Below are 72,089 nucleotides of genomic sequence, written 5' to 3'. Positions count from 1 at the left end.
TTATGTCCTAGAAGGATCCAATTTAATAATGTGTAGTGTGATCAATAATGACATACTGTTTATCTTATTTTCTCATCCTTTTACCGATCTTTTAACATACTATGCCTTCCATTCACTTTGCAGTCTACAAGTAGCCCAAGGCCTAGATTCTTGAATTTGGATGTCACGAGCTCCTAGTTTTTATGTCAAAGAAAAATTAGGATATAATGGTTGTTTGCCTGCAAAGATCCACGAACTTATCACTCGATCACAATCATCATTCTTGCAAAGTCGTTATTCTTCTATCTTTGATACCAATTGTTATGAATGGAGACCCAATACACAAACACTCTGATACTGGTTGTTAAAACCTAGCACGATTTTATAATATTAGAATACAACAAACAATAATATAAACAAAATTACTTTATCAATCTGTTGACCGACAATGATGGTTTCAGTTTTCCATTATATGCTGCACCCAACAATATTAAAAGATTCGTATGAATTAAAAATTCGCAGAACCAATATTAGATCTAATTGAATTATCTGTGATAAACATGGAAAATGTAAAATATGGTCATTAAATAATAGAATTCAAGGTGCATTCTCTAACAAAATAAATGTTGCTGTAATTGTCTAAAATTTCTCCAAAAGATTTGTAGAACTTCGAACGTCAAAATGGCTCAAAATGCAATTATCCCAAATTTGTATCTGAATGTCAACTAAGTGTGAGGAATCTTTGTACGGCCATAGAAAACACCTAGACTGTGTCTACAATCTCTTTACAAACTGAACTTCGAATAATAGTTTTAAAATAGATAATTTGAATACCTGAGCCGACTTCAAAGGAGTTCAACCAAACTATGATTGTATCTCAAATGTCTTAACTTTCAAATGATATAAATCAGTACTCGACTTTATAGTTTGTTACCTTTGTTTGTTACATCAGGAGTAGAAGGTTTTCTAGATGAAGATTATATCTATCTATATCAATTCTTGTTTGCTTAGAACTTGTTATGCCTTGTAAATCCATAGTATTCATCATTGAATGAATACTCATTCAATCAATATGGTATTTAAAATCAGCACACTTAAAGTCTAATGTTTAGTTATTCCTTAGTACATTATAACTATAAACATTGTATTAAGGCCTAGGATTTCATTAACTAAAAAAGATATTTTTTAGGATGGAGAGATTGTAGTAGATGCTGCCTATTGTTGAGTGTATATTTTACTCCACTCTCGGGGTGTTTCATACCCTAGTTAAACCCCATGACCCTCTTATTTTCATATTTCTCCCCCTCTCCAACAGATTGGTCTTTTGGAGTAGTTGGTTGGTAAATATGGCATCAGAGCACAAGGTTCATATACGTCATGGATGTTGACAAACCATTTACCCAAAAGACCGATCTGATGGGGAAGGCACAACTATGAATATAAGAGGGTCACTGGTTGAGCTGGGGCATGATACGTGAGCACGTGACACCCGGAAGTGGAGGCGGATAACACAACACTCCCCCTCACTCATAAGGGTGGAAAATTCCCTTGAGGAGACTCGAACCCATGACCTATCATAAAAGATAGTGATTTCTCTATTTAAAATATTCTTTTTTGTTTATCACCAAAATCTGCAGTCGGGTTCGGAAAGGTGCAATCAACCCCAGAACGTGAATCAGTCTTTGGAATAGGGGAGAGCAACACGTGCTTCTCTATCATGCAATTATTCAACATTGCAACGGAATTCTTTGACGGGATCAACCCAAATCTAGACTGTACAAAGCTCTTTCTGGGTCAGTGACTCTGCATTGCTGGAACTGTCAATTGAGTTTTATGTGTTACAGTCTTCTAGTAGTGGCAAATGCATGCATGAATAAAAGGAGATACATATGCTTCAATATTTGCGTCTAAAGTAGGGGGATTCTATTTAATAAATGGTGTAACATGCATGCTCAATAACAAAACTCATTTCTTTCAATATTCTTCCCATCATTTTTCAATTGTTTTGATCTTTTTATGTCTTCAGTTTATGATGAAAATTTACACAAATATATTGATGGGAGTTTGATAGTGCTTGAATGGTGGTTCGGACTAGGCCTAGATGTTTTGAGCATGGGACGTTAATAACTTCTAATTATCATAATAGTAAAAAATATAAATAAATAAATAAATTGATAGAAATGTTGTGAAAGTGCATCGTGGAGATGGATACTTATGATTCAATTTGTAGGGGAAAAAAAAAACTACAACTAATGATCCGCTACCATTACAGAAGTCGGTAGGATATAAAAAATAATAATAATAATGTGAGAACTCTTGACCTCGACCTGTCTATGAACGTAGGTCCAACGATCCAAGGTTAAGATTTTATAACAAGATATTTTGAAGTTATTTTCCTTTTTTTTTTTAATAAAAAAAAAATACAATATTCAAAACTACTTCAATTTGATTATTAAGTCAATTTCTTTGATAAGAATTAAAATGTTCCTTTAAATTCAATTCCTATCTTGAAAGGGCGACAATTTTAAAATGGTTCATAAAATTTAACATGTCTAACTAATGGTTCAAGGACTATGCTTGACATCAACAAAAGAATTAATGGTCACAAAAACACATTGTACATGACCTTTATTACACCTCAATAATAAAGGATGAATGCGAAGGTTTTCTCATATTGTCACTGTTGCTGCAGCTAAAGGAACAGTACTTTTGATTAAAACCCCACCTTTTCCCCAGCAAAGTGGTGAACCACAAATATTATTTGAAGATTTTGCTTTAGACTTTAAACCATGTATTTGACCCACCAATACACCGTTCCCCATCAAGAAATGGCCCACCAAATAATTGGAAAATTTTATTTATTTTTAATAAGATTATCAGAGCTGTTTTTCAACTATTTCAATGTTGAGATCAAATATATAATCCAGAGGTTTTTGATAATCAAAATATGTGATTTTGGATTACAACTTTTTTGAGAGGTGGCTGACCAAGTGAATAGTCCACTTCAATGAACCTTATGATTATTATCTTCTTTCACCTATATATGCTAATTATTTTTTTGTATCATTTGATTTTTTTCTTAAGCATCAGAGTGTCATGGACAGGTGTAGAGATCGACAAAGAAGAATTCGATCTCAACAGTTTTGTGAAATCTATGTAACTAAGAAATTTTTAAAAAAGAAAAAAAGAAAATCTCACAATAATATAGTTATTTTCTCATATACCATGGGATTGAGAACCGCCGATCTAGGGTTTTTCTTATCGGTTGGTTTCCAATTAGGTCTCAAATCTTTACGCATCCCCTTAATTATGAGATTGGGTCGGATTGCATTTCAGATCTGCAAATTGAAATCCAAATTTGTAGAAGTACCAAGCTTTTGACGATCTCAAGTAAAAGTATTGTGATAGAGGAGTTGGTTTTACATATGTTTTGCTGATTGCTATCAAAATAAAATTCAGATTTTTGTGATTTTTCTAAAGTTAGATTTTTGAGGATTTTTGTGTGTAGAAGATTTAGTCCCACGTTGCTCATAAGTAAGAAAGTATGGTGCCTTATAAGAAAAAAATCAACATAGTTAATTGTATTTGTCTCACCTATAAGGCTCTTTGGGGAGCATTGGGCATTTTTAGGTGCGCACTTCCTCATGAGGAGCTACGGAGCATCAAAGTTTTTTGAGATACGAAATCATCCAACTGTTATGATTGATCTGTCACATGTGATAGATCGGATGCGATCTGCATAGCACGATAACATTAGTATCCAATCGGTTCATCGTTGTAGAGAGCTGGAGAGCCTTACAAATGAATGCATTTGAGAAAATGTACGTAATAACTCTAATAGATGACAAACTAAGTAAAAAAATATCCATTAAAATGACTTGGGCACATTTAATAGAAGCCTGATCACAGTGCTAGTTAAAATAAATATACAAGTGGAAGGTTCTAAAAGAAAACGAGAGAAAAGTCCAAAAGAACATAGACTTAGATTATAGAAGCGGATATGAATAAAATTTCAATGACATAAGACATGGCTCTAGATAAAATTGAGTGGGGAGTAGGGGATTCTCTTAGCCAACCCCAAATATTTGAGCTAAAGCTTCAATGATGATGATAACAAAAACTTTTATGGAGCATTTCTTAAGTACAATGGACATGTAAATTTAGTTTGTTGAAATGTAGGGAAAGGTTGATACTGTTGAATGGGTAAAGTAAGATTTGATCTCATCTATATTAATTTTGGGGGTCCAACTCAAAACCAATTGGCAAAGAGTGGAGAAGCCCAAGAGCTTATAAGGAGAGAGACACGGCAATGAGTGTTCGATGTGGGACTAAATTCAATAATATATAATAAATAAATAAATAAATTCAGTTCTTACAGTAGCATTGTAATTGGCCGGATCAGTGGCAAACATTCCATTATTTTGTCAACATTATGTGCATTGTTGGGCTTATGACAATACAAAGATAATAAATTCATATTAAACTATAGAATACAAGATATTACAAGCCGGCATCATGGTTTGATATAGAAAATAATGGTTTTCTGTCTTACATCCTCTTCATTGTAAACCGGCATCATGGTTTAATATAGAAAATAATGGTTTTCATTGAGAATAACGTAATTTTAAGTGTCTGTCTCTTCTATGTACATCTTACTTACTATAAATAACTAAGATATTTAGACCCTTCAATTGAGTAATTCAGAGTGAGCTTAACACTTGAGGAAAAGGTAAAGGAAAGCCATGGCTAAAGCAACTAACAACATAACCACTTTTCTTAATCTTTTTTTGATTCTCTCTGCTCTTGTTCTTATCTCCATGGCCGAGGGAAGACAATTTGGTGGTAAGCTTGGATTTATCTTTTGAAATTAAATTTCGAGCGAAAGATTATTAATTAATATTCATTTGCATCTAATCCAATTGTTATTCATCAAGCACCACATCAAGTTATGATCACATCCTAGTAAGGCGTGCAACTCACTGTTGTCACCCACTAGATTATATGTGATCATTCACGTTTTGAAGTTCAACTTCTGAAAATTGACAATGAGAGTTAATCACGACTCCAATGTTTGTTTGCCAGTCAGAATGCCCCCTAACTCCATAACTTTTTCATTTAAGAGTGTACTTGGACTGGATGTTGTAAATCATTCAATAGCCTTTGATCCCACCAAAATCAAGTGGTGCAGATCAAGGGGACACTAGTATGATTTCTTTATTTATGATTCGGGTAATAAAAGATGTTTGATAGAGGTTGAGTTTGGGTTTCTTTCAGTATATCCAGATATAGTCCAATCATGATTGTCATTTGTTTTCTTATATTGGACTCTTAGTAAAATTTTCCTGTTTGTGTTGGTTAAGAAAAGGATTATGAGTATTAATTAATGATTATTGATAAGATGACTCTTTTTTCTTTTTTGATCATTGTAATCTGTAGTCGGGTCCAAGAAGGTGCAATCAAGCCCAGACTGTGAATTAGTCTTGGGAGTCGGAGAGGGTGACACATGCTTCTCCATCACTCAATTCTTCAACATTACCACAGAATTCTTTGATGGGATCAACCCCAATCTAGACTGTAACAAGCTCTTCGTGGGTCAATGGCTCTGCATTGTTGGGACTGTCAATTGAGTTGATGAGATGCTTTCATCGAACAATGAAATATGCATGCATGAATAAAGGGATATATATGCTTCATTTATGTCCTAGAAGGGATCCAATTTAATAATGTGTTGTATGATCAATAATGACATACTGTTTATCTTATTTTCTCATCCTTTTACCGATCTTTTAACATACTATGACTTCCATTCACTTAGCAGTCTACAAGTAGCCCAAGGCCTAGATTCTTTAAATTGGATGTTAGTCGCTCCTTGTTTTTATGTCAAAGAAAAATTAGGATACAATGGTTGTTTGCCTGCAAAAATGCACTAACTCATCACCCGATCACAATTATCATTCTTGCAAAGTTGTTATTCTTCTATCTTTGATACCAATTGTTATGAATGGAGACCCAATACACCCAATACACAGGCATTCTGATACTAGTTGTTGAAAGAGTGTCCAACACTATTTTATAATATCAGAATACAACAAGCAATAATAGAAACAAAATTACTTGATCAATTTGTTGACCGACAAAGATGGTTTCTGTTTTCCATTATATGCTGCACATAACAATATTAAAAGATTCGGATGAATTACAAATTCGCAGAATCAATACTAAATCTAATTAAATTATCTGTGATAAACTTGGAGAATGTAAAATATGGTCATTAAATAATATAATTCAATGTGCATTCTCTAATAGAACAAGTGTTGCTGTAATTGTCTAAAATTTCTTTAAAAGATTTGTAGAACTTCGAACGTCAAAATGGCTTAAAACGCAATTATCCCAAATTTATGTCTGAACGTCAACTTAGTGTGAGGAATCTCTGTAGGACCATAGAAAACACCTAGACTGTGTCTACAATCTCTTTCTTGTTACAAACTGAACTTTGAATAATAGTTTTAAAATAGATACTTTGAATACCTGAGCCGACTTGAATGGAGTTCAACTAAACTATGATTGTATCTCAAATGTCTTAACTTTCAAACGATGTAAATCAGTACTCGACTTTATAGTATGTTCCCCTTGTTTGCGACATCAAGATCAGAAGGTTTCCTAGATGAAGATTATCTTCTATCAATCTTATCTATATCAGTTCTTGTTTGCTTAGAACTTGTTATGCCTTAGAAACCCATTGGATTCATCATTGAATGAATTCTCATTCAATCAATATAGTTTTTAAAATCAGCACACTTAAAGTCTAATGTTTAGTTATTTCTTAGTACATTATAACTGTAAACATTGTATTAAGACCCAAGATTTCATTAACTAAAAAAGATATTCTTTAGGATGGAGAGATTATGGTAGATGCTGCCTATTATTGAGTGTATATTTTACTCCACTCTCGGGTGTTTCATACCCTAGTTAAACCCGTGACCTTTTTCTTTTCATATTTCTCCCCCTCTTCAACAGATTGGTCTTTTGGAGTAATTGGTTGGTAAACATGGCATCAGAGCACTAGGTTCATATACGTCATCGGTGTTGACAAACTATTTACCCAAAAGACCGATTTGATGGGGAAGGCACAACTATTAATATAAAAGGGTCACAGATCGAACTTGGGCACAATACGTGAGCACATGACAACCGGAAGTGGAGGCGGATAACACAATACTCCCCCTCACCCATAAGGGTGGAAAATTCCCTCGAGAAAATTCAAACCCGTGACCTATACAAACCTAGCACTTTGATACCATGTTGACAAACCATTTATCCCAAAAGACCGATTTGACAAAAGGCGCAACTATGAATATAAGAGGGTCACGAGTCAAAGTGGGGCACAATTCGTAAGCATGTACGTGATACCTAGGAGAGGAGGCGGATAACACAACACTCAACAATGGTTTCAATTCTTTCCACCCTTATGGGTGATGGGGAGTGTTGAGTGCATATTTTCTTCCACTCTCCGGTGTGTTATGCCCCAGTTAAACCCCGTGATCTTCATATATTCATAGTTTTCCCATTCTCCAACAGATTGGTCTTCTAGAGTATTTGGTTTCTTAACACCTATAGAATCATAGCCATATGTTTAAAGTGGAAATGCGGTTCTAGAATGCTTTGTGACTTAACATAGCAATAAAATTAAAAGGAAAATTCTACAAAATGATAGTTACTGTCAAGAAGCATCATATTATTAGATCGACATAATAAAGAAGGGAATTGAAGAGATGGATGAGGGGAAAGACTAGGAAAGATAAAATTATAAATGAACGCATTAAAAAAATATAGTAAACAAAATCAATTAAGATAACAGGAGCACATTTAAACAAAGCCTGATCGCAGCCCTAGTTAACAGAAACATACAAGTTGAAGCTTCTCAAAAAACAGAGAAAAGCTCGAAAGAGCTTTCAATAATATAAGACGTAGCTCTAGGTAAAATAGAAAGGAAGAATAGGATTCACTTAGCCGACCCCAAATATTTGGAGTAAGGATTTGATGATTATGAGGAAAACCTCTTAGGAGAATTTCTTCAATACAATGGACTTGTAAATTTATGATATAGAAAAGTTGGGAAAAGTTTATTAAGGTAAGATAAGATTTGATCTATGTATGTTAGTATAGTCTATTAATCTAATTGATCAAAAAATATATATATTTCAGTCATTTGATATACATTGTAACTTGCCGGCTCAGTGGTAAACGTTCCATTATTTTGTCAAACAGTATATGCATTGTAAAGCTTATGAGAATACAAAGATAACAATGTAATATTAAACTATAAGCAACAAAATATTACAAGCCGGCATCATTATTTGACAAACAAAATAATTGTTCTGTGTCTTACATTGGCATAAGTGTATCTTTTCCATGGAAACTTTATAAATAACTAAGAGTGAGCATAGAACTAGAGGAAAAAATAAAGGAAAGCCATGGCTAAAGCAAAAACCAACCTGACCATGTTTCTTAATCTCGTTTTGGTTCTCTCTGTTCTTGTTCTAATCTCCATCGCCGAGGGAAGACTATTTGGCGGTAAGCTTGGATTTACCATTTGAAATTAAATTCCGAGCAAAAGATTAATTAATACCCATTTGTCACTAATCCAATTGTTATGCATCAAGCACCCACACGGAGTTATGATCACGTCCCACTAAGACGTGCCGTCACCCACTAAATTATCCATGATCATTGAACTTCTGAAGTTTAACTTTTGAAAGTTAACAGTGAGAGTTAATTACAACTCGACTGGATGTTGTAAATCCTTCAATAGGCTTCGAACCCACAAAAATCAAATAGAGCAGATCGATGGGACAGTAGTATGATTTCTTTATTTATTATTTGGGAAATAAAATTTGTTTGATAGAGGCCGAGTTCAGGTTTCTATCAGTATATCCAAATATAGTCTAATCATATCATCATTTGTTTTCTTATAAAGGTTATATGTGCTTATCAAAAAAGATAGTAATTTATCTATTTAAAATTTTCTTTTTTGTTTATCGTCGTAATCTGCAGTTGGGTTTGGGAAGGTGCAATCAACCCCAGAATGTGAATCAGTGTTCGGAGTAGGAGAGGGCGACACCTGTTTCTCCGTCACTCAATTATTCAACATTACAACGGAATTCTTTGACGGGATAAACCCAAATCTAGACTGTACAAAGCTCTTTGTGGGTCAATGGCTCTGCATTGCTGGAACTGTCAATTGAGTTTTATGTGTTACAGTCTTCTAGTAGTGGAAAATACATGCATGAATGAATAAAATTAAAGGAGATACATATGCTTCAATATTTGTGTCCAAAGCAGGGGGATTCTATTCAATAAATGGTGTAACATGCATGCTTAATAAGCAAAACTCATTTCTCTCAATATTATTCCCATCATTTTTCAATTGTTTTGATCTTTTTATGTCTTCAGTTTATGATGAAAATTTACTCAAATATGTTGATGGGAGTTTGATAGTGCTTCAATGGCGGTTCAGACAAGGCCTAGATTTTTTGAGCATGGGATGTTAACAACTTCTAATTTTCATAAAAGTAAAAAATAAATAAATAAATTGATAGAAATGTGGTGAAAGTGCATGGTGGAGATGGATACTTATGATTTAATTTGTAGGGGAAAAAAAAAACCTACAACTAATGATCCGCTACCATTACAGAAGTCGGTAGGATATAAAAAATAATAATAATAATGTACAAACGTAGGTCCAACGATCCAAGGTTAAGATCTTATAACATGATATTTTGAAGTTATTTTCCTTTATTTATTTATTTTTTATATATAAAAAATACATTATTCAAAACTACTACAATTTGATTATTAAGTCAATTTCTTTAATAAGAATTAAAATCAAACTCTAAATTCAATTCCTATCTTGAAAGGGCGACTATTTTAAAATGGTTCATAAAATTTAACATATCTAACTAGTGGCTCAAGGACTATGCTAGACATCAACAAAAGAATTAACGGTCACGAAGACACATTGTACGTGACCTTTATTACATCTCAATAATAAAGGATGAATGTGAAGGTTTTCTCAGATTGTCACTGTTGCTGCAGCTAAAGGGACACTTTCGATTAAAACCCCACCTTTTCCCCGTCAAAGAGGTGAACCACAAATATTATTTGAAGATTTAGCTTTTAAACCATGCATTTCACCCACCAATATACCGTGCCCCATCAAGAAATGGCCCACCAAATATTGGAACAATTTTTTATTTTTTTAATAAGATTATCAGAGTTGTTTTTCAACCATTTCATTAATGTTGAGATCAAATATACAATCCATAGGTATTTGATAATCAAAATATGTGATTTTGAATTACAACTTTTTTGAGAGGTGGCCGACCAAGTGAATAGTCTACATCAATGACCCTTGATGATTATTATTTATTTTCACCTATATATGCTAATTATTTTTTTCAATCATTTGATTTTTTCTTAAGCATCAGAGTGTCATGAACAAGTGTAGAGATCGACAAAGAAGAATTCGATCTCAACAGTTTTGCGGAATCTATGTAACTAAGAAAATAAAATAAAAAAATCCCACAATAATATGGTTATTTTCTCATATACTATGGGATTGAGAACCGTCGATCTAGGGTTTTTCTTATCAGTTGGTTTCCAATTAGGTCTCAAATCTTTATCCATCCCCCTAATTATGAGATTGGGTTGGATTGGATTTCGGATCTGCTAATTGCAATCCAAATTTGTAGAAGTACCAAGCTTTTGGTGATCTCTAGTAAAAGTATTGTGATAGAGGAATTGATGTTACATATGTTTTATTGAATATTTTCAAAATAAAATTCAGATTTTTGTGATTTTTCTTAAGTTAGATTTTGAGGATTTTTATGTGTATAAGGTTTAATCCCACGTTACTCACAAGTGAGAAAGTCATGTACCTTATAAGAAAAAATCAACATAGTTAGTTGTATTTGTGTCTCACCTATAAGAGCGTTTGGTGAGGTGCACTTCATCATGAGGAGTTACGGAGCATTAAAGTTTTTTGAGATACGAAAGCATCCAACGGTTATGATTAATCCGTCACATGTGATGGATTGGGTGCAATATGCACCGCACGATAACATTAGTATTTGATCGGTTCATTGTCATAAAGAGCTAGAGAGTCTTACAGTTTTTGAAATACAAAAACATCCAACGGTTGTGGTTGATCCATCACGTATGATGGATCAGGTTCGATTTGCACCGCATGATTACATTAGTATCGGATCGAAAACTAATTAAATATGATAGATTAAAATAGTACCTGATTGAGAACAATCGGATGCATTGGATCAAGTTAGTACCCTATTAGAATCAATTAAGTGTGTTGATTCATGATTGGTATTCGATCAAGGACAATCAAATTTGTTAGGAAAGTGGCAATTGATCGAACGCGATCAAAACCATTAAATCACAGATTTAACTAATATTATTGATTAAAAAGCAAGAGACACATACCTTCGATATGGTGCAATCTAGATCATGTATGATCATTAGATCTGAGATCAGACACGATCCAACAACTCTTAAATCAAAAGACATTAAATCATGATTCTTAGTCAATAGACACAAAAATGACTATAAAAAGTCAATTAGAAATCAATTTTTTTTTCTAAAAATTTGTATGTTTTCCTTTTTCTAAGTTTAAGTATTTTACATCATCAATTTCTAATTTTTTCAAGTGTTCTAGATTAAATCGAATTATGCATATTCCAATTTTATAATTTGAGTATATTTTTCTACGTATCCTAAAGGTATTTGTTCGTTGACCCTTATGTATTGTGATTCTAACTAGTAAGAGAGAATATTTATCTAAAAGAAATCAAATTTTATTCAAACCTTGAAGTTCTAAAAATCTCCTTTATCAAATTTTTTTCATTCACCCATAAAAAAAAATTCCAACATATTTGGCCTATCATTTCAAGCTATTTGAAATCTACACTGACCACTATTGGAGGATAATTATGCAAGAAGGTCAGCCCATCAACTACAGAATCGAAAGATCAATTACAAGAAATTGTGAAACATATTGTGAAGGAAATTAATGACAATTGTAGTGAACTGTCACATTGAGGCAGGTCAAAGCTTGACATTTGGATTGATGAAGTAGTCATGATTATTTAAATATATGTCATGCATAACAGCCACTTTGTCTTAAAATTTTATTTATTTGAATGAAGTCTTACAGCCTTTTTTGACCCGTTAGTCTAAGATTTCGAAGAAAAATACAAATTTCATTAACAAATTACGAGGACAATACACTCACACTTCAGAGATCTATGCTTTACAGAGCTGAACGTTGGACGGCTTAGACCCATAGATAAGTTGGTTTGACACATTGCAAAACAACATTGAGGTCATGGGTTAAGTCCGATTTGCCCATAAATAAATAAAAAGTTGAATGTTGGATGGTCAAGAAGCATTATTTAATAGATTGATATAGTGAAGATGGGCATGTTGAGATGGATGAGATGAAAGATAAGAAAGATAAAATTAGAAATGAGCACATTCAAGAAAAAGATAGTAAGTCCAATGAACGGTAAACTTACTAAAATATCTATTAAGATGAATTGGGCATGTTTAAACAAAGCCTAAATACAAGTTTGGAAAGTTAAAAAATAATGAGAGAAATGCCAAAAAGAACATGGATTGAGATAAATAAAAACGGAAATGAAACACTTTCAATTACATAAGAACCTCCTGATAAAATTAAATGGAGGTCTATTCACTTAGCCGACCCAATATATTTGGAGTAAGAGTTGTGATAATCTAAAGCCCCCCTCTACTCACCTATCGCAGAGCCGTAGATTGTTTGCCTCAGGAAACGCAGAATCATAAATCTCTTATTATGTATCCCGAGGCAAATGATCTACAGTTATGTGATGGGGCGTGGGGGGGGCATCAGAAAATCATTATTCTTGGAGTAAAGCTTTGATGACGATGATGAGAAAGGGTTTTAGGGAGCATTTCCTTAGTACAATGGACTTGTAAACTTAGGTTGTAGATAAGTTGGGAAAAGTCTTGACTTTGTTGTCTTGGTAAGCTAAGATTTGATTCTGTATGTTCGTAGAATATATTAATTTAATCGATCATAAAAAAATATTTCAGTTATTAGAGTTACATTGAAATTGGCCGTCTCAGTGGCAAACATTTCATTATTTTGTCAACATTATATGCATTGTAGAGCTTCTGAGAATACAAAGATAACAAAGTAATATTAAACTATAAACTACAAGATATTACAGGCCAGCATCATGGTTTCTGTCTTACATGCTCTTTACTGAGAAGAACTCTCTTCCATGGACATCTTCCTATATAAATAACTAAGATGTTTAGATCTTGCAATTGAGTTCAGAGTGTGCATTGAATTTGAGGGAAAAAAAAGTAAAGGAAATCCATGGCTAAAACAAACAACACAACCATGTTTCTCAATCTTGTTTTGGTTCTTTCTGTTCTTGTTCTTGTTTCCACGACCGAGGGAAGACTATTTGGTGGTAAGCTTGGATTTACCTTTTGAAATTAAATTTCAGGAAAGATTAATTACTACCCACCTTTTGTACTCAAACTTCCACGTTTATGATCATGTTCCAGTAAGGCGTACCACTTATTGTCGGCACCCATTAGATTATATGTGATTGTTGACCTTTTGAAGTTCAACTTTTGAAAGTTGATAATGAGAATTAATCACAACTCCTATGTTTGTTTACCTGTGAGAATCCATCTATCCTAACTCCAACTCCAGTACTTTTTCAATGTAGTGTACTTGGACTGGATGTTGTAAATCCTTCAATAATAGGGTTTGGTCCCACCAAAAAATCAAGTGGTGTAGATCGATGGTACACTAGTATGATTTCTTTATTAATTATTTGAGAAATAAAAGATGTTTGATAGAGGTCAAGTTTGGGTTTCTATCAGTATATATAATATATATATGGGTCCCGTTCAGCAACGAACATTTTGGCAAAACATATTTCAAAACATGGGTTAGAGGTTTTGGAATGGGCTGATTTTTGGTGAGGATGATCTCCTTACCGTAGAGATCATCCTCACCAAAAATCAGCCCATTCCAAAATCTCTAACCCATGTTTTGAAAAATGTTTTGCCAAAATGTTTGTTGCTGAACATTTCCCTATATATATATATATATATATAGTCCAATCATGATCATCATTTGTTTTCTTATATTGCGTAATAATTAATGATTCTTGATGAGATGAACCTTATTTTTTTTCTTTTTTTGTCATTGTAATCAGCAGTCAGGTTCGGAAAGGTGCAATCAACCCCAGAATGTGAATCAGTCTTCGGAGTAGGGGAGGGCGACACGTGCTTCTCCATCACTCAATTATTCAACATTACAACGGAGTTCTTTGACGGGATAAACCCAAATCTAGACTGTACAAAGCTCTTTGTGGGTCAATGGCTCTGCATTGCTGGGACTGTCAATTGAGTTTTATGTGTTACAGTCGTCTTGTAGTGGAAAATACATGCATGAATAAAAGGAGATGCATATGCTCCAATATTTGTGTCTAAAGAACGGGGATTCTATTTAATAAATGTTGTAACATGCATGCTCAATAAACAAAACTCATTTCTCTCAATATTCTTCCTTATCTTTTTTCAATTCTTTTGATCTTTTAAATTAGAGATAAGCCCTTTTGATAAATTCATGTTTGTACATGCCACCTTCTGGTTTTTATATAGAAAAATACGATATATTCGAAACTATTAAAATTTGATTATTAAGTCCATTTCTTTGATAAGAATTAAAATCTCTCTTTAAATTCAATTCCTGTCTTGATCAAAGAGCAACAATTTTAAAATGGTTCATAAAATCCAATATTTTTAATTAAAGGTTCAAGTAGCTAATGCTTGACATGAAGAAAAGAATGGTCACAAAGATGTACATTGTAACGTTTATCTCACCTCAAAACCTCATTAAGAAAGAGATCTCCTATTGCCATATATACCAATTCTTATGTTAATCACCAAAGAGTTGCACATTTGCACACAGTTGCAGTGGCGTTAGTAAAAGTTGGTGTGGCAATAGTAACTCTCTTAATAAAGGATGAATGCAAAGGTTGTCTTCGATTGTGACCGTTGCTGCTGCTGCAGCTAAAACGACACTTTGATTATAACTCCCCTTTCCCCATCAAAGAGATGAAACACAAATAATTGTTGAAGATTTAGCTTTGGAGTTTAGACCATACATTTGCCCACCAAATAATTGGAACAATTTTTTATAGAATTATTGGAGCTATTTTTCAACCATTTAAATTAAATAGACTTAGTAAAGTCTTTGAGTTACTGAATTCATTAAAATAGACTTACCAACCAAAAAATAAAATAAAATGTCGAGGTCAATTATTCATGATCTATTAATTTTTTATGATCAAAATTTGTAATTTTTGTGCTACAATTTTCTCGAGAGGTGGCCTACCAAGTCACTAGTCCACATCAATGAACTTTGATGCTGCAAAGAATTATTATCTGTTATTTACCTACATATATTAGATGTAGAGGTCGACATGACAACGAAGGATTAGATCTCAACTGTTTTGTGGCATCTATGTAACTATGAAAAAAAAAAAAGGGTCAATAATATAGTTATTTTCTCAAATATTGGGAATGGTTGATTTAGGGCCTTTCTTATTTGTTGGTAGGGCTGTCAATGGATTGGATCAAATCCAAAATCCGATCTGATAACTTTGCGCCTAGATTGATTTTTGAATTCCGATAAGCAATCTTATAAGAATTTGATCCGATAATATGCTAGAAAGTATATAAATTATTTATGTATATTATATTTGTTAAGATATATAAAGTTTATTTAAATTTTATATATTAAATCATGTTCAGATTGGATTTCGGATCTGATGCTATTTGACATCTACTCTGACGCCATTGGAGGGATGATTATGCAAGAATAGCAACTCATCAACTAAGAAATCCAAAGCCCAATAAGAAAATGTAATACACATTGAGAAGGAAATTAATGACAGTTGTAATGCATTGTTGCATGGAAGCACTACTACCCATTGGGGTCAAAGTTTGTGATTGATTGATGAAGTAGCCACTAGTTCCTTGGATGTATTTGTGTTAAAATTTTATTTATTACAACAAAGTCTTACAGCCTTTTTTGACATTTAATCTAAGGTTTAGACAAAAAATACAAATTTCATTAAAAATTTACAAGGGCAATAACAATCACATTTCAGACTTTACCTTATGGTACATTTCATGAACCAGCAATGTTAAAGGTAGAACAATATTTGACAAAATCCCTAAAACTTAATTAATTAATGCAAAACTCCCTTTTCGTTCCCTCATTAAATATTATAATATTTCAATCATGATCGTGCTGAGGTGACACAAACGAAGACACAAAGGTGATAAAATTATGTGATATCACGCACATTATCGTAGATACTTTTCTACGAGATATGAGTAAAAAGCATTTATGATTACATGCCTGTCACCACATCATTTTTGCCACATTTGTGTTTTTATTTATGTCATTCCAATATTTTCCATCATAATATCATGAACTATAAAACCTCGCCCTCATTTATTATTATGAAAATTATATACTTTCATTTTTAATCTTTGATTGTTTTTTTATCTTTAAAATTAATCATCATCAATTTTAAGGTGTTAGCCTTGTTAACCAACAAAACTCGTCTCGAGTCGAGTTGAAATGACATCAAGATTATACCTCATATCTCAAGACCAAACCATTAATCTAGGATGAGACAATTTTGCCTTTTTGTAAGACACGTGGCTGTTTGTTGTCGATTTTATAGCATTTAAGCCTTAAAATCATCCGTACTTCTCCTTCATGTTATGAGTTTGACTTTTTTCAAATATCAGAGACACGTAAGGTTTTTGACTTTTTTAAATATAAGAGACACGTAGGCTTTTCTTATAGAAAGGGCGGCAACAAACCCTTTTGACTTCCCTCTCTTACCTATTTAAATACGATATTCTTCGGTTCTTCCTTTGCGGCCCCCCTCTCTCTCTCTCTCTCTCTCTCTCTCTCTCTCTTTCTCTCTAACAATTAGCAAGTTTGAGACACCATGGGAAGGGCACCTTACAGTGATAAAAATGGACTGAAGAAGGGACCATGGGCCACGGAAGAGGATCAGAAATTAATTAATTTTATCCAAAAATATGGGCACGGTAGCTGGCGTACACTTCCAATGAAGGCTGGTAGGATTTGTTAATTTTTTATTATTTTAAATTATTAAATGGGTAATATATATTAGTTTCTAAATTCTCTATGTTTCATGGTTTGCATGGTTGAATTATTTATCTATATATGTTTTTTTTTATTTCAATTATTAATTTTCTTTTATGTTGAATAATTGTATATAGGCCTTCAAAGGTGTGGAAAGAGTTGTCGCCTTCGTTGGACGAACTATCTGAGACCCGATATCAAGAGAGGGAGATTCTCATTTGAAGAGGAAGATACTATAATCCAATTACATAGTATTTTAGGGAACAAGTATGACTATTTTTATTTTCTTTGGAGTTTTGTTTATTTATTTATTTATTCAATTATATATTGAAATTATAATTAATTACATTACCTACTTCATGGACTCTATTTTCTCTATAGCATCATTTTACAAAATTTTAGGTATAATCAGCTCAATTAATGGCATATTTCCTAGTTATTTTCATAAATTGATTTTTTATTTTAATTATTTTATCTTATTTTTGGCTTAGGTGGTCTGCCATTGCTGCTCGATTGCCAGGAAGAACCGATAACGAGATCAAGAACTACTGGAACACTCACATTAGAAAAAGGCTTCTTCGAATGGGAATCGATCCTATAACTCATAGTCCTTGTCTCGATCTTCTAGATCTCTCTTCGCTTCTCAACTCATCTCTCTACAATTCATCTCAATTGAATGTTTTACGATTTCTCCAAATTCAACCTCTAGTAAATCCAGAACAACTAAGTCTAGCAACCACTTTCCTATCATCCCAAGGTGAGAACTCGGAGTTTCTTCCACAAAATCTTCAAGAAAACCAATTTTATGATTCCCCAACAAAAAATCAATTTCTCTCTTACCAACCCAACCAACTACAAACCCCAAGTCAAGAAATTCAAGGTTGCACCACATCAAGTGAACCATTTCTACATGAAATCCAACTCATGCAAGCCAATGCGGAGCAATTCCAATCAAATCCTACCAATTTTAGCTGCCAAAATTCTCAACCAAATATGTGGCAAGACAACACAGTGCTTTCAAATTTAACAGAAAATTCAATCCATCTTCCAAATTACAGTTATTACGACTCGGATCAATTCCTCATCAACCCTCTATCCGAAAATTCAAATTTGGAAACCAACAACAGCAACCGGAATTTTAGTTTTGCTTCGGTTGTGTCAACACCTTCATCTAGCCCAACTACCCTGAATTCGTCGTCAATGCACATCGGTAGCAGCACTGAATCACATGAGAGGGATAGCAACTGCAGCAACATGTTGAAGTTCGAAACTCCTGATATCTTCAATGTCAATGAATTCATGTTCTAAATATTTTTACGAGTGTTTGTCTTTGTTGGTGATAATATTTCGATTTTATGAAAAGTGATATTTGCATTAGTTGTTTATCTATCCTAATATACTAATAGGAGCAATACTTGAAATAGTAATTCATAAAAAATAAAAATATCTGTACTAAGTTCCCGTAAAACTACGCAATAGTCGAAAGGAATTATGGGATAATTTACCGTTAGTATATGATTGCAGGTTGAAAATGGGTGGTAAAACGATTTTCCTTGGAAAATGTGATTTTCATATTCTAGGTGAAAAAATAATTTGTGCACCTCCTAATGTTACACTATCGTGATTACCCGCACCCCCAAACTAAAAATCAAGTCTCTTCTTGACATTTTCCTAGGTGCAATCAAACAACGAAATCATTTTTCCCGTGAACTTTAATATTTTTCATGACCATTTTTTCTAAGAAAAAAAGTTGAATACAAATTCCTTGCAATTGTATGCACCATAATTAGTATTAATTATCACATTGATTATCATATTGACAATCCAATAACACAGACACCTAGATTTTATGAAAATATTCATATTTAAAAAAAAAAAAAAAAATAGTTTTTGAATTTGATCCATGATGTATAAATTGGACGGTTATCGAGCACCCACATTTAAAAATAAAATTCTGCAGTGAAATTTTTTTCTATTTTTTAAGTTCATATAATTTTATCCTCTATAATCTCATTTCATCGGATCATGATTTTGAATGTTACAAGATGATCAGATTTTTCTTTTAAAAAAAAATTACTATAAATAAAAAAGAGAAATTCTGTTTTTTTTTTTTTACTAAATAAGTTACGTAGTTACACGTTAGTGTGCGTCAGTACGTCCACCAAAAATCCGTCAATTAGTAGCACTCTTAAGATTTTCTGATGTCACACATTCGTCACCTATACGTCAATGAGGTTCCGTATCTCTCTCTCTCTGTCTCTGTGGTGGGGGCGTGTATTAAAAAACAAATGTTTGATATTACCGATCCAAGGTTTTTTGGACTATAATCCGACACAGCCTTCCCTACTTTGGTGTGGATGTGCTTATCAAACAACACGTGGCACATATTTCCTATCATAAATTAGAATTCAACCTTGAATGATTAACTACTTTAGACAAGAAACGATTTTGACTTTAGTCCAATGTTAAAGTATTTTTGGGTATTTGAATCAAGTGGTTAGAAATCAATAATCCAGCTGACTTTTTTGAAAATAACATTTTTTTTTCACCCCCTCGTGTCTCTTTCGCCCCCTCTCCTTCCCACCGTCCAAACATACAAGGTTCATGAACCAATTTGGTGTCCTGATCATATAAAATATGATAAGTGTCTTCATGTCACGTTTTAATTGGTGTTTAAAACAATTTGACTCCTAATCAAACAATCGAATGTATTTATTTCCTAATCAAATTGTGCCATGTAGACACCAGTCTTATTTATAAAAATGGAATATTGACTCAAAACATATTGGTTTATCTTTAAAATTTCGAAAGTTGGAATCCTCAAACCCTAAAAAGCCAAATTTTGTTCTTTTTTTCCGACTTTTTTTTTTCTTTGTTCTTGACTTTATCACATCTTTCTCTATCACACTTACCACCATTTTTTTCCTAATAAAATAGAAAAGAGTTAGCTCCGTCAAAAAATGTAGAAGAAATAGAAAAGAAGCTCACGAAGCTGGCGAATATATTGACTTTGTATTGTTAGTCTGTTGGGCTGGTTTGGAAGTTTGGAATATAGAAGAAAGTTTCAGCCTAAGAACAATTGTGTCATTGAAAACGTTTTAAGGCGTGAAACATTAAGGTGGGGCATATATTATACACGTGTTATTATAGTATTAAAATTCATTGAGTTGAGTTGAATCTCAATCGAGTTGGCTCAACTTGATTGCATTTTGAGGTGACTCACTCCAAAATTCGATGGATACAAACAACTCTCCAATTTAACTTGAAAAATATGCATGGAGGTAACTCATAAACTTGATAAAGTCAGCTCAAAATTGCATCGTATATAAGAACAAAAAAATGATTTTATTTATTTTAAGGCAGAGTTCTAACATTACAGAACCCATAGATCATTTGTCTCGGGATACACAAGAAAAGGATTTGTAGTTCTACGTATCCTAAGGCAAATGATTTACGGTTTCTATGATGGGCGCGTATGTTAAAGGGGGGCATTACAAAATCATTATTCTTTAAGATATTAAGAACAAGTTTTTAGGTATTTATAAATTTAATATTTTCTTGAGAAAATTCTGAAAACATGCGTAACTTTTGTTAAAATTCTCAATCAAATGTAATTGATCATTTTAATTCAAAAAGTGCAAAAGAGAAACATGAAAGAAAAGAGATGAATCTCTTTAAGCAGAGGTGATCTATTGATAAAAGGTAACGAGATCGTTGATACTTAGTCTATAAAAGTGATGATCTCGTTAAAAGGTAGCAAGATCTCTGCTATTTATTCTAAAAGTGACGATCTTACTGATTTATAAGAGTGATGATCTCACTAAAAAGCATGTTTTGGGAATTAAAATGTACAATGTACTGGAATGAGAATTTTTCCATATTCGAAGCACAAAATAATTAATTTACCTTATTTATAGAAAGGATGTCTAGCATGTTTTAATTGGTGATTAAAACAATTGGGCTGTGTGCTATTAGAAAATGACTTGATTTGGAGTCCGATTTGTTTTAAATTCCAACTAAAATGAGTTACGTAAATACCGCATGTTGCTATAGTAATGGTCGCGAGTCTTTATTCATGTCCTTAATGAACCAATGGCATGACGCCAGGTGTATTGAAAAAATATTAAAACAAAGCACTTGGACTACTTTCAAGGGTGGAGTCAGGATTTTCTTTTAGTAGGGGCAAACTTATAGTTAATTGGAGGGGGAGGGGGCACAAATTGGAGGGAGATGAGGGAGTGGGGGCAACACGGTCAAGCGGAGCATATCAGTAGTTCAAAATACAAGGGTATCTCAAATTTAAGCATAAATTTAAGGGTATCTAAGATGCCCCCAAAAAGTTGAGTGGGGACAATTGCCCCCAATTTCTCCTTGCTTGCTCCGCCCCTAACTGCTGTGAAACCTTCTCTCTACTAACCAATCACTCCTGCTCATTTAATACACATAGGCATCATTCTATTGGTTCATAAGCTTAGCAAATAAATTCTAAACAGCAAATCTTTGTGTTCAGGTTTCATAGGCCCTACGTAATAACCCAAGCTTAATTTTAAGGCTCACAAGATGAGTAGAGCACTGGGCTTCATTATAACTGGCCCTATACCTTAATCTAATAATGATTCGACCCATTATAACTATCAGAGGCCTGTTATGCCACGCTTGGGCTTGGGCATGGGCTCAGATAATTGCCGGTCCACCGTTAGCACCCAATCATTTTCTTGTGAATCCCTAGGGAATATCTTCCATCACAGCCGTTCGTTTATCAATAAATGATGATAAAAACACCAATGGATGAGTCAGTGAATGATGTTAACGTCTGAATGCGATGCGCACAGCCCATGTGTATGTGTGTGTGTGTGTGACACGTTGCAACGACTTCAATAATTAGAAAACTCATAATTCTAACATGGAAGAAAAACATTGGGACAGATGGAGATTAGTTCCCCGACAATGCATGTGTGATGAAAGGGAAATGACCATTAATAAGAAGTGCTTACTTGTGACCCCATACATCAAAAGCTGGCATATTGGGTACATTATTTTATTTTATTTTTAAATATCATCGAAGTGCTTCTCTCTCTCTCAACTATGTGAAGTCTTTGTATCCACTAAGATATTGAATAACAAAGTAAACTTTTCCATCCACTACAAAACCGACTATGTTATGCTCATACGACACCTTATAGGTTTCCTTAGTATTTTATTCATTTGGGATTCAAAAGCTTCTTATCTTTATGAAGTTGAAGGCAATTGATTTAATTCAATTCGTGGAACAATTTTGATATTAATTGAAAAGCTACTAACATCATTGGCTAGACCAAACCATTTAAGTGATTAAATTTTTTATTTTTAAATTTGAAGCCAAGGTTCCTTTGTGGATTCATGACAAACTTTAATATCTTGGAAGATAGATTTTTCATATGACTAATGATTTTTTTATGCCCCCACCATAGAATCGTAGATCATTTGTCTCGGGATATATAGAATCATAAATCTTTTCTTGTGTATCTCGAGGCAAATGATTTACAATTCTATGATGGGGGCGCCAGATTATTACGACTCTTTTCATATATATACCTCAAAAAACCACATTATTATTTTTAGTTATTGATAATGTTGGGCATGCAGCATCCCCTTGGGGATATGGATTAATTTTGGATTGCAAGTCCCAACCCCTTAAGGTTTTCTAATATGTAACAAGGTGAATCAAGTGACCACCCAATTTCCAACACACGACCGAACGAAGCAAAACCTCAGTCACTAGTTTTATCTAATCATGTTTTAATATGTTTAAATTAGTAGATTATTTATTTATTTATTTCTATTTCACTCTCTTGAAAAGTTGATATTTAGATTTATATTTTTAACATATAGTAATTTTCTATAGTACGAGAACCATGATGAAATCCATAAAACACTGACGCAGACCTCTCATATCTCATTGTAAAGTCTATGCTTTAAAATTATAACATATGTTGAGGGGTAGCAATTGATTGGACATCTAAGAGTAAAGCACGATTTCAATGCAAGTCGCGAGAATGATATCAAATCGAGGCAAACTCTGAATAACAAGAGTCAAGGTTGGCCATTGAGATGATGGAGGATAAACTTCAAAACACTAATTATCAATCATTGACCAACTTACCTATCACTTGTTTCTACGCATTGAATTTCTAGTAATAGATCCATAATAATAATAAAATGCGTTTGTGCTTGTACCAGAAGAAATGAAAGAATAGATACAATAAAACTAAGACAATTGTTGTATGAGGCCTACTTAGTGTTAGATGTAGAGACGCATAATAGATTGATATAAACATCATTTTCTATCCCGTAATAAAATCAATTGTTGTTGATACCTGATCGGTTGTAAAGCTTGCAATAGAGATGCAGAGATTAAGATTAAGAAATGGACTTTGGGTAAGTCGAATTCGTTCCACAGGGACAATGAGGATTCAAGGATTCATTCGGATAAAAATGCCAAAACAGAATTGGAAAACAGATTTTTCTTAAAAACAAAATTGATTTGTTTAAAAATAGAGAAGCAATTAACAACTAATTTGTAAATGAAATTGAAACTACAAATAGAGATTGAAGAAAGAGGGTGTGGAGAGGTCAATTCAACCTTTGCAATTCATCCAAAATACTGATTTGTTCTAATTATAACTCGATCCACGTAGCAAGTCATTGCTCGTGGATCGGAAGATAAATCGAGTTAAACATTGATGGTAACCAAAGAGTATTCATGAGAATTCCAACTTCAAACAAGTGTAACTGACTTATACTTCAATTCTTCACATAACATGATTGTTCTTGAGATTATCTAAGTAACAATCATCTAAGCTTGATTTGAATGTATAAGCTTGCTAGTCTTGTTCTAAGAGGAATTTCAGAATTAACACATAAAGCAGAAAGAAAGAATTTAAAACAACATAAGTAGGATGAAATTGCTCCGGCATTCTTGACCTCTCTACGGAGAGTCTAGCCGATCATCGCAAGATTCATATTGCAGAAATTAATAACAGAATGAAGAACATGGGTGAAGAAGATGATGATCAATCTAAAATCCTTATTTATAGCTCTCCCAACAATTTACAAAGAAAAAGAATTGAGCACTCTTGATGTTCTCACTACACTCAAGAGATCTCTCAATAGAAAATTACAGAAAATTAAAGAGAGGAACAATCAAAAATTGGAGAGAAGAGAGAGAGCAAGGAGAGGACCCTTATCTAAAATCAACCCTTCAATTTATAACATTTGTATTCGGGTAATCGGGTCAACTTTTCGGATGATTTGCTTCGAACTACCCATTCAGTTACAACCACCGAAGCAATTGGAAGCTTCTGTGAAAATCTCGAGGACAAATTCCTCGAGATGGACCGCGCGCGGTCATGCCTAGCCGCGCGCGGTGACGTGGCGCCCAAATCGATCGAGATTTTTCTGGATGCTTCCTTTCGACTCGTGTATTGTAACCGTAATTGTTTCGCGATTTGTGGCTTCCATGTGCGCTACAATTAACACTAATATATCATTAGCTTTATTAATTTGGATAAATAAAATAATTTTGTAATTATTTAAAGGAACTAACATTTATGCAATGGTAATCTTAATGCAATTACGGTCCCAAAATCGAATAGTTGGGACCTTATCAATACCACCTTCTCGATTCTTTCTTTCATAATTTAGACTCGGAGAAAAAAAATAATAAGACGGCCCTATGGATAAAGTGGTCAAAGATCCATAATAAAGTCTGCCTTTGTAAACAACTTTTAGACACTAATTACCAATCTTTGACCAACTTGCCTATCAATTGTTTCCAATTCTTTTACGAAGACATGTTGATTTCTCCCAATTACAATAATGGGATCCAAAATTGAGATAGATTCCATGCTTCTTCACAACACTCTTTTACGTAACAACTCAAATCATTATCTTAAATCATTTTAATTATCTTAATCTTCACAAAATAATACTCTAAATAATAAAATGAATTAAATAAAAAATATAATAAAATTAAAAGAGATGAAGAGAAAAGATAATAAAATGAACCCATAAAATTATTGTTTACATTTGTGTTTTATTATATAAATTTAACATCAGTTTGACACATTCCTGTTACAGTAAAAAAAATAAAGTAATTCTCTTTTATTACTTATTACTCATTTTAAAACCATCACAAAGCCAACACGTGTCAAAGTAACAAATCCAAGAAGATATGCAACGTGTCACACGTTGAATAACATTGCAACGTGTCCAATAGCCAATATCTCACTAGAAAAAGCCGTCCTACTTGTAAAATTTCTCCTAAATTCTTCTTCTCTGTTTCTCTATGGCTCGTTCTGTTGAGCCACTGGTCGTCGGAAAAGTGATCGGAGACGTCCTTGATGAATTCTCTCCGACCGTCAATCTCACCGTTCGTTACGTATCGAAACAAGTGGCTAATGGGTGTGAGATCAAGCCTTCTGTTACAGCTGAAAAGCCCATTGTTCAAATCAACGGTTCTCATCTCTCCAACAATCTCTACTCTCTTGTAAGTAAATTTTATATATAAATAAATTTACTAAAAATAATTTTTTTTAATTTTTTAATTTTTGTGATTTTAGAGATATTTATGTTGTTTAATTTGGATTCAGCAGATAATGTGTGATCCTGATGCACCAAGCCCAAGTGAGCCAACTATGAGGGAATGGCTCCATTGGTAATTTAATTTTCTTTTATATATATATAAATATAATAAAATAAGAGGGGCAAATTAGTAAATATAAGAGTTGTTTAATTAATGATCATAGACGATTTTGATACAGGATGGTTGTAGATATTCCCGGAGGATGTGATGCTACAAAAGGTTTGTCAAATTCTTAAACATAATATTATTCTAACATTTATTATACCTTTAGAAAATTGATTTTTCAAATTCAAAATTATTAATTTGAATTTTTTAACAAAGTTTTTATATAATTTGTGAGGGGCCGAAAATCTAATTATGCTAATTTACATATTACAAATCTAGTATTAGTAATTAGTTCTCAAGAAATTTCCCAAAATTCTTTCCCTTCTACCTTTGAAAAGTTAAAATATTTAGGGAATTAGTTCTTTCTCTTCTCCCATTAAAAATTTTAAAAGTTAAAAAAGTTTTAAGGATTCTTGTTAGGTTTAACTTATGTTATCTGGTTCGTGGGTTCACTCGATTCGAATTTGGGTTTGGGGTTTGCTACTCTAAAAGGAACCTAGTTCGTAGGGGTGCAATTTGGTCCGGTTCAAACCAAGAATCGAACCAAACCGATAGCTTTGGGATGATTTTGTTTGATCCAATAGGATTATGAAATAAAATCGATTTGATCATTGAAATGTTTTCTATGAAAGTAATTGAATTGAAGGTAACTAAAAAGGTACATATACATATTTTACTTTTAATAATTGTAGATGCAAAAAACTTTCACTACCTCAAGATTCTCACTGATTGAATGATTTCTTCCTCCTATGCTCCTGGGTGTGCCTGCAACACCAACTAATTGAATGGAGTATCAGGAGAAGGAATTGCGTACTTTTTTAGTGCCCATCTATCTCATATTTATAGAGTTCGAACCCCGACATCTTCAATAATCTCCTTTCTATCTGTTTTAGTAGTTTTCTCTTTTTAGGATTGTATTTATCTCTCATTTCATATTTATTCATTTCTTTTATTTAGGGATTTTCCCTTTCCTCTTCAAATTCATGTTCTTGCCACGAACAAATCCCTGATTCTCCGGGGATTCCTTTGACCAAACTTCACCTTGATTTGACGTCTCTTATTCTCCGAGCTTTCATGGTCCGCCCTTCCATTATTATGAGTTTTGATCATCATCCGACTTTTCTATTTAGTTGGGTCTTGGAAGTGGAACCTCGGCAATCCCCTTTCATTTACAGTCCTAATGTGCCATGTGTCACTCCCTGATTCTTCATCAAAAATATCCTTCACAATAATGATCTTAAATTTGTAAATCAAGCCATCCGAATTGAACCAAGTCTTGACCATTGTTGTTGGGCCTTTCAATAAATCAATCGTCAACCAAGGATTTTTAATTTCATTCTAAAATATCTCTTATCTCAATTGGGAGAGTGCCCCATCCCAACCTTGGACCATGTAGTTCGAACGTGAACTAAATAATCTCTTGACCTTGCTTGTGTCAAGTCTTCATAAATCTTTATATAGTAACAAAGTATCCTAACTACGTGATCTAATCTAAATATATGAAATTGAGAAGTGTGGGCTATCCATCAAACCGATCGTCGAGATAAGACAAAAAAATACAGATTTCCTATAGATGAGTACTAGTCTTCTAGGGATTAGTAATGATTGTGGGGGGTTCTATTGCAGGAAAAGAGGTCGTCCCGTACATGGGACCTCGGCCTCCGACTGGAATTCACCGATACATATTCGCTTTATTCGAGCAAAAAGGTCCTATGTTGGTTGGGAGTCAAGCACCAGATGCCCGTGCTAATTTCAGTACTAGACACTTTGTTGCTCAGAATGGATTGGGCCTTCCGGTCGCAGCAGTATACTTCAATTCTCAGAAGGAACCAGCAAAGAAACGGTGATTCGCCTCTCTTTTCGATCATTTTGATTTTTCTTTTTGTGATACCGTTTCAGGTTTGTAAAATAGATGGTTAATTTGTTTTTAGGATGAATCCAATCTGATTTGTAAGTTTTATTTTATTTGGAGATATCTATTATGTTACAACTTACAACCACCACGAAATTCAAGAGCAACTTATTGTGAAATTTTTTTTTCTTTCAAATGTTTTTTCGTACAGAATAATTAATTTTATTATTTTATATATAATCTTCTATGTTATTGTTGAGTCTTATATATGAATATCTACTAAGTTAATTTATAACAAAAAAATATATAATTGCTTGCATTTCAAAATATATGTATACAATTGCTTTTAGTGAGACAATTCATGACTTGATCTATGGTGGGTGACCATTTCGTAAAGATTTATTTTGTTTAATAAGTGTGCTACGTTGTTAAATGAGTCTTAATACCAATGCCAAGGGAGTGTTTCTTTTGGATGTAGAACCTGATTCTCGGTTCTAATTATGAATTTTCAAAATCATATTATAGAAATTGATTTTCAGAATCCAACTTGTTTGGCTAACACTATTTTTGAAAATGGATCTTGTAAAAAAAAAATTCCAATTACATTTTTTGATATTGAAAACAAAAGTAAAAATACATGTCTCAGAGATTAAAGATAATGGATTTTTGAGAGAAAAAATCAAAGAGTTTTGGAAAGTTAAAAGAGATGGGTCATTTTTTATTAGTTTTCATGTAAATTATACCTTAAGAAGCATAGTGCGATTATCCAAAAAATTATGATGATTTGTACTTCAAAAATTATTATTATTATTAATATTAGTCATTATTATAATTACAATTATAATTATTATTATTACGATTGTCTTTTTTTTTTAATATTTACTGCTCCTATTATTAATAATTATAATTATATTTATATTATTATTAGTTATATTATTAATATTATTATTTCAAGATCGGCATAAGTGGATTGTTTGTGAGGATAAGGAGAAACGGCCTAAGAATTATTCTTGATTCTACATGATTTTGATTCCTTATTATGAAAAAAATCAGGTTGATAATTCGAACCAAACGATGCATCAGATTCTAGAATCTAATTGTGAGGCAGAATCAGATTCTACAATTCGAATCAAACGCTCAAGTATTAAGAAGTAAATTGTTTGGTTAATAGAAGAGAAACTCGTGGTGACATAAAATTAACTTTTCAGAAGACGTATGGTTGATTTAACAGTTTAGCTCCTTTATTTGTTCACATCAAATCTCTACTCGGTTTGGGATTTCAAAGAATTAATATTTCGGATTTCAAATAATTAATATTTCGAATAAAATGGTTAAAGCAAAACATGGTTCAAAGAATTACCAATAAATACATATAAATTTATATGGAGTTTATGATTCTCTCCCTCAAATAAGATTGTACCCCTCCCCCCCCTACGGCCCATCATATAATCGTAGATCATTTGCCTCTGGATACACATAAATCTTTTTTTGTGTATCCCGAGGCAAATAATCTATGGTTTTGTGATGGGGTGTGTATCAAAGGGGCCATCTTATTATCACGACTCGTGGAAATGTTTACTTAGGAAAATCAATTTCTTGAAAAATATTAATTTTTTAAGAGAATGAATGTGGGTGGAAAATATTAAAAGAACATTGATTTTTTAGGTTTGGGTGTGGGGTAATCACTAGTCAAGAACGTAGCCCCAATTTTAGTTACTGCATTGCACAAGTCGTTGTGGGCAATGCCTACCATTCATTGTTTACTTGATTCAACTTCTACAGCGACCTTTATATGTTTTTTACTCGGTTCAACTTCTATCAAGTAGGAAGATTTAAATTTGGATCCAAAGCAAAATTAGGAAATTAATATTTCATTTCTCACTCTAGGTTGTCGACTACGCGAGGTATGATACCAACGACGTCGTTAGGCCCAAGCCCAGACCATGTCCAGTTCATTGGAAGCATTTGAATTTACACTAATTATGAGATCATAGTATGTCTACTATTGACAAATTTCATTCTTTGAGCAGGCAGGACTTTAGTCCTGGTAGGTCTGGAGATAGAATTGGGCTGCATCTAGAGACCCAATGAATTAGGTTTGGACTTTACTTAAAGCCCACTAGATACATGGGCAGATTTTGGATCTATTAGACCTAACTTTAATCTAATGATCTAGCCTATTAAACCCACAATTGGTTCCTTATTGGTCTGGCGTTGGGTTTGAATAGTTAGGGCTTAAAAAATGAGGCAATAAAAAGAAGAAAGAAATTACATTGAGACTATTACTTATTCCAGTTCCGAGTTCTCAAGAATTCCAAAATTCAATTATTTCAACTAATGGTTTAATAACCGAACCAATAATTGGAACAAAAATCAAATTGGTTGGACCATGTTAAGATTCCAGTTCAATTTGGTTGGACCCATTTATATTTATCAAAAAAACTATAACGAGTGATTTTAAAAAATAAACCGACGCATTTATTAGTCAATTCGTTTTATTACAAAGTTTGGTCGGCTCACTTGTTTGGTCCCCACATGTATCAGGTAATTTTTGGGATAAATCCTTTAGCATAGAGCTGTTAAAAGAGTTTTGAACTCAAGACCTTCACTTTGTGAAACATGGTCTTGGCCATCTCACCAACCTTTGTCCGAATTTTAAAACACTCATTCCACCATAAAATAGGGTCTAAAACAGGTCGGGTTTGGGCCAAATATGAGTATATACAGATTCAAATTTTGTATTCGGGTCCTACTATTTAAAATCACATACGAACAATTTTATTTTTTACTAAATCCATATTCGGATAGTGAATTAATTAATTCAGGTTAGTTAAATAATTTCGATTTGTTCAAGGTTATTTCAATAAAAATTATTAATATGTGACTTGAACTCAAGACTTCCTACTTTATTAAGGGAGGTCTCAACAACTATGCCCAACACTTCTTGGTTGTAAAATATATCTTGACAAATATAAAATATAATTTACAAAGTAATATATCATTTCGATATAAGGATAAATCTGTATCCAACTCAGGTCAAGAGACATCAACTCATATCCGACCAATTTTTTAATTTGGATATACTTGAATGAATTAGACCCGCTTAATTCAGATCACTTGAATTTCAAATAAAATCCAACTCATTTTAAATCTTACAATAAAAGTTGGACTAAATTTGAGTTGGACAAGCTATGTAGATCTCTATTTCTTGGTATGAAATACTTGATGACATCTCCCCCATTGTTACAAAACTTAAAAAATGGTCAAGTTAATTTCTAATGCAACATATTCCTATTAATACTTATTTTAGTTGTATTTTTTATGCTTAAGTATCACTCTATTGTTTCTTTTTCTTTTTTTTTATATGTAGGAAAATGAGCCACGTTGGTTGACATCTCACGCGTGAAGAAGTCTATTTTGCCACTTTTCTTTCTTTTCTAGGAAAAGTCGTATAAACATTAGGATAGTTTATAATTTTATGAAGGCCAAAATTATAATACTTTTGGAGTCATCTCTGAATGGGTAATTAAAACATACCCCTTTAGGCTTTAGTGGATATTTGAGATATCCCCACTTTCAAAATTGATGATATACCCTCTGACTATGGCCTTCTTTGTGAGACTAACTAAAATGACATAAATACTCTCATCTTCAACCTCTTGCCAAAAATGATAAAACCCATTATCTTTAAATTAAACTTTGTATTTTTTTTTAAAGTATAAGATATCATTAAAAGAGGAAAAGGAATGCACAGGAGGCCCGCAAGCAAGAAAAAGAACAAACTAGAAAACACAAAAACTATAGAAAAATAAAGATACAAAGTTACATGTCGCATAAACGATCCCCATTTAAAGACAAAATCTTTGAATGAGACACCAAAGAACTCCTTCTTAAGCTTTGCCCAAATAAACAAAAATCCATCCGGAAGCAGTGTATGTTCGTCTACTTCAATCTCATTTTTATTTTGTAGTGACTTGAGAAATACACTTAATTTTTCTTTTTAAACTTCAATCTTTAGATTTCCATGGTTGATTCCACTTTATATATTTTGTGGAAAGAAATTATAATTTCAACCCCTTAATTCAAATCGAGAAAGAGCATGGATAGGTGGAAAAGCTTGTTGATCGAATGTTAGTTGCAGATCTTTCGATGGGTGAGAGATCAAAGTGTAGTACCATATACATACGATTAAACATCCCATTAACTCTACGATTGTTTATCATTTTGTAATTTCTTTCAGTTCTTGAAAGGGTGGTGCATTAGATTAATCTTTCTTTCTTCTATCCTTGCGGCCGCCTATGTTGCTCCTAATGTTAAAAGGTTAAAAAAGATTGAACCAATGAGGTTAAATTTTTTTGTTAAACTTAGTCATAAAGAACTTTGGCAAGAGTTTGGTTTTAAGATGAAGCCATTTAGGTCATTTTTTATTGTTCATTTCATAAGGGTGTCTCACATATTTATGAAAATAAGAGGAGGTCATCCTAAATAGTCCATTAATAATTTATATTGTGAGAACTCGAAGATCTCCAGTTTTATGGTAGAACTCGAAGTCTCAAACAAACAAACAAATTAGAACTTCTCTCAAAATAGTCACATAAGAGGCAAAACTAACATCCAATCGAGAACCAAGCACTCCCTAAGATCTCTCTCTCTTCTTGGTTGCTTGAGAGCTATGCGACATCAAGTGATGATGATGATGTTTGACAGTGAAGAGGGAAAAGGTTGAGACGAGGACGATGGTTATCTGCACGAACGGGAAAAAATGCCGGTTGGAACACTTCACCACCTGCGTATTTTAGCCGAAACCACAAACCGCCTTGAAAGATTTCACCATGTCAAGGTATTTAGCTCCTCTTATGTTTCATTCACGTTTTAGGGTTTTGATTTTCCAAAATTTTTTCGAATCTGTCTTCGATTACAAGTTATCTGTTCAGATATTGATTTGGTTCTGTCTTTTTTTTTTAATCATTGAATTTGTTGACTGGTTAGGGTTTTAATTCAATTAGGTATATTTTAAATTTTTTAATTAATTTTTTGTGGAAGCTGTGATCTTTCTTACTTGATTTATCTATTTTATTAGGTTTTGCTTGAATAAGTTGCAGATTAGGCTATAAACTTGTTTTTTTTTTTTTTTTGTAGAATTGTATTAGAATTCCTTGGATCTCGCTTTCTACGGCTCTCAGATTTCTTGATTTTTCTTTCATTATATGTGATTCAAAATTTAGTTAAGAGTTATTAAGATGCTAGTTTTCTAATTGATAAAGAAGATTCCAGCATCTCTTAGATCTTAATCAATCACCAATTCTGAAAGGAAAAAAATTAACTACTCCGGTGTCATTAAATTTGCTTGTTAGTGCAAAATTAGCTAACGAGACTTACTGTTTCTAATCTCTGAATGACTGAAGAACTAAGTTAATTGTCGTTTGGATCCACCACAAAAAGTCTGCCCTAATTTCGAATTTGCGTGAGCTGCATTTCGATGGCACTCAATCACTAATGTAAATGGTTTAAAATATCAGAATCCATCGGACTATTTCGGGATCCTGAAACATTCAATGTTTCGGGAATGTATTGGTTTGTATCGAATATATTGGCCGATGCTATAATGTTTTTTTCATTAACCAAAACAGTCAATTGATGCGACATTTTTAACCTTGCTAATGTGTAATTCTGATTTTTCCAGTTAGACCACAGTAAATAGTGGTGGCTCCAACATGGAAAAACTGTTATATTTTTCTACTACTATTAACTTTGTGGGTTTACATCAAATCTGAATTTTATGGATAAAAAAAAAATTGTGGGCTTGTCTTATGACCATCCCAATGGGACCTAACACTTCGTTTGGAATGCAGGTTTTTGGCATACGGAAACATTAGGAGAATTGGGCAATTCTTTCTTGCAGACAAGGGAACCCACTATTTGGAATCGAAGAAACATGGGTCACTTATTACAGTTAGACTACTGTCCTTATGCAGACAGTATTCCGAGCATAGGTGTCCCAGTAGAGTTCCATTTAAATTATATAAGACGAAGGAGAGTTTATACAAGAGTAGCTCGAAGAATTTCTCTACCATGTCAGAGAGTAATACTATGACACATCATGCACAACTTGCTTGGAAAAGGCTTTCTCAGATATGTTCTTATAGTGGAACCACTTTCCCACCAATAAATAGAATTGCTTGTGCTGTGAGCTTAGCCTTGACCAGGTCACACCTTGTAGCGCCTAGTGTTTTGGCCTTAATTCTTGGAGAGGTAGCGTGGACAGAAAAGGTTTTGGCTGACTCAAAAATTTTCCCAACAACGAATAGTCTATACATGCATGCCCAAGATGGGCATATTTATTTGACTTCATTCGTGTTGTCAATCTTGGAAGGTTTTATTTTGCTTCTGAGAGCTATGTATTTGGTTATTATGTTCTCACCTAGCATTGCAATGGCTCCATTTGTGGATTGTTTTGGTGGTTGGTATAGGAAAAGATGGCTTCATCTTGTCCATCTTACACTCGAAAAAGCTGGTCCAGCATTCATAAAATGGGGTCAATGGGCAGCTACAAGACCGGATCTCTTCCCTAGAGATCTATGTACCGAGCTTTCAAAGCTTCACACACAAGCGCCAGCACACAGCTTTGCTTACACAAAGAAAACTATTGAGAAAGCTTTTAGCCGTAAGCTTCTTGAAATATTTGAAGATTTTGAAGAGGAACCTCTAGCATCTGGAAGTGTTGCCCAAGTGCATCGAGCTACGTTGAGATTTCGGTACCCTGGTCAAAAGGTAAAGCCCATCATGGTTGCCGTGAAAGTTAGACATCCTGGTGTTGGTGAAGCAATTAGGAGGGATTTTGTGATTATTCATTTCGTTGCTAGAATTTCAAAGTTCATCCCTACATTGAAGTGGTTGAGACTTGATGAAAGTGTACAACAGTTTGGTGTTTTCATGATGTCTCAAGTTGATCTTGCTAGGGAAGCTGCTCATTTGAGCCGTTTTATTTATAACTTCCGTAAATGGAAGGATGTTTCTTTCCCAAAGCCTTTATATCCTCTGGTGCATCCGGCTGTTTTGGTGGAGACTTTTGAGAAAGGAGAAAGTGTTTCGTACTATGTTGATGAGGTTGAAGGAAATAATCGAATGAAAAGTGCACTTGCTCACATTGGGACCCATGCACTTCTGAAGATGCTTTTGGTACGTTGTGATTTTATTTTCCTCTTTTCTGTTTCTTAAAATTACATTGTTATATAAAGAAAAATGTGTTATTTAGGCGGCAAAAGTTAGGAACTTTATCTTATAAGTTGTGGTTATGATGCCTGAATTTATGATTCTAAATTCTTATAATGGTAATATATTTAATCATATTGTGACTTAATATTTTTCAGGTGGACAATTTTATACATGCTGACATGCATCCGGGAAATATCCTTGTCAGGGTAGCTCAGAGCAAGTCATCACGCAAAGGGCTCTTTAAATCTAGGCCACATGTCGTTTTCCTTGATGTAGGCATGACGGCTGAGCTTTCTAAGAGTGACCGAGTGAATTTACTTGAGTTCTTCAAGTCTGTTGCAATTCGTGATGGCCGTACTGCTGCAGAGTGCACGCTGAGATTATCAAAACAACAGAACTGCCCAAACCCGAAGGCCTTCATTGAGGTAATGTGTTAGTTACATAACCTTGTGGATTGGTGGTACAAAATTCTGATGCCTCAGTTTAGATGATTGATTACTGCAATAATACATTGTTTGCTATCTATTACTGTTGACTTTGTGACCATTATGGCTTTTACATTTTCTCTGTAACAGATTTGGTTGTTACATGATTGGATTTATTTCTTACTGAAAAATATGGATTCATTTCTTAATGCAAAATCTTAAGTTCATCTATTATGCTCCAATATATTTTCAGTTACCATTTTATGCAAATCTAACTTCCTCACATTTTTATGCAGTGGTAACTCTTTTTTTTTACAAGTAACAGTATTTTATATGTCATTGTTAACAATGTACGAAGTTTAGGCAAGAAACATCCCTATTATTGAAAACCAGAAGGGCTAGGATATTATGGGATAGAACATAAAACACGATTTATGTACACATTCTTTGTCGGAGAGGCAGCCACTTGGTTTCATGCTACAGGTAATGAGGGTGCCAAATATAGGCATCCAAGCCATCCACGTGATACACTGGATGGATGCCACATGGTACACTGGATGGATGCCACATGACCTCTAAAGAAGGAAAAAGAGTTAGTTGCAAATCAAGTCTTATCAATTGAGATTCAGAAGGGAATTTTGATTTTGAAAGGGAGTACATCTGATCCCTTGATCTTAAGTGAAATTATTGTTGTATAAATTAGTCCCTTACCTTAGTCAGTGGAAGCAGTAGGATTAGGAGCAGGAGTGTCGCTAAATAACTAGAAATTGAACTACTTTTATTAATGAAAGTGGGAACTAGAGCGGCATGTTGAGTAAATGATTCCTTACACTAGGGTCTCTACCTCTTCAATGGATAACACTTGACTAGGACAAGCTAATTCTCATACCTAAATCACCTTGAAGCATCTCAGAATATACCTCTGACGAAGAAGTTGATTTTCGACTCATCCAGATTGATAAGTTTATTTTCCTCAAGCTACAAGTAAGAAATAGAAGACCCCAAAAGGTTGACCTTACATCTCATCAATATACCTCCATTTTCCACTAGTTACCTCCACAATTACTACAAAAGGAAAGGTGGGAAAGGGTCTCCCTATCTCAATCTCTTTGAACTTCTATGAAATTCAGCTAAGGAACAGTTAGTCAAGTTGAGGTTGGAGTGGTAGAAGTACAAGGTTTCAATCATTTTCTCCATTTCAGCCCAAAACCCATCTTGTACAATAAATAATTTAGCAAACATATGAACTCGGGTGGTCATAGGTTTCTTTATATCCACCTTACATAAGATACATATAGAATGCTCGCAAAGCCTTAAGTCGTTGCACTCGTTAACAATTAGGATCCCATTCAATATTTCCTTGGCCAAAGAAATGACTGAAGCAAAAGCCCCACTCAACCTTAAAACAAAAGAATTGAACAATGATTTTATAAACACTACCCTTCAAACGTATTGGTCTAAAATCTTTCAAGGATTACTCCTTTCCTTCAGAATCAAAGTGATGAATGTACTGTTGTTTTTCCTGTTCATGAATGAATGATGTTAGAATTTGTTCAACAATTTTCACTAAATTCACTCCATCATATGACCGTGCTGTCCATTAAAATCGAGTCCTGAATCACATGATTTCAAATTGAAATGGAGGACAATCTCAAGCATCCCCACAATTTGGTATAATGGAGAATGACTGAAAAATGATTTGGGAAGAGCCACCGACACCGCATCCGAGTAGTAAGATTCCCATGTACTGGAAATGAGAAATCTGACAAGTTTAGCTATCATGGGATTCTCTTGAAAACTTGATTATTAGACAATGTCATTAGAGCTCCCAGCTGAGGAATATTTACAAACTCTTTTCTATTGACAAATTCTGAGAGTTCTTATATTTCTTGTGATCATACAACCATTTTGTTCCCATAGAGAATCTAATAACAATGAACTACCCATATATGCACTCTGATGAAGGTCTCATAAACACGCAATATCATTTAGTAATTCCTAAAGCTGATCCTTCACAAAGGGTTATTTTTCTTTGTTTGCAATGACATTATCTTCTCATGTGAGTGCTTCCCTATCACCCATGAAGTCATGGATCGAGGTCTCTGCTTTGGATTGGCAATAGAGACGTTTTCAGATTTCATGCACTCGACTGGAAGGCTTTGTACCTACCCCACGTTGGGAGGCTTCCAACCATCCCTAGCATTAGGATGTCTAACAAGCAATAAGGTCATGGCCTCACTCTTTCCTCCAGATCTATTTGGAGTATGAGGCTCCATAGGTTGTACCCCTCCTGTCGGCCAAACCCTAGAGACTTGTGAGGGAGGAGGCTGGGGAGGGATGTGGATAGAGGAACACCAAGTTACATGCCTGCAGATGTAAATATAAGAGAAGAGAAGTAGTTATTCCATCGTTCAAGGGAAAGGGGAGAGTATATAGAGGCTTGCCAGATCTCGTATTCCCATGTAGTCCGTCAGTCAATCAATGATTTCTTCTCAAAGTAAGAGAGCCTCTTTCTTTTTTCCAGTATGTAGCTCCGCAAGGTAGGAGCGCATCATCGGGGCTGGATGAAAACGATCATAGGATAATCTTCATGGCCCTCTTCTTATTTCCTTTGTTTGTGTCCGGTCCACTGCGTGTGTATTTTTTTATAGCTTCTCCAGGGAAGCTTATATCCATTTGTATTGATAATGAATTCCGATCAATCCGAAATATTCAAACGCCAATGGTTCTAATCTAATCTTTCTGATTATTTTCAATATGGATTCCAGGATCTATTCAAAAAATCAATGAAGGAAGAATAGTATGGGCATGTCTTAAAAAAGACTTATATTACTGGTCCTGTGATGCAGAACAAAATAAGTCTTCTTCACTACATTTCCGGATGATAGAGATTTCTGATGTTCTACTCCCTCCTACAGTGCCTTTCCCCATCCATTTATTGGACATAGGGACATGGAGGATCTGACCAAAACCCCACCCTTAGCCCTTCTCACTAACAGTAATCTTATCCTTATACCTCTGGAGAAGCATTCTTAGATAAACATTTTGCACTCCACCACCGAAGTCTGGTGAGTTGAAATCTCAGACTAGCTTGAAGCGAAGAAGTAACACAGTGCTTGAACCAAAAGAAACAGAAAGCTCAAAATCAGGGTGATAAGCACAATTCTAAAACTTCCCCCATATCCTGAACATGGCCTACGAACGGTTATGAATCTTGACCTTTGCTCTACACTCCTTTCCCAACCACGCAATAATCCTCTTTGCAATCTAGTTTAATTAACTGATAGACTTTGATACAGCTCCAATCAGATAAATTTCAAGGGTCAGTGTTCCTTTGATGTTTCTTTATGCTATTATAGGAATTCTAGGTTTGGCAAAGCTAGTGAGCTTTCATTCTAGTTTCTCATGCAGATGTAGAGCAGCATGAAGTCTAACTCATTAATTACTTGATTATGTGTTGTGTTCTTTATTTAGTGCTATCCGATTAATGAATGGCTTAAGAAAATTACTGACCTCGAGCCATCAATATATGTTTCAATATTGTGGTGTTTATCAGGAAGTGGAGAAGTCATTTAGTTTCTGGGGTACCACTGAAGGTGATATTGTCCACCCAGCCGAGTGCATGCAGCAATTGCTTGAGCAAGTTCGGCGTCATAAAGTTAACATTGATAGCAATGTTTGCACGGTGATGGTAACCACTTTGATTCTTGAGGTAATCACTTGCTCCTGTCTGATATATCAGCAAAAGCATGTTGTGTTTTCGTTCATACCTGTGAACAAACCAGCGGTAGTCCATATGCATGTTAGTTCATTGACATTTTGTGTATTTTTTTTCCATTTACATCCAAATATACCATGAAGACCTAGTTGCACATCATGTTTCTGTTCTATATGACGTGAATTTTCTTTCTGCACCCAATTTTTTTTTTTTTAGATTATTATTGCTGCGTCAATCTGACAAATCCTTGTTATCCTGTACAGGATAGTTATCGTTAGTTTTTTTGCTTCGAAAGGAGTTAAATAGTAAAGGAAATGGTTCTTGTGTGCTGTGGAACATTTAGCATGATATTCCTGTGGTAGCAAAGGGAAATGACTGAATCACTGAAGTGTATATTGTTAAATATTTTGAATTATATAATAAGAAAGCAGAACATATATTTTCCAAATCCCTGAACCTAAGATCTTGACCTGTTTGTAGAGTGCACCATTATTATGTGCCAATTCATGCCTCCATGGGATATTCTGGTGCAGCAGATTATTTGATGCAAGAAAAAACAAAAACTCTTTTTTGTACACCCAAGTTTGGCCTAGAAAGATACTAATAAACTATTCTGGAAAGCACTAAGAATAGTAGATAAAGTAGGTAAAATGATACTATTCTTAGATTTCAAATAGCCTTGTTTTGAAATTGAAAATATACATTTATTAATTTTTGTTGTATAAGATTGTTTTCTTTTACTTCAAGTACATTTCTTTCTCTTATTTTATATAAAACACACTGATATAAGCTTCTGAGAATAATATTATATTTTAATATATTTGTATGGGAGTGTGTGTTTTGGGCTCCTTAATGGCATTATATAACAGATACATTGTACTCATGTCAGAGATTGACTCACTTGTCCACGTGATTATTACACGGGAAAAAAGTAATTATCATTATTTAGTGATACGGATGTTAATGGACTAAGACTGATAGTCTATGGCAAATAGTTAATCTACCATCTAGCAAGTTTTGAGAGAAAAAACAAATATGAAATCTAGCAAAGATATTGTGGGAATATGACATAATATACTCAAAATGGAAAACTATTTTGGTGTTACCTTCAGTGTCATGCTTCATCTTCATCAAAATAGAAGCCAAAGCAGATGCATCATTATTTTTTATGGTAAATGACATTCAAGATTGGCTAAGTTGGTAAAAGCATGTAGAATGTTGATTCCATGACCTACGTTCAAAACACATTGGCCCACCTTCACACTGACCACAAACCACCCTTGATTGCCTAGCAAAAAAAGAAAAAAAAAAAAAAAAAAAAAAAAAAAAACGTTTACATCAAAATGGTTTTCTACTCAAGTATTATTTTGTGGATTGAAATGGTTTGGATGTGTTACATAGTCCTAATGGATCTTCACTTGGGAAATTGAATGCATTTCGACCACTGAAATATTTTACTCTCTTGAAAGTAATAATACTTTTATTGGAAGTGCAATCTGCAGTTCCTCATGGTTTTGCTATTTGATGATGTTGTTCTGGAACCGAGTTTTTTTCCAGCTTCCTAACTTGCCAAAGGGTGCCCGCCCGACAAAATTAAATACAACAGAGAAATGAAAAGCAGACTATAATTTTTATTTGTTGTGATTTAAGGCAACTCTGGTTACTTCTGACATATTTGAGTTTTTCTAGGGCTGGCAACGAAAGCTTGACCCAGATTACAATGTGATGCGAACACTACAAACATTGTTATTCAAAGCTGACTGGGCTGAATCACTCCAATACACAATCGAAGGACTCATGGCGCCTTGAAAATGCTTATGTGTGAGCTGTTCTTCACAAACAATTTTGACTCTGAAAGATGAATGATTAAAAAAATAACATATGTTACACTTCACAGAAATAATATTGAGCCTTTCTTAGGTCTACTCTTGGGCCATTTTTAGTTGCTCTTATTGTTTGCTTTGGGAAAGAAAACCATTGTTTTGTTTTATTATTATTTTTTTTATCAGTACTATTTATTGAATTCTTACAACCGCACGAACTAGCAATTAAAGAAGGGAGCAACAATGGAAAGAAATAAAAGAATAATTTGTTACATCTCTTTACCCTTTCTTCATGGTACCAATTCAATGAAGATTACTTTCTTTTGATCCACGGGTGGTATGTTTCTAAAGCTGTAGCTTTTACATCTTCAATTTATTATTTCACTCGTGCAATTTGTTAGTCTAGGAAAGGTTTAAATCTCTTTCTTGAGGTAGAGATGAACCAAAATGGTCTTGATCTTAATATTCTAAGGGCAAATCCATGCTGAGTTCCATGTTTCAGTGTGGTCTTGGCCGAACCTGGTTTAAATCATGTGCTGTGCGTGGACGAGTTATATAACAACTGCGTTCACCCACGCACACATTCTTTTTAATTTTATCTCCATTTTATAGTGTCATTCCAGCAAACCTTAAGATTTTTTCAATTGCTTTGTGGATATATTATCTAATGTGCTTACTTCATATAATTTCAATTTTCCCTTTTTAGTGCCTTGGATTGAAGCTATCTTCACCAGGCACACTAGGTTAGCCACCTTATCAACTCTTGGAAACCATATCACTTCTCATCTAGTTGGAGTGAATTTCAAAGAAGTCAGAGAACTCCCAAAAATTATATATGGCACTAATTTTCAATTTTTCATTCTAGTGTGGATCTTTTTCAACCCAATGCACCTTGACTTCTCATATTAGGGTATCAATGGGTTTGTTTTAGTTGAGTTTCACATATACTCATAATCAAAATCTAAGTAAGAAATTAACCCTACTTTATTTTGAAATTTTCTTTTAAAAAAAAAATTATCACTTGTTACCGAATCCCTTGATGGTGGAATCAATTTTGGATCCATCAATTGACCACCCATTACTAGGGTTATCAATGGGTCCGGTCCTGTGGGAACCAGAGCGATTTAGTTTCTTGGTTTTTTGGTTGAGGTTTGATTTGGTTCTTAATCGATAACCAGCCGACTATTCGATTCCAATGAAAAGGGACTCAAAACCATTCTATCAATTTGGAATTCGTTTCAGTTCAGGTTAAATGGGTGCCCATTGAAGCCCCTACCCATTACACCCTTGGCTAAGAGACCACTCTTGCTTATTCAAATAGAATATGTATAAAATCCAATTCTTCCACTCTTTTTAAGTGGCTCAACACTCCAAAAAGTATTGACGGTCCACCAAAGTCAGTGTGACTAAAACATATGCCACGTGGCATTTTGTATGTTGGGGCATTATTATTATAAAAGAAAGACAACCAAGTTGAGCCTAAATAACTAGATTTTTACAGCAACAATTTCATAGATATTAGTACATTCCTAGGGATTCCCATTTACCTATCTATAAGTTGTTTCATTTGATAGACTAGTATTATCAAGGAAAAAAGTTTTTTTTTTTTTTTTTTTTTAAAAAGAAAAAGAAAAAGAAAAAGAAAAAAAACAAAAGTCGAAGAAGAAAAGAAAGATGTCCTAAAAAGAATAGATCCAAAAGAAAGCCATTGAGATTTGTAAGCTTTTGTAGGAACTTTTTAGTGAATAAAATTTGCATGATTGCCTCATTGTGTTTGTCTTAAACGTTAAAAGAGGTCTCTTTACCCGTGACTTCTTACTATTTTATAAAGTTTTCTTCTTCTTTTTTTTTTAATTTTTACCTCCCTCAATAATGAAATATATTTAATTTAAGTTTCATCCCTGCTTCAAAAATAATTTGACTTGCCTCCTTAAATTGAATCACTTTTCTCTCTATTTCTCTTCTTTGAAAAGTTAAGTGAAGAGAGAAGAGAAGGTTAATTGGAGAGAAAGTAGGAAATAAAAGTGTTCAATTTTTTTCTCCCCAAATGGGAGATTTTTGGAGAGAAAGTGATAGAATAAGAACAAATTACTCTCTATTCTCTTATTTTCTGTCCTATGTATCTAGACAGGGTGCGGAGAAAGTTATTTTCAATTCTCTTCTTTTCTTGCTCTTTCTCTCAATCCAAACAGACCCTTATATAAATTAATTCTCTACTTAACCATTTTGGATATTTTGGAATGCTAATAACACCTACTACTTACATGAGCTATATACTTCAAACCCAACAAAAGAGGCCTGTGGGCCTCTAGGAATAGGCATGGCTCTGCCATACCAACACCTTAAAAAAATACATCAAACTTCTTTGTTTTAAGTCAGGCAAAGATCTATATCACAAGGGAAAATCATACTTCTTTAAAAATTTGAGAGGCATATTAGAACATGATTCTTTTGGCACACCAACTCTTACCAATCATTTTGGCACAAACCAATCATTTTGAAATTATAACTGTTGTTTATACATGGATGAGTGTGGTATGAGAAAAAGTTGGTGTGTTAATATAGAATCTGTCATATTAAAATATGCTTCATTATTGAGGGTGGTAAGTAAAATACACTTTTACTAAAGGAGCAATGAAAAGGCTTTTTGAAACTTTTAACAGTCATTCCTCTGCTTTCTTTGTTTTATTTTATTTTATTTCTTCTTGTCTGACAGTCCCTACCTACTGAACATGGTTTGTTGTCCTTCTCAAAATGGGGAATATGGAGGGAGTAAAAAACAATTAAAATATTGGAGATTATTGGTCGGAGGGGATATTATTTTTTGAGAACTACTATTGCCATGCAAACTTTTTCTAATGCCACACCAATTGTGTGCATTTCTTTGATGATTGGGTGAATCTCCATTTTGTGTGTTTTAATACGACGAAATTGCAAGTTCATTACTAATCATTTTAATTTTTGTACTGTGCACTCGTCACTTTTATAATTAACGAACTCGTGAATTTGTCATTTAATATCTACAAATTCAACCCCAAGAATTGCCCTAGTGACAAGTCGAGCCTTGATAAGCTCTTTTGAAAGAGTAAGTGTTTGGAACTCTACGAAACTATGAATTTCTTGGGGTCACCCTCTAAGATTTGATTGATCCTCGACTCAATCTGTTGTACATAGGATTTTTCGAAGGGATGGTGCATGTGATCCCGGGATTAATCATATCCAAAGGGTGAGGATACCCACAATAACAAAAAAAAAAAAAAAAAATTAAATAAATAAAATCTACAAATTCATAGTATACCAGCAAAATCGTTTATTATAAAAGTGATGAATTCACTTAAAATGCATACTTTGGGAATTAAAATGAACAGGGTACCGAAAACCAGAATTTGGACATAAGTTATAGACATTTTGGGAAAAATCCCTTGATGATTTACATAGGAATTGGTGTGGCAATAGTTGTTCTCTATTTTTTTTAATAATACAAATAGAAATAGAAACGGAAAATGCATGTTCTTTAAAATCTGTAATTTTGCCATCTCTCTCACTCTCTCTCTCTCTACACTGGTGTTTGTTTATTAATTTATTTCAAATAGTTTGAGTAAAGTGGGTGGCTTTTGCTGGAACGCACGACTCCTGTCTGTAGATAAGTACCTAACACCACCACAAAGCCTTACTCACGCAGCAATTGTTGCTCAGAATAGAATATGAGTTTAAGTCAAAATGAAGTTTGGTAATTTTAGACATTTGATTCTCTGTCTTTTTTTTTTTCATCAATGTTTTGTAAACAATTGCATGATGAAATTGCTTGAATCTCCATGTTAGTAACTTATATAAACTAAGCTCTAATTTTACCTACATTTAATGATCTATTTTGTAGGCTTAAGATCAAAGAATGTCAATTTTTTTATTATTTGTTTTTACAAATGGGTAGGATTGGGACTTAACAGGCCCAATTGGCAATCCTTGGGATCTCCAGTGCTACTATTGAAAGTTGAAATTTTAACACTCTATTATTATAGAAGTCTCAATAGCTTGATTCCGATTCGATTCCTACGAAAATTAGAACCATAACTAGTGTATTTTTTTTATTCTGATTTTAAAATAAGTGAAATCAAAGTAAAAAAAAAAAAAAAAAATCATAGGTATCCGTTGGTTATGATTCTCAAGGATCGAATGGAAAAATTAAAAAAAAAAAAATAGTATATTATCTACAAAATATCAACTTAATAATAATTTATTCCACTAAAAATGTGATTAAATGACTTTTTTTTTTTTCAAAAATTAAAATTCATCTTCTTTATTTTATTTGTTGAATTTGCCCATAATCGTGGAAAATCCTCCAGGTGGACAAATCAATTTCTCCGCAATTTTATTTTATTTGTTGAGTCAAATATGTGAAAATACCTTTTTGCCCCCGATAAATTGTTTTCTACGTAATTTTTCTTGCAATTAAATGTACTCTTAAAGTATTTGGAAAGAAATTCCTCCATTAGGATTCATTAAGTATGTTTCTCTTAGATCACCCCCAATTTTTATTAATTACACTCTAATTTCTTAAATTATCTATTACACGCTAATTAAAGATTAAAAACACAGCATTCAAAGAATTAAATAGAGAGAGAGAGAGAATTTCTATTGGCACTCCAACTTTTACTTATTCTTGGATATTGACATGTTTTTTTTAATTGAAGTGTGATAAGTAAAACTTGGAGTGCCAATATAAACTCTCCATATATTATTAGGGGATCCTTTCCTTCATTGAATCCGATGGTTTCTTCCCCGTGATTCTGCAAATTCGTGATTTTAAGGAAGAGTCGTGATTACGGACTTTCCCTCTGACATACTCTCCCATACTCAACTGACGTGGCACTTATTACAACCATATATTTTTCCCTCGAGATACACTATTTCACATCTTATTAAATATGTGAAATGGAGTATCTCTAGGGAAAATCTTTGGCTCTAAAATTTGCCACGTCATAGAAGAGTATATCAAAGTAGGAGTCGGGAAATCATTTTCTTTAAAGAAATTTGAGAGAGCCGTATACAATCACGTGTATGATTTGAGCTCCGAAGCTACGAAAGTGACAACTGAAAAGTAAACCAAAAAAGAATGAAAAAAAAAAAAAAGCACCCACAACCAGACAAAACCTTAGGCAACCTTTCCCTGTCAAAACCATCTCTCTCTCTCTCTCTCTCTCTCTATTATTCAACTTGCAGAGTGTTTCCATGGAGAACAGAACCTAGAATTGGAGATTCATAGAAATCAGATCTGAAGAGTCTCTCTCTCTCTCTTTCTCTCTACATGGATCTCGCTTCAAATTCTTTCTCTCTCAAACTTCTTCTCCTTCTATTAGCTCTATTTTCTCAATCTTTGACCCAAATTTGTTCAGAATTAGACGAAAGCCAACAACAACCATTAAAACCAGGAAACTATGCATCTCCAAACACAGTTCCAGCCTTTCCAGTCCAAACCGAATCAAAACCCTGTCATCTTGATCTCTCAGCGGAGCTTTTTGGTGGTGTTGGTGAAGCTTGTGGTTCAAACCTTGATCGCAGCAGATGCTGTCCTGTTCTCGCCGCGTGGCTCTTCGCTGCGCATGCCAGGTCAGCATTTGAGATTCAAGCACCTGCACCAATGTCTTCTGATCTTCCAATGATGCCTGACGATTCTCAGAAGTGTGTTAACTCGCTTCAAAGCGCTCTTGAGTATCGAAATATTCGAATTCCACAACCAAACGCGACTTGCGATGCGATACTCTGTTTTTGTGGGATTCGTCTTCATCAGATTACCTCGTTAAGCTGTCCAGCCGCGTTTAACGTATCAGCGTATCGGAATGCTACTCCGACTGCCGCTGTCCAGAATTTGGAACTTAACTGCCGGAATTCGTCATATTCCGGCTGTACTCAGTGTCTCGGAGCCCTCGAAAAGGTTAGTTTTTCGACAAGTTTTATTCAACTAATAACATGCCCCTTGACAATTGGTCTTCTCTCATAGACTAATCACAAATTACCTAAACACCCTGATCCTCGACTTCAGCAAAAACTACCCTTGATTTTTCTCTCATTTTCAATCCATCCATTATCATCAACCTTACTTTTCCATTTAAAAAAATTTCATCTTTTTTAAGGTTTGAATGATGTGATGAATGTAAAATATTTTAAAGAAGTTGAAAGATACTGCTAGTCTTGGAAGGAAAATCAATGGTTTTCCTCGTGGAAGTGCGGGCATCTACGTCATTTTTATTAGTCAATTTGAATAGACTGATGTCGAGGGAGGCCTATTATCAAGTTTGAAAATATTGGGTTTCTCTAATATTGACCAAAATGTGGAGGGGGTATACGTAAATCACTATTTTCCTGGACTTACCCAATTATGTATGTTTAGGCTTTTTCCACAATACAAAATTTCCCACTTGAAATCCTTTTTAAATTGAGAACTGTTATTTTATTGGCACCCCAACTTTTACTAATCACACCCCAATTAAAAAAATAAAGAAAATTATTGAATGATTGAGATAAATTTGTAAAGTTTGAATAATTTTAGAATATCACTCACTTTTGTAGTAGAAATAAAAGTAGTCCTGCTTACCCAAAATGACCACAGATTTCATCAATATTTCCATTTTTGTCCTTCTTCTTCTTTTTAGTATAATAGAATAGAATTCATTTTGCTAATTTACGCCTGTTTGGACGGTGCCATTTAGCAAGCAGTTTGTGTAATTTGTGTAATTTGGTTACACAGTTGAAAGTGAACAAGAACGGAACGTCAGGAGGAGGAGGAGGAGGGAACGATAGGGCGAAGAAGATGTTCAATAGAGATTGCCAGCTGATGGGGCTGACGTGGCTTCTAGCAAGAAACAAAACGGCGTACATTCCAACGGTTTCTGCTGTGCTACGCGCCATCATGTATAGTGCGCACCCTCCACTACCACTACACGAGTCCCCTAAGTGTAGCCCTGACCAAGAGAACATGCCCTTAGCCGTTGACTCACTCCAAATCGAAAAGAGAGATTCCTTCTCTGCAGCCCCACACCCACTTTCCTTTCCCACTTTTTCATTTCCACTTTTACCCTTCATCATTCTTGTTTTTTCCCTCTTCTAACATATATCTGCCACTGCCCCCACCCCCGCCTGGCCTCCTCCTCATCTGTCCCTCCTCACGTGAAGCTTCAAGACAAATATGGGCATACGGATCCTTTTTCAACTTTAGTCCCCTTTTTGTAAATTTTAGGTTCACTCACTGTTGAATTGACCTTTCTACCCCTTTACAATTTTCTCTTTAGATCTGATGACTAACTGTTATCTGGTAGAGGATACAGTAGTAATTTTCTTTATATATACATAAGAAATGGCGAAACTGGGGTAATTTGGTTTTTGGCTTTTCTCTCTCTCACTCACTCACTCACTCATTTGGGATTAGTTTAGAAGCTTTGGGAAGATGTAGGTCCCTCCTACTATAATGGAAAATGAGAGAATATATAAATAAAGAGAGCTTCTACTTTCACATCAACTTTTTCTAACGCCACCCCAAGATGTGTATAAATTCTTTGGTGATTTACATGGAAAATGCTCACGTAACATGAAAATTGACAGAATTTGGGACATTGCTGATGTGGATGTGTTTATGAATCATAGATGCTTTTCATCGAGATATGAGTGAGAAACATCTATGGTTGTGTGCATACCAATGTCCCAAACGATGTCAATTTCAATGATTTACATATGAATTATGAGGTTTTTAGCAAAATAGTTACCATATAAATAGAAAAATAGTTATATCTTAAAAGGGTGAATCTCCATTTCGTGTACTAAATATGACAAAAATCCGAGTTTGGTATACTATTCATTTTAATTTTCAAAACATGCATTTGTCATTTTTATAATCTACAAACTCGTGAGTTCGTCACTTTTAATATCTTTCAATTTGTGGATATACCATCAAATTCATTGATTATCAAAGTGACGAATTTCACTTAAAACGCATGTTATGGGAATTAAAGTGAACAATATACCCAAACCAAAAGAATTTGGACACAAGCTATGCATATTTTGGGGAAAATCCTTATCTTAAAAGTAGAAAGATTCAATTGCCACACTAACTTTTACTAATGCCACCCCAATTCATATGTAAATAACATAAGAGTTAGTACACTATTTCCTTCTTACATTATAGGAGAAAGACAAATCTGTGTGTTCGATTTCTTGGCTTGTCAAAGACCCTTGTTCATATGAAACATGTAATTTCCTCTTTCTTTTTAGTATTGAGTGAGGCCTCCACCCCATCAATCTCAAAGTTTACTTATAAAAAACATAAAAATAAAATGTTCTATTAGACAATCTGCATTCTTCAATGAATATGATTTTACTTCCCTATACTCAACCGATAATCCTTAATTTGTCTAAAATATATTGGAAGAAGACGCTCGGGATTTAGGAGCGAAATAAGATGAATGGTATTTGAACTGCCATACTACAAGATTTTTTCGTGAATCACAACATGAGAAAATAACAATATACGCCTTGTTTTAGGCAGTGATGCATCAAGTAGAAGTGCTTATATTATTGAAATCAAAGAAGATGATATGTAGGGTAGTGGTCCATTTACAGCATAATACTTCTACCGTGTCCACCTACACAGACGACATGGTGGACTACTTTGGGCATCACTAGACCTTAAATTCAGCCCAAATAAATTATTCTAACCATAGTTTTATTGACATTTCTAGAACATAAGACACCCAATCTATATTTAAAATAGTATGGTTCATCATTCACATAGGTAGAGCTTACCAGATCCCATCAACCTATTTTAAGCAGAATCATCCTTGTTCTTGCTGGTGTCATCAACCTTCGTCTCACTATCATCCTTGTTCTTGCTTGTGTCATCACTTTTCGGCTCGCTAGTGTCACCATCCTTGGGCTTCTTGGTGTTGTCGTCATCATCCTTGGGCTTCTTGGTGTCATCAAGCTCTGGGTTGCTGATCTTCTCAGAATCATCCTCACTGTCATCCTTGTTCTTGCTTGTGTCGTCACTTTTCGGCTTGCTAGTGTCACCATCCTTGGGCTTCTTGGTGTTGTCATCATCCTTGGGCTTCTTGGTGTCTTCAAGCTCTGGGTTGCTGATCTTCTCAGAATCATCCTCACTGTCATCCTTGTTCTTGCTTGTGTCATCACTTTTCAGCTCGCTAGTATCACCATCCTTGGGCTTCTTGGTGCCATCAAGCTCTGGGTTGCCGATCTCCTCAGAATCATCCTTGTTCTTGCTGGTGTCATCAACCTTCGACTCACTGTTATCCTCATTCTTGCTTGTGTCATCACTTTTCAGCTCGCTAGTGCCACCATCCTTGGGCTTCTTGGTGTCATCAAGCTCTGGCTTGCCAATCTCCTCAGAATCATCCTTGTTCTTGCCGGTGTCATCAACCTTCGACTCACTGTCATCCTTGTTCTTGCTTGTGTCGTCACTTTTCGGCTCGCTAGTGTCACCATCCTTGGGCTGTTCCACATGTTGACGAGCTAGCTCCATTCCAGCCGTCCTGAGTGCTAATGGGTGCCGATCACATTTATGTGTGATCTCAGTCTTCAATGATTCCAAGCTTCTAAGACCATTCCCTTTTGCTACTTCTTCATACGCACTTTTAAATAACAACCAACCATTATTTTCATCAAGACGTGGGGGATGATGTATGTTCTGCCTCCCCACCATACTAACAGCAAATTCTTGTGACCTACTTGTCACAATGATCGCATTGCCATTTCCCTTCGGCAGCCCATATGCCAGGTGATCGGTCCACTCTCTATCATCCTCTGGGGGCTCAATTTTTAAATTACTGTACCATTGAGCGTGTCCATCGGCATTACAGTCATCAAAGACAATTAAGTATCTCTTGTCTAGTAATTGTAGATAAAGCAAGAATAACAACACACCAAGTGTTTTCTTGTCCTTGCCTATCTCAAGAATCGAGTCAACATCTTCTACTCCAAGGTTGTCTAACATCCTCCGTACAAGCTCCTCTGGGTCGCAATCAGGCGAAACACATACCCACAACCTAAGTGCAAAGCCATCCATTACATCATCACTCATGAATATCTTCTGAGCCAACGCGGTCTTCCCAGTCCCAAAATTTCCAACAATACCAACCAAATTTAGGTCACTATCTCCTCTGAGCAACACTTCACTGATATCTTGAACTTCTTCCTTCCAGCCATATATCTTAGATGTGTCTACAGATCCATAGGACCATTCGTACCTTCCCACTGATTCATTTCTTTCAGAATCGCGTTTAGAAGGAGACCTTTCACCCGAATCTTTCTTGAGGTCTTGAAGTAATTTCTTGATCACTCGCAACTTGTCCTTATTCTTTTTAAGATTAAGTAAGTCCTTGGGAGAGTAGCAATTCATGCAGCTCTTCCTGCCTTCGTACTTCTTTGACAATGCCTGACATTCAATTAGTATGTTGTCGAGGTCGTACACTGATTCTCTCACCTTATCAGCATCATCAAGAGAAATTTTTCGGAGGTCTTCCTTAATCCTCAAGAACAATGTATTTAGGGGGAGTTTAGAATTGCTCTCCTTTGAAAGTGCTTCATCAAAACTCTTGACGTAGAAGCCAAGAAGTTCTTGTGACATATTCTTCAATAAATGAAGCTAACAAAAAAGACTACAATTTGGTGGAAACTTTTAGCAATAAACAATTGTCAAATTGCTCTTGCATATAAATATGATATATGGGTATAAAACTTTTTTATTGCTTTAAGTTATAGAAAGGAACTTGAGAACATCATAAAGAAAAAATGAATACTTAGCTTGAATAAAGGTTCAAGTTTGGAATCAAAGATTGAAATTTTGTGGGACATATTTAGATTCTTATCTTGTAGCAAGAAAAATTGAATTAATGGTGATCAAAGTTATGCCACTATTGAGTGAACTTTGCTTGTCCCACATGGCAAGTTCCCATTGGACAAAAAATGTCATTTTGATAAATCTCAAATGTAACAAAAGTTTGAAAAATGATTATTCTAGCTCTTCACATTTTTAGGTGGCCTTAGCAGAAGTTGGTGTGGCAATAGAATCTCTCTTTTCTAAACATATGGCCTGTAAAATCATTTTCCTTAAATACTCATTATATTCTCATTCATTAGTTTCTCAATACATTCAACTTAACTCAAGACCAATGACAATGAAAAATTAGGCATTGAACTTAACACTTTGATAATCGAAGATTCAATTGAAAATAAATTGCCGAAAAGATTTTCAAATAAATGATGCAAGACCAACTTCACAATCACCATCACATCATGAATCATTCAAAGAAGAATTATGTGGTACCGTCTTTCCCATCTTTCCTGTCCATCGACAACATGATTATTTCCTTGTTTAAAGATTCTTCGTGTAACGAATTAAACATAAGCTCACCAACCTTTACCGATGAGCCACAACCAATCAAGTGTTACCCCGGAAAATATACCTCCCAAAAGAAATAATACAAGCAGATTTCCCAATGCATTTTGCTCGGGTCCCTGTAAATATCAATTAAGGCAAAGATGATGAGGACAATACTTTGAATTTCTCAAATTAGTATGAACAAGTGAAGTGTACTTAATTAACTAACCTTATAACCTTTAGGTGCTTCCGTAAGTATGCAGACAGTGAGATAACCGTTGGTCAATCCTAAGAAGGATGTTAACATGATCATCCAGCCTTGATCTCCATATTTGGCCGTGAAGTAGAAAGCAGGGATGAATAAGAAGCGAGAAATGGTTGCAATCAATAGTCCCTTTCGTGACTCAAGCTTCAGGCTTTCAATGAGAGGGATGTATCTCCCAACTAGATCCAACACGTTGTACGTTGCAATCAGGACAAGTGCATACCTTAAAGAACATACGGAGGAATCAGAAATGAGATTCCAGAGAAGGAAACCTAGTACAAGAAAACTTGATTAATCATGAAACCAATGTTATAGAATGGAATGCCCATTAGTGTCAGTTTTACTTCAATGGGTTAATAAGAACCTACCATGAACCCAAGCTATGAGATCCGGTATCCTCAGACAAGAACCCGGGGAATATTGACAACGTTAGGACATATGTCAGAAACACATCTAGTGCATAATCTATGTTCTCAATAAACAACTGTTTGTTACTCAGACGCTCGATATGTTTAGGATATTCTTCAGCCTGCAACAATTCCAAAGTCTTTTCGGAAATTTGGGCATCTTAGATTCCCATGAAAAAAATCAACTTATATAATTAAATAAAGAAAAGGATATACTCCTTCACTTGGTAGTGTTTGGATGCCACCGGCAGCAAGATCAGCTGTAACTGTTTTGGATCCTTCTGAGGCTGCCTTTGAGCGATAGTACTTAACAATTGGTAGTTTGGGGAAGACAAATGCATATAGAAGTAGACATAGAAGCTCAAAGAATGTGGAGATTGCGAAGAACAACACTGCATGGGACAAATAGATAAGACGTTCAATATAAAGAAAAAAAATTTGAAAGCACAAATGGTACATATTGAACCATAAAACTAATGTTGAGTGCATATTGTCCTCCTCTCGGGTGTGTCATACCCCAGTTAAGCCCTGTGACCCGCTTATATTCGTAGTTCTCCCCCTCTCCAACAGATCGGTCTTTTGGAGTAATTGGTTGGTTAATATGGTATCAGCGCGGAAGGTTCGCATAGGTCATGGGTTTGATTCTTTCCACCCTTGTGTGAGGGGGGGTGTTGAGCGTATATTTTCCTCACTCTCGGGTGTGTCATACACCAGTTAAGCCCCGTGACCCTCTTACATTCATAGTTCTCCCCCTTTCCAACAGATCGGTCTTTTGGAGTACTTGGTTGGTTAACAATATGGACATCTTAGCTTATGATGTATGCCATAAAAAATAATTTTTGAAGATAAAAATATGAACTTTTGACTTTTGTACCAAATCCCTCGCAACATTGTTAGAAAAAAGAATGCAAGGGAATGACAGATGTTTACATACTAGCTCCCTTGCGAAGACCATTCTTAGAATTCTCAAATGCTGCTTTTGTAATTAATCTCAAGGCAGAGGTTATAGCCCCTGATGCAGCCAAACCAGCCAAGAAAGACTGCAGGTTCACAAAAAGAAAAAAGATTCATAAATGTCAGAAAAATAGAGAACCTACAAGAGACTATGAATTATGTTCTAAGTTTCTAACCACAAACACCTTACTTGGATGAACTCTGGGCACATCAAGGAGAGATCTCCGACCATTCCACCCTGAACATGCCCATCTGCAACTCCAAAAGCACCGCTGATGGCACAAATACCAATGTATGGCCCAATCCCTCCTTTCCCAGATGTAGCCAAGTCCAACTATTGGGGAAAATGTTGAATCAGGAAGAAGAGAAGTTAAGAAGAAAAGAATACATGGAAGTATAACTTGTCTGGAGGAATCATAAGGAGTTGGGCAGGAGGTGTACTTACAACCAGAACTGACAAAGAACTAAAAAAGAAAAGAAGAAAGCCAACTAAGTTTCTTTTTCTTGTGTTTATATTTGCTTCATTGTATGCCAGAATCGCAACTGTTCCGAGTGCAAAAGGTTGATACACAAGGGTAAGCACCCTTGCTGGATGGTAGCGCTTCACAAGGAAAGAAACACCACTCAAAAACAAAATTAGGTACAAATTCCTACATCCCATCTTGAATAAACTGAAGAGTAACATATACATGTTATAAGTCTAGTCATCCGCAGACAATATCATCTAAAAGAAATGAATAATTTTGTCAAGTAAGCAACACGGATCATAGTTTGCTCTTTTCTTGCAACAAACAACTAAATAAATAAGCAATCAAAAGCTATTATGTGCATGAACTCACCATGTTTATGAACCACCGGGGTACCAGCTTTAGAAAACAGATATGGTTCCTAGTGAATAAGTAGAGACTGTAATAGGTAATCCAGGACAGGCAAGTTCCATTGTTCAATTTTTGAGGACTTGTTTGAAGCTTTATTGATGATGAAAACAAAGAGAAAATGAGATTTATTTTAATCTATTCAAGTTGAGATGAATTTCAATTGAAGGAGGTGTCTCTTTGCACGATATGATTTCTTAGGCTTGAAGGTGGACGTCCTGCCCTGAACATTCATGTCAGACTTGGTCATTCTGTAGTTGGTCAACTTGCAGTAATAGAGATCTTGAAGATGCCAAGAAGTTGGCACAAGCGTTTGCCTGATTCGACCATTGTTTATTACTAAAAAGTATAATAATTTAAGAATCATGGGAAAATCAAAAAAGAAACGGTCATGGTCATTTATAGAAGACTAGAAACATAGAATAATATATTTAGGCTAGCCAAAGAAGCTGAAGACGAAGCACATATTTTCTTTTCACACAAACGAAGGCCTCTCTTTGAAGGATACAATGGTTATCACCAGTGTCTCTTATTTGTTGGATCATCACCACCATTAAATCTCTCTCTAAAGCATCTACATGTCTATAGAATTTCAATCCTCCAAGTATGCTGAAATGTTTAATATTTTTGAGTGACACCAATCATCCAACTAAGCCGTCTTAATTAAGGGGTTACGTTATAAGTTGCTTTGGCTATTAATCACTCCAAGTCATATAAATTTAATGTAACTGTGATGGCTCTTACCAGCTTTGCTACTTAGATACACTGTTTTGGATGAAGTACCCACACCCAAACATGTTTTGTAAATGGACTTATTGTTACCCCAAAGATAGTGTGCCCATACTGAATCGATCTTCAAAGGTTTACCCATTCCAATTGCAAACAAATTTTGTATTTGAACTTCAAAATTTCATGTCCAAAAAGACACGTATGGTTTATGAAATCCTTAGTACCTTGAAACTAAGATTTCAATCCAAGATGGTGCCATTGTATGGCCACACACTATAAAAATTTGCAAATAGATTATCAAAAGTTGTAGCAAAAAAAATAAAAAATGCAGATTAGGAACACATACCGGGAACAAGCTAGCATAGTAATCTTCAATCGTTAACACACTGTTCCAAGCAAAGAGGCATCCATTTCCTAGAAGCCAACATACTAACATTGCGATATACTTTCCCTGGTAATTGCAGCAAAGATTTGTTAGAAATTTTTTATTTGGAGACCAAAGCAATATAGAATCAATAAAAATAAATAAATAAACCAAAGACCTCAAACTTGATTGGACCAGTTGTTTCACGAGAGTTTGTCATGGCTGCACCCTTTAATTAATAACTAAGCCAGCTTCAGTTTGCAGAAATGAAAACTTTGAAAAATGACGTTGGCAGTGAAAAAGAAAGGGACAAGAACCTTGCATCAAATGAAAGGATTTACAATTCTATAATAAAACCAACAAGATTAGATAACAGTAATTATTTTAAAAATGCACCTGCGCTATAAAAGCCATAATAAATCTAAGATACAACTCAAATAAATGAGAATTGCATCAACAATCAGAACTTTTTCTGTCACTCTATAACAAAGATTAGCTCACCATTCCATAAACTTATGAGGAATAAAGCTACAACATATAAGAGAAACTCCAACGGGGATATCCATAAATACTAGTCATAGTGACTTAGTATTCCATTACGGAGAGCCATTTTGGACATTCAAGGGTTATGCACTCTATCCAAAAACTCTGTTCTTGAAAATCTTCCAAAATAGAGAGAGTTGTTTGAAGGGCTTTGACTCTCCAAAACGGCAGTTGGGAGGGGATGCAAAGTGCATTGGAGTTGCTCTAAGGGAGCAGATCCTCTGTAGTTTTTTATTCCTGTAGTGTGGTTAAATGGTCGACAGAGCGCCACTTGGCAAACACAACAAAATCTCTCCGTTGAAACATCGGAGTTCAGTGAACTGTCATTTTCAAGTGCACAGATCAAAAAAAAAAAAAACCCAAATCTGATCCAAATCATTACCATTACATGGCTAATTTGTTTTTAATTTTCAACATGACCTCTCCACTATTGGAAGACTACTACAGGGAACTTCAGGAATAAAGTACTACAGAGTACCTGCTCCTAACATATTAACCCAACTTTTCCTCAAATTTTGGAATAAGGCTTTAATGAAAATGACAATTTTTATTTTTTTTGCTAGAAAAAACTTTCAAAAATATATTTTTTCTGGTCCAATCCAAAGGGTCCATAATATCTTTCAAAAAAATCATGCACTACTAACACAAGATCACAAAGCCAAATCCAGTTTATGAACTATAAGAACCCATGTTTCCCATTTCAGTAACAACAACAACCATAAAAAAATAAAAAAATAAAAAACTTTATCAATAACCCATAATCAGATATGACACCTAGAATGTTAATCCATGAAAAAACTAATACATGTTAACACAAAACAGAATGAAACAGATAGATGGACAAAGAGATCAAAAAAATAAAAATAAAAAATTGATACAAAAAAATAAAACTTTGTTTTTGTAGGAAAAATACAATATAAATTCAAACAAGAGTAGTGAGTTGCAGATGAGCTTATTTGTAGGAAAAATACAATATAAATTCAAACAAGAGTAGTGAGTTGCAGATGAGCTTACTTTCAAAAGGTGGGTATGAAGACTGGAGATTCTTCTCTTACATGATTCAGAATCTAAACATTTGACTTCCAAAAAAAGCTAAAATGGGCCAAGATTGAAGTCCACAGTGTCAATAGGTGAACGTTTTCCAATTTTTTTTTATAATTCCGTTTACCAAAATGATTCCAATGATTATCTTCTTGGGTCACGCAAGTAGTGACGCTCCAAGACGTGTCAACGTGTCTCTATATCATTGGATAGTTCTTGCGTAAAAAGAATTATTAGGCATAATAGAAGCATTTTTAGGTTAGTGACCAGTGAAGAGATCGTTGTCTAGAGCTGCAACTTGGCGGGCTAACCAGCATCCCCGGCTCAACTCAATTGATGAGTGAGTCTGAGTTGGATTATATGAACAATGAGTTGAGTTTGAATTAGGAAATCTTAACTTGAGTTGAATTCGGATTGAGGCTCTGGGCAACCCAACTCAACCCGAACCTAATGCTATATATTTAAATATAAATATTTTTATTTTTTTATATTTAAAAAATAATAATTTTCTCTTCGTAAATATGTTTGTAAAACTAAGGAGAAAAATTCATGGTATAAAAATTAATAGATTTAGAAGTTGTGTGCAAAATTATTTACTAGTGATTTTATTTTTTATATTATATTTATTTTTTAATATCTAAAATAAAATTTATGTGTCGATCAAAATAAAATAAAATTTTCTCAATAAGCCAAACCTACCCAAAATTACCTAATTTAGACTAATCCGAACTCAACCCGATTTTAGAAGTTCAATCTCGAGTTGAGCTTGGGTTAATGAACTCTAACCCAATGGTTGGGTCGAGTTGATGCCACATGGCGTAGTGGACAAAATTCTATGAACTTCAGGAAAAAAAAGATTAGATTATTTTACATTATTCAATCTTGATTTTAGGTACATTTGGGAGTTTAACAACCATCCACGTACAAAACTGGTAATTCATTTGAGCTCAAAGATACTTTAGTAAGATTTCAAATCTTACTACGCCAGTAAGGAAAGAATTTCCCTTTGTTGATTGAAAAACACTTCCCTTATTAAGTTAGTAAGATTTAAAGGGTCTTTGAGCTCAAATGAATTATCAAATTGGCAATCCAACACCATATCCCTCTAGATTTCATAGAAAACACATATCCAAAAAGAAAAAAAAAAAAAAGGCCTTTATCCAAGATTTTTTGAAATTGGATGACTACTGAACTCCCAAATTTAAAATTAAAATTCAACAATGAAAATTAACTTTTTTTTTCTTTTCAAAATTTTGAATATATTAATAAAATTCAACATGAAAATTAAGTACTCTTACCTAAATATTGTATTTTTAAGTATCCTCAATGTTTGTTTGTTAAATGGATTTTTTTTGTAAATCCCATTTTTTAAAGAGATATTCTTTTAAAAAAAATTCACAAAAAGAAAAAAAAATTCATACAACTTTGAATGATTTTAATATAGTTATTATAAAAGTCTGATTAAAATAATAAAATTTTTCTTGTTGTTTTTCTATGCCCCTCAAATAATATAAAATAATTTTTCATGATGTGCTCAAATAGTGGAAAAAGATTTGGCCCAATGGACTTTAATATCTCTTAAGCAATACCCAGAATTGGGTAGCTCAGCCCATGAACAATACAAGAAGCAGATCCAGAGATCACACTCAATGTAAAGACGGGAACGGAAAGATAAAGCTTAATCTTCACTAAAACATTCATACTCTTAAAAACATGATCAAGGAAACATCATCGTTAGCTACATATCTTTGAAGGGGCATTTGTTGGCATCAAACTTTTGAAAAGGCCTTTACAAATTTTATAAATAAAAATGAAGTCCTTAAAGTAATAAATTGGTCTCGCATCCAAATTGAGTTCATTAACTGGGAACGTGTTTCCTACAAGTTTGGGTTTTGAGTTTTCGTAAATAAAACGTATGATCCAACAAATCTAAGTGATCCACATTAAGTATTGGCCCCATGCACCCAACAAATGGGTTAGCCCATGGTTAAATTCAAAGCCCATTAAAATAGATTCTACCAATAACCAAATACAATTTAAACTGATTATGTAACATCTAGTTAGGTGGGAAGCATATTTGGAAATACCATTTTACCTTAAGTCTATAAATACCAAAAAGCCTCCATCATTGAGAAGGAAGATCTAGATCACTTTCTCTCATAAAACAGAAGCACTCTTTCTAGAGAAGAAGATGCTCTTAAGCCTTCCTCTAGAGATAAATCAAAGTTCTTCAAAGATCTTAATTTTAATTAAAGAGAAGATCAAGCATAAAACCCTTCTCTGGAAGCTAAAAACATATTTTCAAGCGATAAAGCGTGAAGCCTAAAGAGAAGAAAATCTATAAAAACCTCTATAGAATATCAATCACAAATAAAATCACTATCAAATCAACTTTCTCAGTAGATAAAACACGAAGTCCGGAAAGAAGAAAAGCTACATACGTCACCTTTTTGTACTTGACTGTTAATCAGAGGAAAATACTAAGACTTGTACTCTCGTTTTTCATCAAAATAAATAAAATTATTTACGATTTTATTTCACGAATCTCAAGGTAAATTTGTTAAAATTTATTATCTACAATTAGTGTGACTCAAAAAAACTTTGGCGTTGAATTTTTTCACTTAGTGTGACTCAAAAAATTATAAACTTAACTCAACAAATGAGTATGTTGTGTCTTTTTTTGAGTCAGTTTATCACTATTCTTTTTGTTAACAACAAATTAAGAGTCCCCTTTGAGGCATCAGACCTATGATGTTTGCTGAGAAAAGAAAAAAAACCAATCATGGTTGTAAGGAGTTTCTCTTTTCTGTTTTGAGGCTATCCTGAAATATAAGCAAGAAGAGATGGGGTGGGCTTAAGGGTACCTTAATATTTGTAAGAGAATAAAATGCGTCATATCATGATGCATGAGATACATTGCATCGTTGTCAATGTATTTCATCACAAAAGGAAGGTTGTGCTGGAGAATAAAATATTTAACATATATCTATTAAGATATTATCTAGTTGGAATTGTAGGTAATTAGTACTTCTATGTTAGGCTATTTTCTATATATTAGTTGATGTAATCTCAATAAATACCCAAATAGGGTTCACTTAATAATCATCCAAGAATTCACCAACAAATCATTTTCTACAGATCAGCCCATGTGAGATTTCCTCATAGAAAGTTAAGCACATCATCAAAATAGGAAAAGTGACTAAAGAGGCAACTAACTTAGAATTGATGTCTAGAAATAAATTAATGATACGCAAACTCTAATAGGACTTAAATAGAAAACAATAATCCAATCTGAATCCAATATAATATTTATCCTAATCTTTCATGAGAAGATTAGATTTATAATTATATACCAGACTACACAATACACCATGTATCTTACTCTCTTTTAGTGCCTTTTAAATAAGATACCAACTTTCTCTTGAAGCAGTTTCCACAGATCTTCAATGTGCCGTTCCTCTGTCATCGTAGTTCCAATTGCACACCTTAACGTGTATTTTCCACCCACCACTGCGTGTGTCATGAAAGCTCGGCCACTAGAGTTCACAGCCTCTAACAGCTTACAGTTGACGTCAGGGCCACCATCTTCGAAGTTGGTCTTGAGACGAAAGCATACCAATGCAAATCTTCTAGGCACCACAATCTCAAACCTGTCATCCTTGGTCACTAATGATTCAAAGTGCTTGGCCAATGTGACATCATCTCTTATATGGGTCATCAAGTTGGCCACCCCGTACCTCCGTATCACCAACCATAGCTTCATGGCTCGGAAGCGTCGACTCAGTGCAATTTGCCAGTCCTTGTAGTCCACCACCTCATTCGATTCACTAGCTCTGTTTCTCAAGAACTCGGGATTAGTAGACAACGAATCTACTAGAGAATTCGGGTCCTTAACCCATAGGCAACAACAGTCCATATTTGTGAGGAACCACTTATGTGGGTTCATGCTAATTGAGTCAACAAGCTCCACCCCATCCAAATAATGCCTAAATTCTGGACATATACATGCGCTACCAGCATATGCCGCGTCGACATGGAGCCAGACACCATATTCTCTTGCAATATGCCCAAGGTCCTCCAATGGGTCCACTGCACCAGATCCTGTGGTGCCTACGGTAGCACAAAGAAACAAGGGAACCAACCCCGACGCCAAATCCTTCTCAATTGCTGCACGAAGAGTATCAGGTGAGAGTGCAAATGCCGTGGAGGATGATGTGGGGAGTGCTCGGAAATTCAACGTGGGAATTCCGACTAATTTAGAGGCCTTTTGAAGGCTAGAATGTGTTTGATCAGACCCATAGACAACCAATTTAATTATCTTATCTTCACCCATATGTTTCAAGGCCTTGTCTCTCGCAGCCGCCAATGTGCACACAATAGCCTCACAAGTGCTACCATGTAAGACACCCCCACCGTTGCCCAAAGATAGAAATGAATTTGGGAGTTTGAGCATCTTAGCCATCCAATCCATGACAATTATTTCTAGTTCCGTTGCTGCAGGTGAAGAGATCCAATTGAAACCGACGACATTAAGGCCAGTGCAAAGCATCTCTCCAAGGAACCCAGCATTGCTTGCATTGGCTTGGAAATAAGCAAAGAAGTTTGGACTCTGCCAATGAGTAAGGCCAGGTATAATGCTACTACGAACGTCTTCAAGAATGGATTTTAAAGACTCAGGACAGTATGGAGCGACATCAGGAAGGCACTTCTGTAGGTAACCTGGTTTCACTTGGCTTTGGACTGGATAGTTTTCGACGTCTTTGTAATATTCAGCAATAAAATCGATAACAACTTGTGACTCATTGGTGAAATTTTTGAGGTCTAAGGGCTTGAAGATCTCTGTTGGGAGGCTACCCATTTAGCTAAGGAAATTTATGGATAATGTCTTGAGTTCAATGGGAGAGGTTATAGATGGTGTTTAGTGTGGTGAGTTAAATATCTGCCAAAGAGCTCTTATATAGACCTCAACCTTTAAATCTGGAACAAAATTAGTGTCTATTCGTTGAAATTGGCCAGACAACTGTTTTTAAAACCAAGGTATCCGGGCCTCGTAGAGCACCCGGGGCACGTGCTACCTCCTGTCGACTCTTTGGAAATTGTATTTCTTTTTAATTTTTATGCCCAAACATAGGTTAGGCGCGGGAAATGAAACCAGATATTTGATATCGTCATGCATAGAGACTTTACCAATTACGGTAGATGGCTATTTTTCATTTTTATGTAGGTTAGGCGTGGGAAATGAAACCAGGTATTTGAAATTGTCACACAAAGGGACTTTACTAATTACGTAGATGGCACCTTCAAGGAGAATTGATTACACTATAACAATTCAATAAATTGAGCGTTGGAAATAGCAGTGATCCATCATTTTCACATGTTACACCACCGACCCTACAGACAAGAAGTGTTTCGACTTTTGGTGTTGAGAAATGCTTTCTTTAGTTTTAATAGAAGCTGAGGCACTATTCGAAGAAGCTCTAGTACTGCAACTCGGCCAGGTTGGGTTCAACCCAAGCCCAACTTGAACTTCAGAAACAACAACCCGTGTCTGTGCCCAATCCGACCTTGGACTTTAAACCCAATCCAAATCGAGGTGGTCGTGCTTTTCAGGTTAATTCATTCCCCATTAATACTAGATAATTTAGTAATGATAACTGCTTATATAACAAAAGCATTAATAATAAAGAATAAGTTTATTTAATGAAAATAGTCATACATTAATTTATAAATAATAAAGAACATATTAATAACAAATAATCATCCATTAATCCATATTAAGTTCGACTTAAGGCAAAGTGAGTTGCCCCGATGCCTACACCTGAACCCAACCCGATATGAGTAAGGCATTTATCATTATTGCCCGAACCCAAGTTAACTATGCCCAGACCTGACCCAAGGTTGGGTTCAATCTAGCAGGTGCGGGTTTTGCCTGCCCAAGTTGCCACCCTAATCTCATTCTCCAGCAAATCAGACCCAATGATTTTAAATTAGTGGAGCACCGGATCGAATTTGTAGTGTCATGAGGTGGGTGTACACATTAAAGATAAAAGATATTGGGAAAATTACTAAAAAAGCGTAAAATATTTTACACTCTTTCCATAATTTACCCAAAGATATTTTGTATGAAAATTAGTGGGTCCATTTATTAGTTTTCTAATAGGTGGTCTTGAAACCTCACATGAGAACCATAAAGATATTATTACTTTGGTGGTTGATTTTGGAGAGGTACATGACAACAAGGTAGGTGGAGGGAACATGGCTTTTAAGGTAAATGATATCGGCGAACCGGCTTTGATGCAGCCACCAAAAAAAAAAATCTGCAACAAAAAGCAGCCCAAAAAAATATAGACAAAAGATGAAAGAGTATATAGGCTAGACTCCTAGTTAACTAAGAAAACAACATCCTAATTAAATAAGAAATAAACAAATAGACTTCTTGCTGTAACACAATCCTAAACAAGTTGAAATTCTAAACAAAATATAGAAACCTATTCTACTAGAACTGCTATTGACTAGCACGTTCAATGTGTACCAAAACTAACGGCATCAGGTCTTCAACAATTTTGGTATTAATTTTGGAGAGAAGTGAAGTGAAGTGATTTTGCTTCTTGAAACCATAAGCTTTACCTACATTGTGTTGGCCGAGGAAGACATAAGAGAGAACCAAAATAGAGAAAGATTTTTCTTTATGCTTTTTTTTTATAAAGTCTTGTTGCCCCATTTCGATATAATGGTGTTGAAGGCTTCCATTTGATTATCTCTTATTCCATCCACTTGATTAAGAAATCTATGGTTCTGATACTATAAAGAAGAACATGATTAATTGAATCTCTTGGATGTTGATTACATAATCCTAATATGGTATAAATAGAGAAAAAAATATTAAAAGATCAAAATAAATCAATCCTAATATAAAAAGTAATCTTTCTCACTTTAATCTTAATCCTCTTAAGATCTAATCAAACATCTTATCACAATGTTTCATATTTAATACTCTAACAAATGTCTCGTGCAAGGTATTCGAGATCATCAAGACGTGATGAAAGATTAATTTTAAAACCTCCCCCTATGCATATAGTACCCCCATTTTCTGACATAGATTTCCACCGTCTGATGGAAAATTTCCCCAGCGATCACTCATTATGGAGTACATCAAGAAACCGTTAGTTTTTTGTTGAACTATATAATTTTTTAAACCATAAGCCCTATCAAAGAGAAGGTTTTGATCTAGATAAGATCAACAAATTATGGTAAGTTCATTTTTATAACCATAAACGCTATCAAAGAGATGGTTTTTATTGTTTGTTTAGAATTTCAGAAAAAATATTTTTTTATTGTTAGTTGAGAGCAACAATATATAGTTTAGAATAGTAATTGCTTTAGAAGGCTCAAAAATATGAATTGCTATTAAGTTTTGCATATGAAGGCATACCAGTCATTTTGATAAAATTATATAGTTGGAAGTTATTTTACCAAATAGTAACCTCGATTTCTGCAAACAAATCGATACTTCTCTAGCCATGTTTATTAAACGATAATTTTCTAAAGAATCGTGATAATATGATGCTCCCTTTGACAAACGTCCCCCTACACCCCCATCACAGAACCGTAGATCATTTGCCTTGGGATACACAATAAAAAGATTAATGGTTCTACATATCTTGTGATAAATGATCTATAGTTTTGTGATGGGGGTGTTTGTCAGAAAGGGGTGTCATATTATCACGACTCTTTTCTAAACTGCATTTCATTCACAACTCTTCTTTTTAGGATTTTTATTTATAATATTCCCAACTGTAGAAGACAGAAGCATCACCGAACAATATCTTACAGAAATGGTAGTTATCTTAGTTGATAAAATCAATGGGTGATGATACCATATAGATCTTTCAAACATCACCAGCACTGAGTTATTGATCTCAATAAAAATGGTTTTACTAAACTATAAGAAATTTCAAGGCCTTACACATTTTTACAAGAATCGTGATAACCTGACACTCTTTTTTGTGTACACTTCCTTCATAGAACCGTACAAAATCATAAACATCTAATCTTGTGTAGAGGATATTTCTCGTTGAGTACTAAGGGGCGAAACTGTAAAATCCCAAGTTTTCGATTCGTATCTCGAGAAAAAAATAAATAATGGAATTTTGAGAAAATCTTGAAAGTGGGACTTAGGGGTAAAACTTTAGGATGTTTCTGATCATTTTTAATGGAATCTGACCTTACCATTAGATTCAAAATGATAGAAAAATATATTTTAGTCTGTAAGCACGCTTAAATGCGAGTCTGAACAGAAAAATTACAAAATTCTCGATTATCAAGTCGGATCAGGCTAAAATAATGACTTTTTGTTAGAGAAAAAATTGTTAGATTCGATCATACCATTGGGTTCGTAACAAAAAATTATTGAATATAGACTATTTATTTGTCATTTTTGAAACACAGAAAGTCGAATTATCGTCAAAAACGAAAATGACGTCAATTTTATGAGTCACCTCAGGTCAAAAATGTAAATTTTTGTTAGAGATAGAATTTATACAAATTAATCACACCATTAGATTCAGAACGAAAAATTAAGCGAAATAGAGTATTCATTCGTCACTTTTGGAGTCCTGACGGTCAAATTATCGTTGATCGAAATAATAGGTGAAATACCGATTTCGTCCCAAGACTTTATATAAATAAATTTTTAAAATTTTTTTCATTATTCATCTTCTCAATTCGTCCCAAAACCAGCTAATGAAATAACGAAAAAAAATTTGTTTTTCCGTCGACTTTCCACCTCAGATCTGTTGTAAACGGCTCGTCGACTTCCTATGTAGAATGGAGAAACGTCCGCAACCTCGTTCTCTACAAAACCCACCCAATTTCCTTTCATTTTCTTTTCTTTTTCGCATCGTATCTTCAAAAAATTGCCATATATATATACGGGAGTTTCGAAACTTCGACCTTGGATTTCATCTGTTTCGGGATCAAATCGTTTTTCGCCGCAGAAGGGAGAAAAGACGATGGCGTCGAGATCTTTAAAATCACTAGGTCAGATTCAAAAATCAGCTACTTCGAAGTCTGATCCATCTCGATTTTTGCACCGTTCGTCTCTATTTTTGCGTACGCGCTTCGATCCTATCGCCTAAAGATTGTAAGGAACTCTCAATTTCTATTAGTAATCATAGTTTGTGAAAATTGCATTTAGAATTTTATTAAAACTTTGTGATGTGTTTCCAAAAATATAGAATTCAATTGGTTATTTCAAATTCACATCAAAACTTGCATATTTTATATGTTTAATTGTATTTTATAACAAATTATACGGGGGTAGGATGTTTCATCGGGTTATTTCCATCAGTTGGGTCCTATGAACCGTTCAGACCCCGTTTTGATCTAAGTTTTGTACTATTTCAATGTTATTGATAAATGAATTTCATAGTTGAAAAAATGATTTAATATTCAATGAACTCAAATGGAGTTGATGAATATCAGAAAGTGGATATTTTGTTTAAAAATTGAAAACGGTAAAAATCGAAAAAAAGTAAAAAATGTATGAAACGGTAAAATGTCAGTCACACCCGAGGAGTGATGTCTGCATTTTACATTGTTGTGTTGTATGTAGGTTGATGAATGGATATCCAAGGATAATGTTACTGGTTGCATGTTTATTTACTTTCTATTAGCGCGAGGCGCTGTTTACTTTTTCGTTCTATTATTTATTTTAGGCTGGGTAGCCACAGTTGCATGGTAAGAAACTGGATATCCATTCTCAATCTTGTATTGTTAATTTCTCTTTTATTTTCAAATGAAAATAATATATATATATATATATATATATATATGTATCTATTTTGTAAGCTGTTAAAGAGTTTGTGAATGCCTGAAGGGATAGTGCGTCATACCATCCGGAGTGGTGTACTATCCTGGGATGTACGGTAAGGACCACCAAACTCATACGTGGTATGGGACACGTATGAGAGTGGAGTCACAACTGGAATCCAGATTTATTCATCTATATCTTTATCAGTGAACTTGTAATGTAAAGGTGGTCGTATACGAATGGTTTGTATATTTGGGAATCACATGCACGCCTGATAGGCATAGACGAAGATGATTATTTAGTGATCACTAACAATCTATAATAGCCGAACGTTCTGACACATAGAAAAGAGACCCATTGATTACGGTCACGTCAAACGACTAGCCTGAGCCGAATAAATGGCCCACCAGTATGGTAAACAACGACCAGCCACAAAATTATGAACTAATATTTTATTATGAAACATTATGTCCCGACTGGAAGCGATTCAATCATGAATCCTAACTCTCTAATTCCACTACTTCACCATTGTGTATTATGTATCTGTTGTCTTATTTTGATATATAAAATGAAATACATGTTTAATATTTTCATTTGAACAATTAAATTTGTATAAAAAGATAATGTTATAGTGAATACTGCTGATCGATGCAATGTGAGTTGTAGACGCGTGATTTCGTCATTATGATGACTACATCTACAATGATTTGGAGTCGCCACCATTCAAGTTGGAAGTGGGTGTGAATGGTCACCCGGGGTACATTTTCCAAAAGATGAGATTTTTGGCATTTTAGTGACTCACGATGGATAAAGGGGTAGTCAAACCTCGAGATTTGGGTAAGCGGCTCGGTTGAAGAAAAGGGAAGGTGTTAGGCACCCTTTCCTCCCCGCCCACGTGGCGGTAACCTCAAATAATTCGATCATTTTGATTTTTAAAAGAAGGTGAAAAATGTGCCACGTGGGTGCATTTGTTCCCTAAGTAGGGATTCATTTTCGGCTTGATCGTAGGGTCATTTCATTAATGAAAATGACCCGTATGAACCTTAGCCTTGGGGCCCAACCATCAAAAAGGGTAAAATAAAATAGAAGAAGGGGGTGTTAGAAGAGGGAAAGAGTAGAATGTTAGAGAAAGAGAGGGGGGTGTGCTTCAAACCCACCTTGTATCTTGTTTCTTCTTTTCTTCTTATTGCTTGAGTCTTCTTGAGTCCTTAGTATAATATAGGAGTATGAGAAGGGGAAGAGGTGATTAGAGAGAGTAGGGATTTCTTTTGTTTTAGTGAGACTTGTAGAGGATTTGTGAGAGAGAGTTGGTAAACTTGGTGAGAATTGGTGATGGTTGTTAGTAGAAAGAGTGTTGGGGAGAAGTTTTGTAATGAGAAGTTGGGGGCCATTTTTGGGAAGAGGAGGAGGGTATTTATAGATGTTTAGGAGTTATTTTAGGGATATAATGGGGTGAAGTGAAGAAAATGGGTAGAATGGTTATGAGTTTGAGAGAGAAGTGGGTGTAATTTAGAGGAGATTGGAGGGTATTTAGGTAAGGGGGGTTAAATGGGTGAGTTTTGACCCAAATGGTTTGGATCCTACCCAACCCATTTGGGTGGAGTGTTTGGTGAGGTAAGTTTAAGATGGTGGTTGAGATTAAATGGTGTTTGGTTTAAGAGAATGAAGGATTTAAAGAGGTGGTTAATGATATTTTGGGAGGATGAAGGAGATGATGCCATGTGTTAAAGTGGGTGGAAATGAAGGGTTGGGATAGGTTGATGGGAGAGGTTGAGTGTTTGACTTGAGAGGATGGTGTAGGTTTAGGTTGTAGATGTAGGTTTTGTAGGGAATGATGAGGGTAGATTAGGGGAGGTATAGGTTAGGGGTGTGGGTAGATGTGTTTGATTTGAGAGAAAAGGTGATGGGTTGATGTGTGGGTAGATGGGATTTAAAGCAAATTAATGGGGTAGGTAGTTGGGTGAGGGAGGTGGGATGGGGTGATGACATGTGTCATATTTTGATGATAAAAGAGTGATTGGTTGATGTGGGTTGTGGTTTATGGGTTAGGGTTGTGGGTTGGATAATGAATTGGATATGGTTAATGATTTGTGGGCTTTGTAGTGTTGGGCTTGGGTTTTAGAAATGATTTTTACGAATACGGAGGCGGAGCGGTGATAGTAGAGGAGGGGTAGGCATCTCAAGTCTCACCTTTTTAATTTTTAATTTTTTTAGGTTTTTGCAATCATTAATTTGATCAAAAATGCCACGTGTTGGCGAATCGGGCTTTTTAGGCCCGTTAGTGAAATTTATCGAAAATTTGACGTTTTTTATTTTGGAAGCGGAACGGTGAATGTTGGGAAGTCGTAAGGTAGGCCGAGTCCTTTTGGTGGCCTCCTAAACCATTGAGAGGTCTTAGGGGCCTCGGTTTGGTAAAAATGTCCATTTTCAATGACTTGGGCCTTTAAGGCCCGTTGGCCCATTTATTTAGAAAATCGATATTTTTGGGCCCTTTCGAGAAGTGGCCCGTTCAAATTGAGGTGTCTACATGAGTTTTAAAATGTTTAGTTGCTCATCCTTGATTATATGTACTAGTTAATCATAGTTTCTTCTGTAAAATTTTACATATTTTAAAATGATTCATTATGTTTATTCGTTTATGTTAGGAGATGTTATTGGCAAAAATTGTTTGTTTCCTTACTGGGTAATCATGTTACTCACCATTTCCTTCTTTATTTTTTTAGTTTCAGATCCGGAGCTTGGCGAAGCAGGTGTAGAACATGAGTGAGGACTATCTGGTAAGTCAGATAGACGACCAGAGTCCATTACCTGGTGAGTATAGGGGTTATACCCCCATAGTAGTGTTCGTTCATCCAAGTAGTCTTATGGATTTTGTCCTGAGCGTTAGGACTTTTGTTAGAGCGAGGAGTTTTATATAATCTTGTATATTAATTCCTTCTTTCGCACTCTAATATATCGTACGTTATTAGATATATGTAGGCTTCCGCTAGTTATTATATTTTGTATGTATATATGCAGGTTTGTATGTCGTTTATTAGATGCAAGTTGAATGCCTTGGAATGCTAACATAAGTAGAGGAGACCATGCCGAAATTTCGAGGTGCCACCTAGTGCCTCGAGATCTGACATGGTATTTTGTGTTAGCGTTTGGCGGGGCGCCACAAACACATGGCACCTAGGGATTTGAGTTTGGTAAGATATGAGGATAAGCTTAGCGGCTCAGTCGCAAACCAACAATGGGTTTGAGTCTTGATTGGAAAAAATCAGGGATTGATAAAAAAGGGTTAAAATTCTGATTAGGGAAAGTCCTAAAAAAGGCGAAATGTATGGGAACCAAATATTTACTAAATATATTCCAAATCACCAATGAAGATCTACCTTCTAAATCGGATAAGGGTTGAATCGGTAATAAGATCTAAAGGGATCTTAGGGTTTCATCTCTATAAACAGACGGACAGAGGCACTAAAAGGGGGGAGTTCTCCCCCTCCAAATTTTGCATTATTTTTTGTACTAAGGTTTTAACTTGGGCGTCGAAGACGTGTTGTTGCAAGCACACCCAAGGGCATGAAGAGAGGAAATCGCAAGGCATCGTCATAGATCTCAAGGTAGTGTAAGTTTTTGTATCTACAATTTGGCGTCGTCCGTAGGAATTGAACATGAAACTACGAGAAACCACGTGTGGAAGGATTAGAGTCTTAACCAGAAGTGGTAGTTATCCCCTAAATCAACCCTTTCTCGTTTTAGGGTAAGTATGTACGAAGTTCCCGATCCAATTTTATCAAGAAATAGATTGTAATAAGTGAATTAGATCCTTTGACCAAGGTGTGATGTGCGAATGTGTGAACGTACAGTGAAGAAGGGTAAAGAAGATATCCTGCAGATAAGGTCATCGTGAACATGTTACAAGAAGATTTCCTATGAAGAAGATAAAAAGGAATTTGACAGGCACGTGTGCGGTTCTAATGTACGAGAGATTGTACAAGTGATCAACTAGCATCCATTTTGATCCCCAACTAAAGTTAGAGGCATTAGTTTACGGTTCAGCTTGCATATGTTCAGTCAACACATTTAGGTGGTGATAAATTTATGTGTTGCACATATCAGAAGCGTATGCTCTGCCATAAAAAGACAAAAGGGTAGTTATGATGAAGTTGTATCTCACACAAGAACCTACCTATTGCATTATTGAATGTAAGAGGTGAATGAATACCTCCAAATCAAAATGGCTACAACCAGGCTCACATAACATTAATGGCTTCAAATTATGGGGCAGCGATATCTCTAGATCTTTAGTGATAAGCATAGATATATATGTTGGCTACATCATGCTTAATAATTTCGTAAGATTGCATCTTGGTGCACTTTTGCTTGCACGGTAAGCAACAAACGATGTACTTTCCCAAACCTTACCAAATTAACTTAGACTCATTTGAATCAAATAGTTTTAATGCCAAGCCAAGTAAGGGCAATAGATTTAATTGAGCCAAATAAAGGCCTTACTCAAATTCAATTCGAAATTGAATTGAAATCATAACTTGGTGAGCACATTGATTATTATACAATAAGGGTACATTATAAGAGTAAATGACAGGAGTACATCATAGACTTCGCCATACCACCTATTATATGGTTAGACTTGTGTAAGACTCAGTTATAAGTACACCCAACAACATGGTAATATCAAGTATTCCTTTACACATACATT

At 34.6% G+C, this 72,089-nt stretch overlaps 6 protein-coding genes across 10 annotated transcripts; 4 read left to right on the top strand and 2 right to left on the bottom strand.

Moving 5' to 3' along the window:
• Positions 1–17,060: 17,060 nt before the first annotated feature.
• LOC147387459 (transcription factor MYB102-like) lies at positions 17,061–18,589 on the top strand. Its single transcript, XM_086420855.1, has 3 exons — positions 17,061–17,223; positions 17,389–17,518; positions 17,743–18,589. The coding sequence occupies exons 1-3, from the start codon at positions 17,091–17,093 to the stop codon at positions 18,557–18,559; spliced, it is 1,080 nt and encodes a 359-aa protein (XP_086276981.1). The 5' UTR covers positions 17,061–17,090; the 3' UTR covers positions 18,560–18,589.
• A 6,958-nt stretch (positions 18,590–25,547) lies between these two features.
• On the top strand, positions 25,548–28,010 carry LOC147387458 (protein MOTHER of FT and TFL1-like). Its single transcript, XM_086421825.1, has 4 exons — positions 25,548–25,778; positions 25,885–25,946; positions 26,053–26,093; positions 27,606–28,010. Exons 1-4 carry the CDS (start codon positions 25,578–25,580, stop codon positions 27,824–27,826), a joined length of 525 nt encoding a protein of 174 aa, XP_086277951.1. The 5' UTR covers positions 25,548–25,577; the 3' UTR covers positions 27,827–28,010.
• A 4,363-nt stretch (positions 28,011–32,373) lies between these two features.
• LOC147387457 (uncharacterized) lies at positions 32,374–41,134 on the top strand. Of its 2 annotated transcripts, none has more exons than XM_086420531.1 (5): positions 32,374–32,671; positions 33,684–35,010; positions 35,202–35,471; positions 39,028–39,183; positions 39,453–40,525. In XM_086420531.1, the coding sequence occupies exons 1-5, from the start codon at positions 32,664–32,666 to the stop codon at positions 39,465–39,467; spliced, it is 1,776 nt and encodes a 591-aa protein (XP_086276657.1). In that variant the 5' UTR covers positions 32,374–32,663; the 3' UTR covers positions 39,468–40,525. The 2 variants fall into 2 exon arrangements, with proteins under 2 accessions (XP_086276657.1, XP_086276656.1); XM_086420530.1 differs by lacking the exon at positions 39,453–40,525 and adding an exon at positions 40,879–41,134 and having other exon boundaries at positions 32,375–32,671.
• Positions 41,135–46,207: 5,073 nt separating this feature from the next.
• LOC147387456 (putative GPI-anchored protein At4g28100) lies at positions 46,208–48,390 on the top strand. Its single transcript, XM_086421832.1, has 2 exons — positions 46,208–46,944; positions 47,758–48,390. The coding sequence occupies exons 1-2, from the start codon at positions 46,318–46,320 to the stop codon at positions 48,115–48,117; spliced, it is 987 nt and encodes a 328-aa protein (XP_086277958.1). The 5' UTR covers positions 46,208–46,317; the 3' UTR covers positions 48,118–48,390.
• A 3,921-nt stretch (positions 48,391–52,311) lies between these two features.
• Positions 52,312–57,718, bottom strand: LOC147387455 (equilibrative nucleotide transporter 3-like). Of its 4 annotated transcripts, none has more exons than XM_086421829.1 (10): positions 57,547–57,718; positions 56,168–56,306; positions 55,972–56,076; positions 54,467–54,622; positions 54,212–54,355; positions 54,002–54,107; positions 53,284–53,459; positions 53,029–53,189; positions 52,625–52,883; positions 52,312–52,532 (listed from the first exon to the last, which is right to left on the bottom strand). In XM_086421829.1, the coding sequence occupies exons 2-10, from the start codon at positions 56,207–56,209 to the stop codon at positions 52,425–52,427; spliced, it is 1,257 nt and encodes a 418-aa protein (XP_086277955.1). In that variant the 5' UTR covers positions 56,210–56,306; positions 57,547–57,718; the 3' UTR covers positions 52,312–52,424. The 4 variants fall into 4 exon arrangements, with proteins under 4 accessions (XP_086277955.1, XP_086277954.1, XP_086277953.1 ...); XM_086421828.1 differs by having other exon boundaries at positions 53,029–53,207; positions 56,168–56,218; XM_086421827.1 differs by having other exon boundaries at positions 53,029–53,207; positions 57,547–57,717.
• Positions 57,719–60,726: 3,008 nt separating this feature from the next.
• LOC147387454 (phenylacetaldehyde synthase-like) lies at positions 60,727–62,550 on the bottom strand. The gene has a single exon (XM_086421826.1). It carries the CDS (start codon positions 62,429–62,431, stop codon positions 60,962–60,964), a length of 1,470 nt encoding a protein of 489 aa, XP_086277952.1. The 5' UTR covers positions 62,432–62,550; the 3' UTR covers positions 60,727–60,961.
• Positions 62,551–72,089: the final 9,539 nt, after the last annotated feature.

This window comes from Akebia trifoliata, chromosome 13 (genome assembly GCF_017979445.1).
Source record: "Akebia trifoliata isolate Shusen 1 chromosome 13, ASM1797944v1, whole genome shotgun sequence".
Lineage (NCBI taxonomy): Eukaryota > Viridiplantae > Streptophyta > Magnoliopsida > Ranunculales > Lardizabalaceae > Akebia > Akebia trifoliata.
The sequence above is the reverse complement of the archived record's forward strand: the minus strand, read 5'-3'. Positions and strand labels throughout refer to the sequence as shown.

Bases quoted from the DNA above. Each gene is read 5' to 3' on its own strand.
- LOC147387459 (XM_086420855.1), top strand. From the start codon at position 17,091: ATGGGAAGGGCACCTTACAGTGATAAAAATGGACTGAAGAAGGGACCA. The intron at 17,224-17,388 runs GTAGGATTTGTT...AATTGTATATAG, and splicing joins TACACTTCCAATGAAGGCTG to GCCTTCAAAGGTGTGGAAAG. The intron at 17,519-17,742 runs GTATGACTATTT...TTTTTGGCTTAG, and splicing joins CATAGTATTTTAGGGAACAA to GTGGTCTGCCATTGCTGCTC.
- LOC147387458 (XM_086421825.1), top strand. From the start codon at position 25,578: ATGGCTCGTTCTGTTGAGCCACTGGTCGTCGGAAAAGTGATCGGAGAC. The intron at 25,779-25,884 runs GTAAGTAAATTT...TGGATTCAGCAG, and splicing joins CCAACAATCTCTACTCTCTT to ATAATGTGTGATCCTGATGC. The intron at 25,947-26,052 runs GTAATTTAATTT...ATTTTGATACAG, and splicing joins ATGAGGGAATGGCTCCATTG to GATGGTTGTAGATATTCCCG.
- LOC147387457 (XM_086420530.1), top strand. The intron at 35,011-35,201 runs GTACGTTGTGAT...AATATTTTTCAG, and splicing joins CACTTCTGAAGATGCTTTTG to GTGGACAATTTTATACATGC. The intron at 35,472-39,027 runs GTAATGTGTTAG...GGTGTTTATCAG, and splicing joins ACCCGAAGGCCTTCATTGAG to GAAGTGGAGAAGTCATTTAG.
- LOC147387456 (XM_086421832.1), top strand. From the start codon at position 46,318: ATGGATCTCGCTTCAAATTCTTTCTCTCTCAAACTTCTTCTCCTTCTA. The intron at 46,945-47,757 runs GTTAGTTTTTCG...TTGGTTACACAG, and splicing joins GTCTCGGAGCCCTCGAAAAG to TTGAAAGTGAACAAGAACGG.
- LOC147387455 (XM_086421828.1), bottom strand. From the start codon at position 56,209: ATGACAAACTCTCGTGAAACAACTGGTCCAATCAAGTTTGAG. The intron at 54,108-54,211 runs GTAAGGTGTTTG...GTGAACCTGCAG, and splicing joins TGTGCCCAGAGTTCATCCAA to TCTTTCTTGGCTGGTTTGGC. The intron at 53,208-53,283 runs GTATATCCTTTT...ATTTCCGAAAAG, and splicing joins AAACACTACCAAGTGAAGGA to ACTTTGGAATTGTTGCAGGC.
- LOC147387454 (XM_086421826.1), bottom strand. From the start codon at position 62,431: ATGGGTAGCCTCCCAACAGAGATCTTCAAGCCCTTAGACCTCAAAAAT.